We start from the raw sequence: 72,089 nt of genomic DNA, 5'->3' as shown, positions 1-72,089 counted from the left end.
CCCCAATTCATCCAGAATAGATGATGGCTAATTGGTTGATCCATTCCAGTTACACTTTCTTCAGAGTTCAGGAGAATATCCATATCGGAATAGCTGTCGGAATTTAAGGAATTTGAACTAGATACGGGATCCATCTTGTATAATTAGATAGATGATTTTTGATATGAAATAGATTATAGAATTTAGTTTGGTATTCTTCAATACATAATTTACATATGTATATATAATACCAAATTCCATAAATTACGGAGAAATTTTCGAAAGATGTCAGGAAAAGTTTACAGTAACAGATACGCTAAGATATGAATTTTTGTCTATACACTATTTATGCAATCAATGCAGTAAAACGTGTCTAGACTTAAGAATGATAAGCATGTAATTTTCGACAAAAAATGATAAGCAAAACTTTTAACATGCAGACACAGTCGAAGTCCAGACTTACTAATGCATCTTAACAACTATCAGTTAGACACATTCATGCAAGACCTGGTTCGCTAGGACCAACGCTCTGATACCAACTGTGACGATCGCTCCAAATCCATTTGGCCGAATACGTCATTCATTGATTTCATTGCGAGGTATTTGACCTCTATATGATACGTTTTATAAACATTGCATTCTTTTGAAAAGGCACACCATAAATGAATATTAAATCAAAGGTTTTCGACATCTGATGATTTCTACATATAAACAATCACCTTATATAATAGTTTACAATAGTACTTCCGTTGACAATGCAGTCTAAATAAGGTACATGGTGATAAATTGGTGAATGCAACGTTTTCTTGAAAAATATGCCATGTAAGATTCCATGCACATAGCTTGTCTATCATATAAGCAAACAGCGGAAGACTTCTAGGGAACCTGAGAATAAACATGCTAACAAGTGTCAACACAAAGGTTGGTGAGTTCATAGTTTTAGTGTTTCGCATAATCTGCATATAAAAGTGGATAACAAGATTTCAGTTGTTTCATCCAGAAACGTTTATCAAAATATTCTACGAAATTGAGCACCCTGGTAACTAAACTTAACGTATATATAATTTGTACCCTTTGTATAATCATCTTAATAATACACGTAAACCAACGTGTACGCTTCTCAAATAGCATACGTCCGTTAAAAGGCTAGTGCTCTAGCTCGGACGGGGATATCAAGCCCTATGGATCCATATACTACTACTCGCGCCCACCAGTTCTTATAACTGGCAGTTAACAGTTACCAAAGCTAAGGGATTTTCGGTTCAAACTCAGTGTAGAATTTAGTATGTACTTGTATCCATTGCGTTTAAAATAAATTGCATGTATTCTCAGCCCAAAAATATATATTGCAAAAGCAATTAAAAAAAAGGATCAATGAAACTCACCTTAGCAGCATATAAAGTCGTTCACCAAAATGTGATCGAAACTCGGATTACCAAATAACCGTAGATCTCAACCTAGAGAACATATGTTGGTCAATAAATGTCTATCAAGCTAGGTCAGGTCATAGTGTATAACAATCCTAATGCTCGAGATCGACATACAAAAGTTATCCAAAGTCGTTTCAAAAAGTCAATTTTGACAATAATTCAACAAAACGAGACGTGCCTTATATATGGATTCATTTACTTGCCTGGTAATATTCAAAAATCCAATTTATCATTCTTACAAACAAGTTTCAAAAGCAATTTCAATCAATGTCAATCATAATTCAGTTGATCATATCTTTTAATTCGTTCACCGAAATTACGCGATTTCTAAATGAAAAGTTATTGATTTTTCGCCTGCTTTCCAAAAACATGCATATCATATACCTTTTATCAGTAATATATGTATTTACTTCGTGATTCATCATAACTGTTTAACGACAAAATTTAGCGTACAATAATGTATAAATATATACACTCGAGCACTAGTATGTATACACTATTAATTTATAAAATATAAAATATAAATGCTTACGTATTAATATTGAGATTCAATATTGTAGAAAAGTACGTAGACGAAACAGAGATGATAAACACTAGATTTGATTCATAAATATACCCTCGAACATTACCCATAACCTCTTTGGCAATAACCCATAATTTCCTTAGCTCTATCCCGCTCTTAAAACCATTTTGAAAGTGACACACTCATAACCTCGTCGTAGTATTTTATGTATAATACTAATTAATAATATTAATAATAATAAGATTAATAATAATATTAATCTTAATAATAATAATAATAATAATAATAATAATAATAATAATAATAATAATAATAATAATAATAATAATAATAATAATAATAATAATATAAATATGGAGTATGATATGTATGTGTGTAAGACATAGACCAAAATGCTCGAGCTTTTATAGGTGTGGCCTGATTCTGATGCCCATGCGATCGCATGAGTTTTATGCCTATTTGCCATGCGATCGCATGGCCGTCAGATCCAGCTCACATATTTTTTGTAATTTTGTTTGTCGACATAATTTAATATAATATATATAATATATTTAATTTAAATAATTAATTATATATTATATTAAATTTACATGCATAGTTGACTTGTAATTTTTGTTCCGATAAGTTGTACGTCATCACTCGACTTATGTCCCGGTTCCGGTTTTTCGAGTGTCCCTTCGTACGTTGAGAAAACTTGTACATTACGTTTCGCGACTCGTACCTTTGTCAAAATATAGTCTTAAATTATTCCTAAACTATACCACTCAAAGTATATCTTAAACTTTCGAGTATTTTGGTCATTTACTTCTATAAATCATCGTCTCGTTATTTGTTATTATATATATAATAACAGATTGTTTTATGACCAAGTTAATATTATATTTAAATATATATATTCAATATTTAATAAACACGTTTTTAAAATACATAACACAGGTTATTCATATATCTAATTCCAACAGTTAATATTCCTTATTATTGTATGTGTCCAAGTTACGTTATTTAAACAAACACTTTATCATTTGTTCCGAATACCGTTAAAAATGAATAATTTCTCAAATCAACGTGGACCTCTCAATAGAGACCCGTAATGATATCATAATCCTTAAGAGACTCAGTAAATGTCTTTTACTTGAATCGTTTGGCATAATCTTTTAACTCCGTAGTTAAATATATCAATCAGGTAATCAATCAAATAAGATTAATGCACAGTATCATATACCCAACACTTAGTTACGTTTTCAAGTTATAGTATATGTATCTATTTACATATAATTATTCGTGCATCATCGTGAATAAACGAAAGGTAATTGAATAGTTCAAGAATTTTGAGATTCAGTTTAACAGACTTTGCTTATCGTATCGAAATCATATAAGATTAAGTTTAAATTTGGTCGAAAATTTTCGGGTCATCACAGTACCTACCCGTTAAAGAAATTTTGTCCCGAAATTTGAGTGAGGTCGTCATGGCTAACAATAAAAATGTTTTCATGACGTATATGAGTTGATAATTAGAGTTTTATCACCGTTGAATAATATGGATAACACAATCCAATTACTCGAAGCGTATGAGGGAAGTTATCGTAATAAAGTGAAATAGAGAATAGAGATGCGTCTTATCTCTTGACGTAGTAACGATTGATTTCTGAAATTTAAGGAATAGAAAGTCTTCATAATCTAAATAAGATTTGATTCTTCGGAATTTAAGGAAATTAAGATCTTCTTTAATTAAATGAGGTCACCTGCCTCGATTGCTCTGTCTGTTATTTTGCTTATAAATTAACCCCCTTTCGTCTCATTATTTTCACCACTCCTACATCTTCTTCCTCATTTCATACTTCCAAAAGATTGTGAAATGCTTCATCCAGTTCTTATTCTTGATATACTCCTAACTTTCATATCTGTCATTCTTCTTTTTCATCTACCACCAGAGGAAGTTACTTTCTTCTACCATTACCTTGGGGTTATAGTGTTTTTCATTCTCCCGTGTCTTTATATTGCTATACGCATTGATATACACGGTTTGTAAATTTTGAGGTTGTTATTGGGCTTTATATTCTCCATTATATTTCGGAGCTTCATGCTTTCGTTTTCTCTTCCTGACCTTAAGTCAAGCGGATAATGGTCCAGAATTCGTAGGTATGAAGTTTCAGATGAACATAACTAATGTTCTAAGAAAGAAATGGTAATAGCACAATCTGACTTGTCAAATTACCAGAATACCTCAAAAAAACCGAATCATTAAGAAAATATTTTCTTGATATTTTTAGAGATTATATAGAATGAAAGAGTTATGTAACATGGTTCATGATGAGATGATTTGTGAACCTTTATCACGTTCCATTAGAAACTCAGCATGACTTACTGTAATATAATCACGTTGATCAAGTGTCATTATATTATACTAACTCATGCTTCAATTCCTAACATTACTTCAAAACATTTATATTTTAAACTTGAAAGTTTCAGAATTTAGAAACTAAAATAGTTTCTTTTATGGTGTAACACAGATATCGTAAGGAGAAAATTGATTTCCGATAAGAATGATTATGGAATTATCTCCAGAAATATGGAGGATATTTATAATGAAAGATACGATGATATCTTAGAATTTCTAATATCAGAGGATGATGAAGAATATTGTCCGCAAGGGTTTAGATTCGGAAGCAAGGTATTCGTTAATGGCTTCAACAGATACTGAATCATTTGGATTCTTTGAAGACAGGTTTCATCCTTGTGATTTATTCACAGCCTCTTTCATACTTTGCTCAATCCGTTTTCCAGTTCCAAACTTTCTCTTTTTCTCAGCTTTACCACCATACTATTCTTTATCATCAAACTTTTTACTGTTAAAGTCGTTTACAGTTTTTGCTGCTTCATCAACATTTTTCCAAAATCCGGAGAACTAGTTTCGTAGTTTGGGGTGTTTTTCGGAAACTTCACATTCAAAGTATGTAAGTCCAAGAGGTAGACGTTATATGTACACATATAACTGTTGGCGTAGACGTGCTACAAGATTTCAAAATACTGATTGCTAATTCCTGATAGTTGGTATGGCAATTGCCGTTACAAGATGTGGATGAGTACATGATACGGTTTCAATGAGTATAAGGATTTTTCGGAAGGTCAAAGATCAATGAAGTTATTGGTAAATTTACTGCTAATGTGGTGGAACATGAAAGGTTCCCCAGTAACAAAAACGTATATGCCAAAGTTACAAGTCTGAAAGGTCGTCGTTGACTGGTTGAACGGTTGATAATACTGGATACTTTTGGAAAGAAATTGCAAGGTTATTTTCAGTAATAACAATGCTAAAGGATCTTTCACATTTTTGAAGTCAAAGTATAGCTTTGAAAGATGTAGGGATCTAAGAATGATGTCACCCGTTAAATCTTGACTTGGATTCTGATCCGTCAATATCAGAATATGTAATTGAATTTGTATAGAAACGATTGTATATCGCTGTGAGCATAGTTAATAATTTTTGAATCAAAGTTGAAGAATGTACAGTGTAACATATTAATTGTGAACTTAAATATTTCCCGGGAATTACCTACCCGTTAAAGATTTCACAAGTAATATTTTGTACAAAAGAATTTTTATTACCGTCTTTATGAAAATATATGTATGTATATTTTCTTCAGATGTAATACAGATTTGATGAGTTAATATCATATTAAGCTCATTTGATTTTTGACTTGAATTAGAAATGAATAAAACATTAAAGATTTAATAATCTTTACGGAGTATTTCACTAATGTAATCAATACTCAGTTTTATTGATATTTTCTCAGTGAATCATGTTGGTGCTCATGGAACTCTTGCTAACTTCGCAAGGTACGAATGATGTTTTCTAAAAAGTTTCGAATACATCGAAGATGAAAGTATAAAATCAACCATATAATTGAATAATATACTTAGTTTATTATGAAATGGAATTCATTGAGTTGGAAACAGAGATTGTAGTTAACGATGGTTAAGTCATTAACGAAGTATGTACATCATAGCATATTAGTAATATGAATTAACCGAGTAGTACCTACCAGTTAAGATTCACACGTAATAACTTGGTACGAAAAGATTTATTTTGATTTCAAAATTCATATATATTAAATATACATAAAATTTCTTCAGGGGAAATGAGTTAATACTTCATCGGTTATTGTTGCTGGTATTTCTTGGTAACTACGGTGCGTATGACGTTGATGCTCGTGGAACAGATTGTGAAGTTGAGGTTTGCGATGCGGATGTTGTTGGTGGTGGTAATGGTACTGTTGGTGTTGTTGTCGATGGTACTGTTGATGCCGGTGATGCTGCTGGTGCTTGTAACCTTTGCACCATATTCTCCAAAGCCACTACCCGAGCGCGAAGCTCATTGACTTCTTCTACTACACCGGGATGATTGTCGATTCGGATGAGCGGACGAATAAGATTTAGAATGTGAGATAGTATATAATCATGACTAGATACTCTGGAAATGAGAGAGAAAATGGTATTACGAACAGGTTCGCCGGTAAGTGCTTCAGGTTCTTCGCCAAGAGGGCAATGTGGTGGATGGAAGGGATCGCCTTCTTCTTGTCTCCAATAATTAAGTAGGCTACGAACCCATCCCCAATTCATCCAGAATAGATGATGGCTAATTGGTTGATCCATTCCAGTTACACTTTCTTCAGAGTTCAGGAGAATATCCATATCGGAATAGCTGTCGGAATTTAAGGAATTTGAACTAGATACGGGATCCATCTTGTATAATTAGATAGATGATTTTTGATATGAAATAGATTATAGAATTTAGTTTGGTATTCTTCAATACATAATTTACATATGTATATATAATACCAAATTCCATAAATTACGGAGAAATTTTCGAAAGATGTCAGGAAAAGTTTACAGTAACAGATACGCTAAGATATGAATTTTTGTCTATACACTATTTATGCAATCAATGCAGTAAAACGTGTCTAGACTTAAGAATGATAAGCATGTAATTTTCGACAAAAAATGATAAGCAAAACTTTTAACATGCAGACACAGTCGAAGTCCAGACTTACTAATGCATCTTAACAACTATCAGTTAGACACATTCATGCAAGACCTGGTTCGCTAGGACCAACGCTCTGATACCAACTGTGACGATCGCTCCAAATCCATTTGGCCGAATACGTCATTCATTGATTTCATTGCGAGGTATTTGACCTCTATATGATACGTTTTATAAACATTGCATTCTTTTGAAAAGGCACACCATAAATGAATATTAAATCAAAGGTTTTCGACATCTGATGATTTCTACATATAAACAATCACCTTATATAATAGTTTACAATAGTACTTCCGTTGACAATGCAGTCTAAATAAGGTACATGGTGATGAATTGGTGAATGCAACGTTTTCTTGAAAAATATGCCATGTAAGATTCCATGCACATAGCTTGTCTATCATATAAGCAAACAGCGGGAGACTTCTAGGGAACCTGAGAATAAACATGCTAACAAGTGTCAACACAAAGGTTGGTGAGTTCATAGTTTTAGTGTTTCGCATAATCTGCATATAAAAGTGGATAACAAGATTTCAGTTGTTTCATCCAGAAACGTTTATCAAAATATTCTACGAAATTGAGCACCCTGGTAACTAAACTTAACGTATATATAATTTGTACCCTTTGTATAATCATCTTAATAATACACGTAAACCAACGTGTACGCTTCTCAAATAGCATACGTCCGTTAAAAGGCTAGTGCTCTAGCTCGGACGGGGATATCAAGCCCTATGGATCCATATACTACTACTCGCGCCCACCAGTTCTTATAACTGGCAGTTAACAGTTACCAAAGCTAAGGGATTTTCGGTTCAAACTCAGTGTAGAATTTAGTATGTACTTGTATCCATTGCGTTTAAAATAAATTGCATGTATTCTCAGCCCAAAAATATATATTGCAAAAGCAATTAAAAAAGGATCAATGAAACTCACCTTAGCAGCATATAAAGTCGTTCACCAAAATGTGATCGAAACTCGGATTACCAAATAACCGTAGATCTCAACCTAGAGAACATATGTTGGTCAATAAATGTCTATCAAGCTAGGTCAGGTCATAGTGTATAACAATCCTAATGCTCGAGATCGACATACAAAAGTTATCCAAAGTCGTTTCAAAAAGTCAATTTTGACAATAATTCAACAAAACGAGACGTGCCTTATATATGGATTCATTTACTTGCCTGGTAATATTCAAAAATCCAATTTATCATTCTTACAAACAAGTTTCAAAAGCAATTTCAATCAATGTCAATCATAATTCAGTTGATCATATCTTTTAATTCGTTCACCGAAATTACGCGATTTCTAAATGAAAAGTTATTGATTTTTCGCCAGCTTTCCAAAAACATGCATATCATATACCTTTTATCAGTAATATATGTATTTACTTCGTGATTCATCATAACTGTTTAACGACAAAATTTAGCGTACAATAATGTATAAATATATACACTCGAGCACTAGTATGTATACACTATTAATTTATAAAATATAAAATATAAATGCTTACGTATTAATATTGAGATTCAATATTGTAGAAAAGTACGTAGATGCAACAGAGATGATAAACACTAGATTTGATTCATAAATATACCCTCGAACATTACCCATAACCTCTTTGGCAATAACCCATAATTTCCTTAGCTCTATCCCGCTCTTAAAACCAATTTGAAAGTGACACACTCATAACCTCGTCGTAGTATTTTATGTATAATACTAATTAATAATATTAATAATAATAAGATTAATAATAATATTAATCTTAATAATAATAATAATAATAATAATAATAATAATAATAATAATAATAATAATAATAATAATAATAATATAAATATGGAGTATGATATGTATGTGTGTAAGACATAGACCAAAATGCTCGAGCTTTTATAGGTGTGGCCTGATTCTGATGCCCATGTGATCGCATGAGTTTTATGCCTATTTGCCATGCGATCGCATGGCCGTCAGATCCAGCTCACATATTTTTTGTAATTTTGTTTGTCGACATAATTTAATATAATATATATAATATATTTAATTTATATAATTAATTATATATTATATTAAATTCACATGCATAGTTGACTTGTAATTTTTGTTCCGATAAGTCGTACGTCATCACTCGACTTATGTCCCGGTTCCGGTTTTTCGAGTGTCCCTTCGTACGTTGAGAAAACTTGTACATTACGTTTCGCGACTCGTACCTTTGTCAAAATATAGTCTTAAATTATTCCTAAACTATACCACTCAAAGTATATCTTAAACTTTCGAGTATTTTGGTCATTTACTTCTATAAATCATCGTCTCGTTATTTGTTATTATATATATAATAACAGATTGTTTTATGACCAAGTTAATATTATATTTAAATATATATATTCAATATTTAATAAACACATTTTTAAAATACATAACACAGGTTATTCATATATCTAATTCCAACAGTTAATATTCCTTATTATTGTATGTGTCCAAGTTACGTTATTTAAACAAACACTTTATCATTTGTTCCGAATACCGTTAAAAATGAATAATTTCTCAAATCAACGTGGACCTCTCAATAGAGACCCGTAATGATATCATAATCCTTAAGAGACTCAGTAAATGTCTTTTACTTGAATCGTTTGGCATAATCTTTTAACTCCGTAGTTAAATATATCAATCAGGTAATCAATCAAATAAGATTAATGCACAGTATCATATACCCAACACTTAGTTACGTTTTCAAGTTATAGTATATGTATCTATTTGCATATAATTATTCGTGCATCATCGTGAATAAACGAAAGGTAATTGAATAGTTCAAGAATTTTGAGATTCAGTTTAACAGACTTTGCTTATCGTATCGAAATCATATAAGATTAAGTTTAAATTTTGTCGAAAATTTTTCGGGTCATCACAGTATATATAAATGTACATGAGTATTAATTGTAAATATATAAGATTAAATATTAAATTTATTTATTTGAAAACATATATTTAATGTGTATAATAAAACCTGAATCTATATATAAATATAAAGTATATTAAAAATAAATATTAAATGATTATAATACTCGTCTGAGGTTCCGATTGATATTAAGGAAGTTAAATTCAAACATATGTAATTTTTAAAATAAACGGTGATACGAAAATGAGTTATATAAGTTAGGGGCTTATTAAAAGTGTATTTAGGAACTATTGGTTAAGTTTTGACACTTTTTATATTTTACCCATAAATGAGAGGGACGGTTGATGTAATTTTTATTTAACAAATTAATGATCAAATTTTATACCATAATGACCAAAATAAATAAATATATTTAATTTAAAAATATGGAATTTTTCTGAATATTTTTTCACCACTGATTAACAACGGAGTACGAAATCCGGTCCGTGATTTAGAGACAAATAGTGTCGGCAGGATTAAATATATTTTTGCACGTTTGAATTATTTCATTGTCTTCTTGCTTCTACTTTATTGACTAACAACTAATGTACCTTGTTTGTTTTTTTTTTTTTAATAACTAATAATTACCATTAATATTATATCTATATAACATACACATTTATAGATTATAATATACTGCATATATGAAAAACCATTATCAATATTTTTAATCTCTCTACTATACTCGGCCGAGGCAACCTTCACCACCTTGGAATCGCACAAAACCCACTCCAAAACCGTAAGCCATCATCATCTAGTCACCATCTTCATCGTGATTGCATGACCACCATCTCCAACGATTGCCACCTTCCATCACTACCATAAAATCGCCACCTTCGCCATACGTCTCCTCTCTCTACCTCTCTCTTATGGAAACCATCATAACCGCCACCAATCCTCCACCACTTCACTACCATTAAAACCACCATCGTAGCACCTTAAGACCGCCACCCTGCTACCTTCAACCAACCATTACACGACCAATAAATCACCACCTACAGCCTTCTTATCGCTACTGCTGCTATAACTATATATATTTTCTTCTTTCTTTCCTTTTCTGTCGAGCCATAACCGAGACCCAACACCACCTTTGATAATTTTTTTCTTCTTCTTTCGTTTTCTACTTCGAACAAACAACCCTCGAACATGCCAGGATGCTACTGCAACTGTTGCTACTTCGTTTCTTTCTGTTTTAAACGATGATGCTATGATTAAAATGGCCATAATAATACACGATCCGTGTATTGTTCTTACAATGTCACTGTATTAGTGTTACTCGCTATTATTCACTATCTTCTTGATTCTATTTTCTGTTAAAAAGGATGAAGATGCAAAATGATGTTATGTGATGATGAGGGTTAGGAATGATGTTAAAAATTTTCTATTTCGGTTTCCTGTTAAACGATGAATAAAGATATGATGAGGATAAACAGCTTTTTACTTGTTAATTAAATAAATGTGGAATTAAAAACAAGATAGTAATGAATGGTTCAGTGGTTTGGCGATTGTGTATTGAGCAAGAGGTTGTGGGTTCGAAACTAGGGGACGGTATTAATTTTTTTTATTAACAATAAGTATATTAAGGAGTTATGTGTTGAGCTAAAGGTTGGGCCGTGATCCTATTAGTTCATTGGGCCGAGATTAATTATTTTCGGGTTGGCTCTTGAGGTGATATTGGGCCGAGAATTGATTGGCATCCAGTTGGGCCAAAATAGAAACAGATTAAGATAATTGGGTACGATACGATTCAGTAAAAATTTAATTGGTGGAGTGGTTGTGTGGTGTTTGAAGGTTTCGAGAGGTCGCTGGTTCGAGCCTGACAAATGGCATTTTATTTGTTTTTGGAGCTCGTTTTCTTCAAAGGTTGTATTTTAAATTTTTTATTATTATTAATGTTATTATTATTAGTATTATAATTGTTATTAATATTATTACTAAAATAAATATTAGTTATTGTTTATTAATATTATCATTACAATTATAATTATTATTATCATTATAGTTATTACTATTATTATTATCATTAGTAATAATATCATTAAGTAGTATTATTATTAGTATTGTCATTAGTAATAAGATTGTTATTATTAATATTATTGTTAAGATTATTAATGCTACCAAGTTATTATAAGTATTAATATTATCATTAATATATTTTTTTAACAAGTATTAGTATTAAGTATTATTAGTATTATGAATTTTTATCAAAATTATTATTTTTATTGTAAAAATAATACAATCTTTTTATTTTAGTATTATTACTATCATCATTAAAATTTATATATATATTTTATTATTATTATCATTTTTATTATCAACATTAACATTATTATTAATATTATCACTATAAGTATCATTATGATTAATACTATTCCTATTATTAATATTATAACAAATAAAAATTTATATTCAATACATATAACATAACTATATTAATATTTTTAAAAGCATATTTAAAATAAATATACTTAATTAATTAACAAAACCTAAAATTTTTTTAAATATAACAATTATATCACTAGTAATAATATATAAATTTGTTCAAATACAATTATATGTGTTAATATATATATAAATGATATAGGTTCGTGAATCCGAGGCCAACCCTATTTTTGTTAAATGACGTCATATGTATTTTTACTACAAAATACATTAGGTGAGTTTCATTTGCCCTTTTTACTCTTTACGTTTTTGGGCTGAGAATACATGCAAATGCTTTATTAACTGTTTTACAATATTTATATGTGTGAGTTTCATTTGCTCCCTTTTACTCTTTACGTTTTTGGGCTGAGAATACATGCAAATGATTTATTAACTGTTTTACAATATTTATATGCGTGAGTTTCATTTGCCTTTTTACCCTTTATATTTTTGGGCTGAGAATACATGCGCAATTTTTATAAATGATTTACAAAATAGACACAAGTACGTGAAACTACGTTCTATGGTTGAATTATCGAAATCGAATATGCCCCTTTTTATTAAGTCTGGTAATCTAAGAATTAGGGAACAGACACCCTAATTGACGCGAACTCTAAAGATAGATCTATCGGGCCCAACAAGCCCCATCCAAAGTACCGGATGCTTTAGTACTTCGAAATTTATATCATGTCCGAAGGAGGATCCCGGAATGATGGGGATATTCTTATATGTATATTGTGAATGTCGGTTACCAGGTGTTCAATCCATATGAATGATATTTTTGTCTCTATGCATGGGACGTATGTTTATGAGAAATGAAAATATGAAATCTTGTGGTCTATTAAAACTATGAAATGATTATTTATGTTAAACTAATGAACTCACCAACCTTTTGGTTGACACTTTAAAGCATGTTTATTCTCAGGTACGAAACAAATCTTCCGCTGTGCATTTGTTCATATTAGAGATATTACTTGGAGTCAATCATGACATATTTCAAAAGACGTTGCATTCGAGTCTTTGAGTTCATCAAGATTATTATTAAGTCAATTATATTTGGATATATTATGAAATGCTATACATGCCTGTCAACTGTCGATGTAACGAAAGTTTGTCTTTTAAAAACGAATACAATGTTTGTAAAATGTATCATATAGAGGTCAATTACCTCGCGATGTAATCAACTGTTATGAATCGTTTGTAATCGATATGGACTTCGTCCGGATGGATTAGGACGGGTCTCTACAACACTGATACTATGAATCATGTCTCAGACATCATCATAATTTCCATTTGGATTCATGGACAAATTGAACTGTCAATTAAGGTTGATGATTAAATTAAAGCATTACAACATTGAAAAACACCACTTTAGTTTATGTAATACCTTTTGTTCCACATGTAAGCTAACACAGATAAATCAATATATACAACCATTTATGGCCACCAACAATACAAAGAATACAACATAGTAAATATCAAGTCATTAAACAATAGCAGACCGTTAATTTAAAAACATCATAATACATTAATACTAACTAACCAAATTGTAGATAAGCAAACCCAAAGCGTAAAATAGCTAATATTTAAACATTCGCATACCATCTTCAAAAAAACCATATATAACAGTATAGGAAAAAAGGGTAAACGGAAAAACATCAGACAAACTTACTCCACAACGTCGTTAAGCGCAAGTAAAAAAGCAATCGACGAAAGCAAAGCGCAACACACACCTGAAAATATAAACACAACAACATTTCACAAAGAGCGCTACGAAAAACAAAGTTATCAAAACGTTAACGACAATAACAAACTGTAGAAACGACATACGTATTAATAAAAAAAAATTACAAATGTATGAGACAACCCCCAACAAAAAATTATCATTGCATTCACCATAGTAAATACTATGTTATTACGATTCAAGAGATTTAACCCAGCAAACATAAGTATGCATTGAAGTGACAAAGATACAACATAGAAATGGGTTGCAATGACCCACATTCATATAAAACGGGTTAAAATGTCACCTCTAGTGGCGGTATGCATGTTTTTGAGAAAAGATGGATGTAATGAAATACACTAAATCATCCTGTTATCCTTTTTTCAATTTATGTAACCTGTTAGTGTATATCAACAATAAAGAACCTTAGTTATTTAAAAACATGAGGTAGATAAGTACCTCATTATCACCTTCTGATTTAATTTGGAAGTGTTGATCTTCAAAACCTAGAAGTCACAAATGATATAATTGAACGACTGCAATGTTCTTTTGAACTTGAACGAATTTACGATCAATCAATACCTATTTCAATACAATTAAGTATTAACAGACAAAGTTTTAGAATTCTAATCAAACATAATCTGTTCACAAAAAATTGTGCAATTTAGAACCAATACCTCATCATCACCATGTGTTTTATTATGGAACCAATTGATCATCAAAACCTAAAATGCAAAATTCAATTAGTCAATCTACTAAAACCATTGATAAATCATATCTCACAATCAAGCATAGGTACAGTGAGAGCTTCAGTTATAAATATCACATTAGTCAATGCACATAAGTGAGTCAACTAACCAAAAAAACTATAAATACTAAAACATATGAGCCATTAACTCACATTTAGTCGTTAACAATACATGATCTTCAACATTATGAGCCATTAAGATCTTAAAAATGTTGGCAGATAATAAACACGCATCCAACTTGAAGCTAAAATGAGCATCAAACTTTCACTACAACACAGACAAAAGAGGAAGATAATAAACACGTATAACTATTTTGCAACCAAAAAGAAGAAGAAAGGCTATTAACTGAAAGTAGACACGGTTGTAAATCTGGAAACAACTAAACCTAATTATATCAAGCAGAGTGATTCATATGTTATTTTTCAAGAGTAGACTATCAAGTATCACCAATCAAGTATGAAGTATTTCAACTATCAACCTATCAATTATCAAATTCAAATATCAACTATCAACTACTCAAGTATTCAAGCACTTTATAAAATAAAATGAATTAAAAAATAATCAAGCAACTAAGAAAACTCGAAAAGTGAAAACGTACTTGGAAAAGTAAATCGATTAATCATAAAGTTGTGTATTTAAAAAACAAATTCGAAAAGTGAAAACGTAATAGTAAATTAGGACGTGGTAAATTACCGTATTAAGAATCGTGTAGATTTCAACAACAACAATGATGAACAATCACATTGAAGCTTCATAGAAGGTGTGAAGACGGATCCGGAATTCGGTTTTTTGGGCTACGATTAAATTAGGGTAGAATGAGAAGAATGTGTACCCATTTGGTGCTAATTTAATCACGATTTCAGATTTAACGACGGGGGCAATAAAAATCGGAATTGAAGGATCATAAGAAACTGTAAACCCGTCTCCGGCACCACCGATTTGGATACCCATGAAATTAGGGTAGACGAAGAACATCTTCTACCTATGTGTAGGTAATTTAATGGCGAATTCAGAATTAAAGGTGGTTGTACATATAATCGTTGTTAGTTTTCATCGACGTACGTTTTTGTGATCGGATCTGTGAGAAATTTTGAAGAGAGCGAATCTGTGTGAAATTTTGAAGATAGCAGATGAAGTGAGAGTCTCGTTTTTTTGTGATAATGGAAAAAAATGTAAATAAAATCTGTGAGTGTGACACGTGTAATGTTCAAATTGGGGATACTGTGGTTCTGACACGTTGGATGGGACATCACGCTTTATGTGATGAAGGGATATGTGTTTCCCACTGACATTTGTACGCGAGTCTTCGACCCGGTTACATTTCTCTAAAAGTTCTTAGAGCGGTCACAATGGTGCGTCCAGGTGAGCCGCCCAGCTCTGCCCAGCCTGGGCGCCGATGGCACGAGCTCGCCCAGGCCCCCGCCCAGGGGCTCGCCCAGCTCCTCCGTCCCCCGCTTCACCCGTTCATAGCATATTTGTGGACGGAACTTGACCTTGTTCTTTTCTTTTTCTTTTTTTTTTTTATGAAATGGAGGATAATCACAAAATATATGGATGATGAAATTTTAATAAGATGGAGGATGAAGCTTTAATAAAATGGAGGATGAGGGTGTTAAAGAAGTGGTGAAGAAGATGAAGATAAGATGGTAATATTTTATTTTTTATTTTAATTGTGGTCCCATATAAAATTTGTGGTCAGTATATGATTCACGCTGTGTTCAGTATTTTTATTTTAATTGTGGTCAATATGAGAGCATATAGTTATATTATTTTATATTTTTATATTTAAGTTTAAAGAAATTATATTTGATTATGATATATAAATAATAAATAAAAACTATATTTGATAATATAAAAAATTAAAAAAAGAAAATAAAAATATGAAAGAAGGAGTGTCATTGTTGGAAGTATTTAGTCCTGAGAAGGAAGTGAGATGAAAGTGCTGATGTGGCGCTGAATGGTTGTTTAGTCCTGGAGGAAATGTTGTCATGGTTGGGAGCACTCTTATATATCTACTTGGAACACTTCTAACATTAAGGGTCTTCCAAATCAACTCACACAGGATATTGTCATAAACTTTTTCCAAGTCTAAAAACGCATGTGTAAGTTCTTTTGTGTTTCCCTATACTTTTCCATAAGACTTCTAATAATGTGAATCGCCTCATTCGACGAGCGTCCTAGCATGAAACTGAATTGGTTCTCTGAAACCTTTGTCTCGCGTCGAAGCCTCGTCTTAATCATTTTCTCAAACGTTTCATGGTATGACTGAGTAACTTTATATCTCTATAGTTACTGCATATCATATATGTGCATCCCCTTGTTCTTGTAGATGAGAATAACATCATTGAGTCTCCATTCCATTGGCATCTTAGTGCTTCTAAACGTCGTGTTAAAAAGATTTGTCATCCATCTAACACCATCATCGCCTAGGCACCGCCACACATCTATAAGGAATCTGGTCCAGTCCTACTGTTGTGTTTCTCTTTTCGTGGAGCCGATCTAACTTCCCCTTGGTTGATTCTCGTGCAGATACGGTTGTTTTGATAGTGAAGTACCTCACGTAGTTCTCCGTTCCGCCCGGTTCTTTTCCCACCAAAAGAGATGAGAAATATTCTTCCCCTCTTTTTATAATATTGGCTCTCTCCCTATGCTTTGGCTAGCTTCATCTTTAATATATTTGATGCTATCTATATCTCTTCTTCTTCACTCCCTAGCATTGGCTAACCTGTAGATGTCATTTGCAACTTCTTTACAGTCTAGTTTCCTATATAATCTTCCTATGCTTTAGCGTTTGTAAGTGTTACGGCCTTATTTGATTCTCTTTTGTTTCTTTATATCTTTGTTGTACCCTAGTTCTATCTAGGGGCGTATTAGAGGATGAACGAGTATAGGCAGTCGAACAGGGCCCGAAATTTATAGATGGCCCTATATTTTAAAAAAGATCTGTTATATATGTATATATCTGTGTTTCACAAATATGATATTAAATATGATAGTTTACGTATAATGAGATAACGACTATTTAAGAATAAAACACTTTGTTATGGTTTTTGCGCACTTTTTATTTATGATGATAATCTTTAGTATTATTTTCTCCAAGTATATGTATTGAAAATTTTGAAGGTTACAAGGGGCCATTTTCAAATCTTGAACGGGGACTTATAAATTCATAAGACGGCCCTGGTTCTATTTACAAGCGTCCTCTCTCTAAAATTGATAAGCTCCCTAAACCTCGCTTGCTTTAATGCGCCTTTTGTTTGGACCTTGTTACTAAGCTACCACGTTGTCTAATACCCTTATGGGCTCTTGATGTCCCAACTTCCGCCCCTAAGGCCACCTCTTTGATGGTGAACGCTTCCACACAAAAAATCTGAGGTTTTGGAATTAAAACATGTTACTGATACTCGTAAACAAGAAGGGTCTAATGATTTCTTGAGACGAGAATGTGGAATTGAAGGCATTGACGTAGCTCAACCTCCGATGGATCAATTTAAAAAACAAGGATGCTTTGGCTGGTGCAAAAGAGAGATTTCTTCATGAAAGAAAACAAAAGCGTTGGTTAAATGATTGATGTCATACTACAGTTGAAAGGAAAATGTGATTTTATCGTGTTTAAATTTCTCACCTATTTTCTTTCTTTCGAAAAAGCGAATATATATAACAAACACAACTTTCATGAAAGAGAACAATCCAAAGGTAGAACCATTCAACCATACTCTACAACTGCCAACTAATTAAAGGCCGAAACAAACTTAACAAAAAGAACGTAAGCAAAATGAAAGAAGCAACCACTATGAAAATACAAAACACGAGAACACGAAGCACGCAAATTAAACCGACTAAAAGACCGCAAGACTAAGAACCCGATTAACCATCACCGCGGAATATTTTTTCCATACATCAGAGCAGATTTTTTCTACCTCACCACCAAATCCTTTGAAATCGGCTTGAGGAGCTTGTCGGTCACTTTATCGAAACGAACAACTTCACTCGATCGAGAAGAGAGGAGAGAATCCTCCAAATCAGGTCCCTAAAAAAATGACTTAGTATTCAAAACCGGTTTCAACTAAACCTTCAAAATCTACACCTTCAAACAGGCTCATCGCCACCTAAACCATCAGAAACATTCACACATTGCTCATCTGTTATATGCTTGAAAATAGAGTTCATTAATGTATTTACTGTATTTGGTTCTTTTAAAATATTTAGCTCTGTTCCTTTTGTCATGGACAAGTTTTAATATAAACCACTAGCAAGTTTCAAGTACTGATTAATATTGAAGCACTCATGGATAAAAAATAAAAAAGCAAGGTAGACTATATTTGAAGTCTTCAACAAAAACTACCATCATATCAAAAGAAAACAAAATCAAGTTCCAAACATCACATTCAACATTCCTCAAGATGCTAAAGATAGTTCTGGTATCAAATTCTTCTAAACAAAATAAAACAAACTGGAAGTCTTTTGAACCTAAACATGACAAAAATGAAAACATGCAACATTGCTCACTCGTCATCTTCGTCTGAATCATCATCATCATTGCCTCCCGCAGCAGCGTTCAATGCATTCAACCTCTCAATAAGCTTTTGCTTCCTTTCATCATATGTTAGCTTCTTGAGGTTGTACCTACAATATCAACCCCACAAACATAAGATTACCAAAAAAAAATCAACATTTAAAATTTGAAAATGTATTACATGACACACAGCATGAACATAATTAATATTTACCTCTTGTGCTCCTTAGGTGCCTTTTTCTCTGGTTTCTTAGGGTTCGGGTCAGCACGAATTGCAGCATGAACCTTTTTGTAAAGCTCTTCGAGGCTACCGGGTTCAACCCCAGCCTTAATGTAGTCAGAGAATTGAGACTGGTACTTCTCAGGTTCATCTTCCATTAGCATCTATCATTCAATAAAACTTATTAAACACACGACCCGTAATAACACAATATATAGTTCTCATACAGTACAACATGACCCAATTTTTGTAAAGATAACAAAAAGATTTAAACGTGACCATATATATAAACATGTTTCACCAAAAAATGTAGTTTAACAACAAAACTTACATTCATGTAGGCAGCAACGTGTCCACCATAAATGTACTTGCGGTGAACTTCAGCATCAAGACTCTTACCATCCTTGTTGTAACCAGCAAACCTTTTCTCACTGTGAGGAATGTCTAGTCCACCGTCTAAAGCTCCCTATATCATCGATGTAAAACAGGTTATCTCATTGACTGTTATTCTTAATTCTTAAACATATTAGAAGAAAACTAAATAGGAACAAAACAAAAAGTAACAACCTTTAACAAAAAATTCATCTTTAAATATATAAACTCCCAACATATAACTCAAAGATTGATGTTTCAAAATCTAGAATCTAGAATACTAATTAATAGAAACAAAAACAATGTGACAAACATCTTTTTGTCTCTATATGTATGTAAGTAAAAACAAAGTTAAAGGCCAAATATCTAAATACCTTTAGAGCACCAAAAACTCGGTTTCCAGTAGTGGTTCTAAGAAGACCAACATCAAGAAGAGCACGAAACGGCCTTCTGCTTTCGGCTGGCTCGACCGAGAAGTCTTCTCCCGTAGCCTGTAAAAAAAGTCCTTAAATCAGAAAAATGTAAAATTGTAAAACAAAAATAAATAAAAAAACAAAAACCATCATATTAAAATTGTTGGTTAACCATACCTCAACGTTTCCCTGGTACTCCTCGTCCATATCAAGCTTCTTCAACACTCGGCGAGCCAATAGAAGCCCAGTGCAATAAGCTAAATTCAAAAAAAAAAAAAACATAAGTTAAATAATAGTAATCGGTACAATATAAATTTATGAAACAAACTGATTTAAAAAATATACCTGCAGCATAGTTGGTGAGCCCAACTTTGAGACCATATTGGGGAAGCTCGTGAGCATAAGCTGATGCAAGAACCATATCACCAGCAATGGTTGCTGATATGACTTGTGCAACTATATCTTTGTTGGTCTAATAACATCATTAAAGTTAAAGTGTCCAAATATGTAATATCACAAAAAAGTCTTTTAATAATGTAGCATCATTTACTAAATAAAAAAAATGATGAACAATAAAAGGATACAAATCGCACAACATATCGGTACTTGGGTGTGTTGTACTTGTTCTTATCCTGGTTAATCAAACGGACCCTGGCACGGTAATCAGTCTTTCCCTCTGCATAAAAAAATCAAACAGATATTATGATTAAACATTACAATCACAAATAACACCATTGCAAAGAGATAACATAAGTCAGATTTACAAAAAAAAGGTGATAAAACGACATCTAGTAAAGAAAGGTACACACCTCTCCTCCTCTTGAATTTGACTTGAAACCTCTTGAAGTAAGATCTTGACTTCTGGGCTTTGACGAACACCTTCAAAAATAAAACAAATTATTATACAAAAACAAATAAAAAATAAGCAAACAATTAAAATATACTATTATGTCAATATTTAGTGAGCTTCTTTTTCATTAAATATCTAACCACACCAAATCAAAAAATCAATTAAGAATATTTTCTTAATAAATCAAATAAACAAAAAAAAAAAAAAAAAAAAAAAAAATTGAAACCAACACATATACTTTAAATGTAAATTTTCAGTATGCACACTAAAATAAAAATGGTGCTACAAAAAAGCAACTTTCATTCATATCAAGGGTTCATCAAGCAGTATTATAAAAAACAATTTATAACGTACTTTAAATTAATAATAAGCATCCAACAAAATCCACAAAAATATTCAGAATTAAAATACAGCTAACAGATTTCATATCCAAATTAGTAATTAGTAAAGTAATTAGCTACAGTATTAATTTAAACAAACATAGCCATCAAAATTTACACACAAACATAATCACTGCAAATGTAGAGTGTTGTAAAATTGAACGAAAGAACAATAAAATTAACAATCATTTCTCAAAAATATGTAATAATTAATTCAATAAACATAAATAGATTCATCTAGATTAACGTAAGCTCAGATCATTACCATCGCTAATCGCCTGTGAGCTGTGCTGGGTAGAGAGTAAGGAGACGGAGAATGTAAGTTTGCTCAAATAAGAAAAACCCTAGGGTTCAAAATGGGGCTTGTATATGGGCTTTTATGCTTTTCTTCATGACCAATGGGCCCATGGGCTTTTGGTTATCTGAAAGTCAAAACGATACTCTGCCCGGCCCAATTTAATTCTCAGTTTAATCTAATTTTAAATTTAACTTAAAATTTAATTTATATAAATTCAATTTTTTGTGTTTTTTTGTACAATCTTTTGGTAAAATTATTATTACGATGAATGAGATGCCATATGGATAAAAAGAATGATAATTAAATGGATTTTCCAACTTTAACTCAAGATGCATAAACTATAAGTATTTAGATAATGGTTACACGTTAATTTTAAAACGACGTTTGTTGAATTGTAAAACATTTTTATACACGTTCATGATAATCCTTAAATGTTGTTTAAAAAAATCAGAAATAGTTTTAAAAAATCATAAATATCCATATCTATCTAGGAGTAACCAAATAATAATAATAATAATAATAATAATAATAATAATAATAATAATAATAATAATAATAATAATAATAATAATAATAATAATAATAATAATAATAACTAGTAAACTTATTGAATCACATGAAATTGAATCACATGAAAGGAAATAAAATTTAAACTTTATTATTATTAATTATTATTATTATTATTATTATTATTATTATTATTATTATTATTATTATTATTATTATTATTATTGTTATTATATTATTATTAAAATATTATTATATTATTTTATTTTATTTTACAATTGTCAGCCAGTGATCACATAGTCTAATTCTCATTCTCAATATCTCAATATAAAATAAAATGCATTACTAAAATAATAATCGAAATTAACATTCAAAACCATCTTTTACACCAAGTGTAATCCTTGACACCACAGTAATGGTAAACTCTCTCATGCATGGAGATGATTACAAATATTCTTTGGTTTCATTCATACACCGAGTTAGAAACTGGTTTATATATAATTTCGTTCATGATATTATCAAGGATAGCACTACTTTCACTGAACGAATCAACTTCCGAGTATACAAAATTTGTCATATTGCACACCTTCCAAATTACATCTTTGATAGCTCTAGGAACAATACTATCTTTTTCTTTCGAAACTAACTTCAACAACTGTCTCTCCTCATTATTGATCAACATTTTAATCTCATCCATGACCTCTTCATTCTTAATCCCACTTATTGCATAATTCTTGCTCAGTGAAACAGCATTTAGTCGTCCTGCCTCCATGTCTCTCTGCATTAACAACACAAACTGTTAGTTAGTATGAGTAACATGTTTTAAATGGGGTTAAGTGTGCAGAAATGCAATAAATTCACTAAGGTATGATATTTTTTCGACCGTCGCTATCGGCATCACCCATAGAGGATTTAACTACCTTCGCGATCATATGCCACCCACACTCACGTTAATCTATAACACGTTTCTATACAACTTATTATGTAGTTTTAGTTGTTGGGTGATCAATAGTACCCAACACAAAAGGCATACCTTAGTTAAATGTATTTATATTTTTTATGCATATTAACCCCTTTAAATAGTTTAAGCTCATAAATTAAAGAATATTGAAATGTCCCGTTCTTATTGATTAAAAACGTTCCATATTAATTGATTTCGTTGCGAGGTTTTGACCTCTATATGAGACGTTTTTCAAAGACTGCATTCATTTTTAAACAAACCATAACCTTTATTTCATAAATAAAGGTTTAAAAAGCTTTACGTAGATTATCAAATAATGATAATCTAAAATATCCTGTTTACACACGACCATTACATAATGGTTTACAATACAAATATGTTACATCGAAATCAGTTTCTTGAATGCAGTTTTTACACAATATCATACAAACATGGACTCCAAATCTTGTCCTTATTTTAGTATGCAACAGCGGAAGCTCTTAATATTAACCTGAGAATAAACATGCTTTAAACGTCAACAAAAATGTTGGTGAGTTATAGGTTTAACCATAATTTTTGGATATAGTTTCATGTTCATAATAAAAATCATTTTCTCAGAATAACAACTTTTAAATCAAAGTTTATCATAGTTTTTAATTAACTAACCCAAAACAGCCCGCGGTGTTACTACGACGGCGTAAATCTGGTTTTACGGTGTTTTTCGTGTTTCCAGGTTTTAAATCATTAAGTTAGCATATCATATAGATATAGAACATGTGTTTAGTTGATTTTAAAAGTCAAGTTAGAAGGATTAACTTTTGTTTGCGAACAAGTTTAGAATTAACTAAACTATGTTCTAGTGATTACAAGTTTAAACCTTCGAATAAGATAGCTTTATATGTATGAATCGAATGATGTTATGAACATCATTACTACCTTAAGTTCCTTGGATAAACCTACTGGAAAAGAGAAAAATGGATCTAGCTTCAACGGATCCTTGGATGGCTCGAAGTTCTTGAAGCAGAATCATGACACGAAAACAAGTTCAAGTAAGATCATCACTTGAAATAAGATTGTTATAGTTATAGAAATTGAACCAAAGTTTGAATATGATTATTACCTTGTATTAGAATGATAACCTACTGTAAGAAACAAAGATTTCTTGAGGTTGGATGATCACCTTACAAGATTGGAAGTGAGCTAGCAAACTTGAAAGTATTCTTGATTTTATGTAACTAGAACTTGTAGAATATATGAAGAACACTTAGAACTTGAAGATAGAACTTGAGAGAGATCAATTAGATGAAGAAAATTGAAGAATGAAAGTGTTTGTAGGTGTTTTTGGTCGTTGGTGTATGGATTAGATATAAAGGATATGTAATTTTGTTTTCATGTAAATAAGTCATGAATGATTACTCATATTTTTGTAATCTTATGAGATATTTCATGCTAGTTGCCAAATGATGGTTCCCACATGTGTTAGGTGACTCACATGGGCTGCTAAGAGCTGATCATTGGAGTGTATATACCAATAGTACATACATCTAAAAGCTGTGTATTGTACGAGTACGAATACGGGTGCATACGAGTAGAATTGTTGATGAAACTGAACGAGGATGTAATTGTAAGCATTTTTGTTAAGTAGAAGTATTTTGATAAGTGTATTGAAGTCTTTCAAAAGTGTATAAATACATATTAAAACACTACATGTATATACATTTTAACTGAGTCGTTAAGTCATCGTTAGTCGTTACATGTAAGTGTTGTTTTGAAACCTTTAGGTTAACGATCTTGTTAAATGTTGTTAACCCAATGTTTATAATATCAAATGAGATTTTAAATTATTATATTATCATGATATTATCATGTATGAATATCTCTTAATATGATATATATACATTAAATGTCTTTACAACGATAATCGTTACATATATGTCTCGTTTAAAAATCATTAAGTTAGTAGTCTTGTTTTTACATATGTAGTTCATTGTTAATATACTTAATGATATGTTTACTTATCATAGTATCATGTTAACTATATATATATCCATATATATGTCATCATATAGTTTTTAAAAGTTTTAACGTTCGTGAATCACCGGTCAACTTGGGTGGTCAATTGTCTATATGAAACATATTTCAATTAATCAAGTCTTAACAAGTTTGATTGATTAACATGTTGGAAACATTTAATCATGTAAATATCAATCTCAATTAATATATATAAACATGGAAAAGTTCGGGTCACTACAGTACCTACCCGTTAAATAAATTTCGTCCCGAAATTTTAAGCTGTTGAAGGTGTTGACGAATCTTCTGGAAATAGATGCGGGTATTTCTTCTTCATCTGATCTTCACGCTCCCAGGTGAACTCGGGTCCTCTACGAGCATTCCATCGAACCTTAACAATTGGTATCTTGTTTTACTTAAGTCTTTTAACCTCACGATCCATTATTTCGACGGGTTCTTCGATGAATTGAAGTTTTTCGTTGATTTGGATTTCATCTAACGGAATAGTGAGATCTTCTTTAGCAAAACATTTCTTCAAATTCGAGACGTGAAAAGTGTTATGTACAGCCGCGAGTTGTTGAGGTAACTCAAGTCGGTAAGCTACTGGTCTGACACGATCAATAATCTTGAATGGTCCAATATACCTTGGATTTAATTTCCCTCGTTTACCAAATCGAATAACGCCTTTCCAAGGTGCAACTTTAAGCATGACCATCTCTCCAATTTCAAATTCTATATCTTTTATTTTAATGTCAGCGTAGCTCTTTTGTCGACTTTGGGCGGTTTTCAACCGTTGTTGAATTTGGATGATCTTCTCGGTAGTTTCTTGTATAATCTCCGGACCCGTAATCTGTCTATCCCCCACTTCACTCCAACAAATCGGAGACCTGCACTTTCTACTATAAAGTGCTTCAAACGGCGCCATCTCAATGCTTGAATGGTAGCTGTTGTTGTAGGAAAATTCTACTAACGGTAGATGTCGATCCCAACTGTTTCCGAAATCAATAACACATGCTCGTAGCATGTCTTCAAGCGTTTGTATCGTCTTTTCGCTCTGCCCATCAGTTTGTGGATGATAGGCAGTACTCATGTCTAGACGAGTTCCTAATGCTTGCTGTAATGTCTGCCAAAATCTTGAAATAAATCTGCCATCCCTATCAGAGATAATAGAGATTGGTATTCCATGTCTGGAGACGACTTCCTTCAAATACAGTCGTGCTAACTTCTCCATCTTGTCATCTTCTCTTATTGGCAGGAAGTGTGCTGATTTGGTGAGACGATCAACTATTACCCAAATAGTATCAAAACTACTTGCAGTCCTTGGCAATTTAGTGATGAAATCCATGGTAATGTTTTCCCATTTCCATTCTGGGATTTCGGGTTGTTGAAGTAGACCTGATGGTTTCTGATGCTCAGCTTTGACCTTAGAACACGTCAAACATTCTCCTACGTATTTAGCAACATCGGCTTTCATACCCGGCCACCAAAAATGTTTCTTGAGATCCTTGTACATCTTCCCCGTTCCAGGATGTATTGAGTATCTGGTTTTATGAGCTTCTCTAAGTACCATTTCTCTCATATCTCCAAATTTTGGTACCCAAATCCTTTCAGCCCTATACCGGGTTCCGTCTTCCCGAATATTATGATGCTTCTCCGATCCCTTGGGTATTTCATCCTTTAAATTTTCCTCTTTTAAAACTCCTTGTTGCGTCTCCTTTATTTGAGTAGTAAGGTTATTATGAATCATTATATTCATAGATTTTACTCGAATGGGTTCTCTGTCCTTCCTGCTCAAGGCATCGGCTACCACATTTGCCTTTCCAGGGTGGTAACGAATCTCAAAGTCGTAATCATTCAACAATTCAATCCACCTACGCTGCCTCATATTCAGTTGTTTCTGATTAAATATGTGTTGAAGACTTTTGTGGTCAGTATATATAATACTTTTGACCCCATATAAGTAGTGCCTCCAAGTCTTTAATGCAAAAACAACCGCGCCTAATTCCAAATCATGCGTCGTATAATTTTGTTCGTGAATCTTCAATTGTCTAGACGCATAAGCAATCACCTTCGTTCGTTGCATTAATACACAACCGAGACCTTGCTTTGATGCGTCACAATAAATCACAAAATCATCATTCCCTTCAGGCAATGACAATATAGGTGCCGTAGTTAGCTTTTTCTTCAATAACTGAAACGTTTCTCTTGTTCATCATTCCATTCAAATTTCTTCCCTTTATGCGTTAATGCAGTCAAGGGTTTTGCTATTCTGAAAAAGTCTTGGATGAACCTTCTGTAATAACCAGCTAGTCCTAAAAACTGGCGTATGTGTTTCGGAGTTTTCGGGGTTTTCCACTTTTCAACAGTTTCTATCTTTGCCGGATCCACCTTAATACCTTCTTTGTTCACTATGTGACCGAGGAATTGAACTTCTTCCAACCAAAATGCACACTTTGAAAACTTAGCGTACAATTCTTCCTTCCTCAATACTTCTAACACCTTTCTCAAATGTTCACCGTGTTCTTGGTCATTCTTTGAGTAAATAAGTATGTCATCAATGAAAACAATGACAAACTTGTCAAGGTATGGTCCACACACTCGGTTCATAAGGTCCATGAACACAGCTGGTGCATTAGTTAAACCAAATGGCATGACCATAAACTCGTAATGACCGTAACGTGTTTTGAAAGCAGTCTTTGGAATATCATCTTCTTTCACCCGCATTTGATGATACCCGGAATGTAAGTCAATCTTTGAATAAACAGACGAGCCTTGTAGTTGATCAAATAAGTCGTCAATTCTCGGTAGTGGGTAGCGGTTCTTGATGGTAAGTTTGTTCAACTCTCGGTAGTCGATACACAACCTGAATGTACCATCTTTCTTCTTGACAAACAAAACAGGAGCTCCCCACGGTGATGTGCTTGGTCGAATGAAACCACGCTCTAAAAGTTCTTGTAATTGGCTTTGCAGTTCTTTCATCTCGCTGGGTGCGAGTCTGTAAGGAGCACGAGCTATTGGTGCAGCTTCTGGTACAAGATCTATTTGAAATTCAACGGATCGATGTAGGGGTAATCCCGGTAATTCTTTCGAAAATACATCGGGAAATTCTTTTGCAATGGGAACATCATTGATGCTCTTTTCTTCAGTTTGTACTTTCTCGACGTGTGCTAGAACAGCATAGCAACCTTTTCTTATTAGTTTTTGTGCCTTCAAATTACTAATAAGATGTAGCTTCGTGTTGCCCTTTTCTCCGTACACCATTAAGGGTTTTCCTTTTTCTCGTATAATGCGAATTGCATTTTTGTAACAAACGATCTCTGCTTTCACTTCTTTCAACCAGTCCATACCGATTATCACATCAAAACTCCCTAACTCTACTGGTATCAAATCATTCTTAAATGTTTCGCTAACCAGTTTAATTTCTCAATTCCGACATATATTATCTGCTGAAATTAATTTACCATTTGCTAATTCGAGTAAAAATTTACTATCCAAAGGCGTCAATGGACAACTTAATTTAGCACAAAAATCTCTACTCATATAGCTTCTATCCGTACCCGAATCAAATAAAACGTAAGCAGATTTATTGTCAATAAGAAACGTACCCGTAACAAGCTCCGGGTCTTCTTGTGCCTCTGCCGCATTAATATTGAAAACTCTTCCGCGGCCTTGTCCATTCGTGTTCTCCTGGTTCGGGCAATTTCTAATAATGTGGCCCGGTTTTCCACATTTATAACAAACTACATTGGCATAACTTTCTCCGACACTACTTGCTCCGCCATTACTCGTTCCGAAACCATTTGTTCCTTTCGTTCTATTAACCCCTGGTCCGTAGACCTCACACTTCGCCGCGCTATGACCATTTCTTTTACACTTGTTGCAAAATTTGGTGCAGAACCCTGAGTGATACTTTTCACACCTTTGGCATAGCTGCTTCTGATTGTTGTTGTTGTTGCGGTTATTATTGTTGTTGGGATGATTGTTGTAGTTGTTGTTGTTGTTGTTGTTGTTGTTGTTGTTGTTGTTGTTGGGCCTTTTGTTGTAGTTGCGATTGATGTTGCGATTGTTGGGATAATTGTTGCGATTATTGTTGTTGTTGTATTGGTGATTATTATCACCGTTTTCCTCCCACTTTTTTTTGACTTGCTTCACATTGGCCTCTTCAGCAGTCTGTTCTTTAATTCTTTCTTCAATCTGGTTCACTAGTTTGTGAGCCATTCTACATGCCTGTTGTATGGAGGCGGGCTCGTGTGAACTTATATCTTCTTGGATTCTTTCCGGTAATCCTTTCACAAACGCGTCGATCTTCTCTTCCTCATCTTCGAATGCTCCCGGACACAATAGGCACAATTCTGTGAATCGTCTTTCGTACGTGGTAATATCAAATCCTTGGGTTCGTAACCCTCTAAGTTCTGTATTGAGCTTATTGACCTCGGTTCTGGGACGGTACTTCTCGTTCATCAAGTGCTTGAATGCTGACCACGGTATTGCGTACGCATCGTCTTGTCCCACTTGCTCTAGATAGGTATTCCACCATGTTAACGCAGAACCTGTGAAGGTATGCGTAGCGTACTTTACTTTGTCCTCTTCAGTACACTTACTTATGGCAAACACCGATTCGACCTTCTCGGTCCACCGTTTCAATCTGATCGGTCCTTCGGTTCCATCAAATTCCAAAGGTTTGCAGGCAGTGAATTCTTTGTAGGTGCATCCTACACGATTTTCTGTACTGCTAGATCCAAGGTTATTGTTGGTATGTAGCGCAGCCTGTACTGCGGCTATGTTTGAAGCTAGAAAAGTACGGAATTCCTCTTCATTCATATTCACGGTGTGTCGAGTAGTCGGTGCCATTTCCTTCAAAATTGTCAAATGGAACAAGTTAATCATACAGAATATTAAGAGTAGTTAATAGTATTTCGTAGCATAATATGAACTCATTTATAAAAGCTTTTTCTTCATATTAGCATTTTATAAGTTTAAATTCGGGTAGTACCTACCCGTTAAGTTCATACTTAGTAGCTAATATACAATTCAACTACTACAATTCTATATGAAAAACTGATTATAATAATATTTCGCGTTCAAACTTTTATACAATATTTTACAAACTTACAATACCGCTTATTTTACATAAAGCATGAAATATAGCACACAATAACTTTGATACAAGATAGTTGTGAAGATAATTCTAGCTAGTACACAAGTCGTTCAGCAAAGGCAATAAAGACACGTAATTCATACGTCCAGAAACAAGTCATGCATTCTGGTTTTACTAGGACTACTTCCCATCCTTGGTCTTGTGGAACATAACCGTTATGGCCGTTGATAAGACAGCGTGTTGTAACGTCGTCAAAGGGACGAGGGTTACGTAATGTCCAACAGTCCCGTAACAATCTAAAAACCTCATTTCTTACCCCAATTACCGACTCCGTCACTTGTGGGAACGTTTTGTTTAATAGTTGTAGCCCGATGTTCTTGTTCTCACTTTGGTGAGAAGCGAACATTACTAATCCGTAAGCATAACATGCTTCTTTATGTTGCATGTTAGCCGCTTTTTCTAAATCACGAAGTCCAATATTCGGATATATTGAGTCAAAATAATTTCTTAACCCATTGCGTAAAATAGCATTTGGGTTCCCCGCAATATATGCGTCAAAGTAAACACATCGTAACTTATGGATTTCCTAATGTGATATCCCCCATCTTTCGAACGAAAGCCTTTTATAAACCAAGGCATTCTTGGAACGTTCTTCGAATGTCTTACAAACTGATCTCGCCTTAAATAGTTGTGCCGAAGAATTCTGACCGACTCTAGACAAGATTTCATCAATCATGTCTCCGGGTAGGTCTCTTAAAATATTGGGTTGTCTATCCATTTTGTGTTTTTATACTGTAAAATAGACAAGAGTTAGATTCATAAAAAAAATACTTATTAATACAAGCAATTTTTACATATATCATAAAGCATAAGCACACTATATTACTTATATTACACCACACGAATACAACTATCTTATTCCGACTCGCTTGTTTCTTCTTCTTCGGTTTTGGTTCGTTTTGCCAAGTTTCTAGGGATATATGATGTTCCCCTAATACGAGCCGTCATTATCCACATTGGTTTAGAAAAACCTGGTGGTTTAGAGGTTCCCGGGTCATTGTTACAACTTAAGGACTTCGGGGGTTGACGATACATATAAAGTTCATCGGGGTTGGAATTAGATTTCTCTATTTTTATGCCCTTTCCCTTATTATTTTCTTTTGCCTTTTTAAATTCAGTTGGGGTAATTTCTATAACATCATCGGAATTCTCGTCGGAATCCGATTCATCGGAGAATTGGTAATCCTCCCAATATTTAGCTTCCTTGGCGGAAACACCATTGACCATAATTAACCTTGGTCGGTTGGTTGAGGATTTTCTTTTACTTAACCGTTTTATTATTTCCCCCACCGGTTCTATTTCTTCATCCGGTTCCGATTCTTCTTCCGGTTCCGATTCTTCTTCCGGTTCCGACTCTTCTTCCGGTTCCTCTTCGGGAACTTGTGAATCAGTCCACGAATCATTCCAATTTACATTTGACTCTTCATTATTATTAGGTGAGTCAATGGGACTTGTTCTAGAGGTAGACATCTATCACATAATATCAAACTCGTTAAGAGATTAATATATCACATAATATTCACATGTTAAAAATATATAGTTTCCAACAAAATTTGTTAAGCAATCATTTTTCAAGTAAACACGGTCGAAGTCCAGACTCACTAATGCATCCTAACAAACTCGATAAGACACACTAATGCAAAATTCTGGTTCTCTAAGACCAACGCTCGGATACCAACTGAAATGTCCCGTTCTTATTGATTAAAAACGTTCCATATTAATTTATTTCGTTGCGAGGTTTTGACCTCTATATGAGACGTTTTTCAAAGACTGCATTCATTTTTAAACAAACCATAACCTTTATTTCATAAATAAAGGTTTAAAAAGCTTTACGTAGATTATCAAATAATGATAATCTAAAATATCCTGTTTACACACGACCATTACATAATGGTTTACAATACAAATATGTTACATCGAAATCAGTTCCTTGAATGCAGTTTTTACACAATATCATACAAACATGGACTCCAAATCTTGTCCTTATTTTAGTATGCAACAGCGGAAGCTCTTAATATTAACCTGAGAATAAACATGCTTTAAACGTCAACAAAAATGTTGGTGAGTTATAGGTTTAACCATAATTTTTGGATATAGTTTCATGTTCATAATAAAAATCATTTTCTCAGAATAACAACTTTTAAATCAAAGTTTATCATAGTTTTTAATTAACTAACCCAAAACAGCCCGCGGTGTTACTACGACGGCGTAAATCCGGTTTTACGGTGTTTTTCGTGTTTCCAGGTTTTAAATCATTAAGTTAGCATATCATATAGATATAGAACATGTGTTTAGTTGATTTTAAAAGTCAAGTTAGAAGGATTAACTTTTGTTTGCGAACAAGTTTAGAATTAACTAAACTATGTTCTAGTGATTACAAGTTTAAACCTTCGAATAAAATAGCTTTATATGTATGAATCGAATGATGTTATGAACATCATTACTACCTTAAGTTCCTTGGATAAACCTACTGGAAAAGAGAAAAATGGATCTAGCTTCAACGGATCCTTGGATGGCTCGAAGTTCTTGAAGCAGAATCATGACACGAAAACAAGTTCAAGTAAGATCATCACTTGAAATAAGATTGTTATAGTTATAGAAATTGAACCAAAGTTTGAATATGATTATTACCTTGTATTAGAATGATAACCTACTGTAAGAAACAAAGATTTCTTGAGGTTGGATGATCACCTTACAAGATTGTAAGTGAGCTAGCAAACTTGAAAGTATTCTTGATTTTATGTAACTAGAACTTGTAGAATATATGAAGAACACTTAGAACTTGAAGATAGAACTTGAGAGAGATCAATTAGATGAAGAAAATTGAAGAATGAAAGTGTTTGTAGGTGTTTTTGGTCGTTGGTGTATGGATTAGATATAAAGGATATGTAATTTTGTTTTCATGTAAATAAGTCATGAATGATTACTCATATTTTTGTAATCTTATGAGATATTTCATGCTAGTTGCCAAATGATGGTTCCCACATGTGTTAGGTGACTCACATGGGCTGCTAAGAGCTGATCATTGGAGTGTATATACCAATAGTACATACATCTAAAAGCTGTGTATTGTACGAGTACGAATACGGGTGCATACGAGTAGAATTGTTGATGAAACTGAACGAGGATGTAATTGTAAGCATTTTTGTTAAGTAGAAGTATTTTGATAAGTGTATTGAAGTCTTTCAAAAGTGTATAAATACATATTAAAACACTACATGTATATACATTTTAACTGAGTCGTTAAGTCATCGTTAGTCGTTACATGTAAGTGTTGTTTTGAAACCTTTAGGTTAACGATCTTGTTAAATGTTGTTAACCCAATGTTTATAATATCAAATGAGATTTTAAATTATTATATTATCATGATATTATCATGTATGAATATCTCTTAATATGATATATATATACATTAAATGTCTTTACAACGATAATCGTTACATATATGTCTCGTTTAAAAATCATTAAGTTAGTAGTCTTGTTTTTACATATGTAGTTCATTGTTAATATACTTAATGATATGTTTACTTATCATAGTATCATGTTAACTATATATATATCCATATATATGTAATCATATAGTTTTTAAAAGTTTTAACGTTCGTGAATCACCGGTCAATTTGGGTGGTCAATTGTCTATATGAAACATATTTCAATTAATCAAGTCTTAACAAGTTTAATTGATTAACATGTTGGAAACATTTAATCATGTAAATATCAATCTCAATTAATATATATAAACATGGAAAAGTTCGGGTCAGTACAAATATATACCTTGAGACTTCTAATATCATTTATAAATCGTCCATGAGTGCCAAGTAGCTCAATATATTTGTGATATTCATTACTTTGAACAATCTCTTCTGACAATTTTGGCCCGAGTAAGTAGAGAGCAGGGAATACCGTTAGACCCGCACCAACCGATATATAAGCTTTTTCAATGTATTCCTCCATTGTTGGCACCCAACTATCTCGCGCCCATATAGTTTCCGTTAACATACAATTCACCGTATCATACAACTGGAATTATTAATTAATTAATTAAGAACATAATGAATACCATTTTAATTTAATAATATTCGTCAAGGGTCACTGAAATGAGGACTATACAACAAGTCAACAATACTAGATAACCAAGCTAAAATTTGTTATAGTTTAAACCTGTGGGCAGTGGCGATTCTAAAATTATAACTCAATGGGGTCCTGAAATTTTTTTTCATTTGCAATTATATTAGATTGATATTTTAGTGATAGTTTATCTTTAAAAAAATTATAAATTCGAAAAATATATAGGGTCCGAGTAATATAATTTAGTGGTGTCATGTATAATTCAAAAGAAAAAGTACAGATTTGAAAAATATATGGGGTCATACATTTAAATTTAGTGGTGTCCTATACAATTTACAGAGTATTTTCTACTAAAAATTTTCAAACTAGCGGTGTCCCGTAACCCCACGGGTATGTATTTAGAATCGCCTCTGCCTATGGGGAGAAATCAAATAGAATACTGCTTCATGTAAACTTAAGTCATGCGTTGTAAAATTAGTGAAACCAAATCATGTCAATTTTGTTATATTTATTGATTCAAAATGTTTAAATATTGTAAAAGTGTATTTGGTGGGAGTTATTTTTGAGAGGAAATATTTTGGTGGGAAATTTTGGTGAGAATTGTTTTGGAGGGAGTTTTGTGGAGGGAGTTTTGTAGGGTGGATTTTGGAGGGAAACTTTGTGGAGTTTTAGTATAAATATATGTAGTAGTATGTAGAGAAAAGTGGAGGAGGTAGAGATAAAAATAGAGAGTTTATGAGAGTCATTTAACTCCGTCCCGTTTGGTGGTCTCGGTGATTCAATAACGATGGGAGCGAATTCCATTATTGTAATCAACCGTTGTGAGAGTCGTTGAGAGGTACGTGATAATATTCAAGAGTGTTGTAATGAGCGTTCATTCTTGTAATATTGTTCGTATATAGTGGAATTTAAGTGGCCGCTGGTCCCGTGGTTTTTACTCTCCTTTGAGAGGTTTTCCACGTAAAATGTTGTTTGTGTATTACTTTTATGTTGTGTCGATTTATTATTGACTTATACATGGTTGTGTAGTTCTTAATGTGATGGGGATCGATCTCGAAAGTGATATGTGTGCGGGTTCGATCCCAACAAACTGGTATCAGAGCGGGGTTCATAGAGAAGAATCGCATAACCGGGAGGAAGTCAATTTGTGAAAGAAAAAGAGTTCGGTTCGTCATATTTTGCGCAGCGACAAGAGAATTGATGGTACGGGTTTGTTAACCGTTGGATCGGTGTGAAATTTTTACTCTAGGTTCATAAGAGGTAGATACACGATCTGACCGTTGGGATCTTTGATTAGAGTGGTCGTTCGAGAGATATTATTGTCTGAAGTCTGCTGCAGTTTGGTTCGTCGGTTTCAGCACAGTTGAGAAAAAATGGGTGCTGCAGATTCGTTAACCGTTGGATCGTCGTGATTTTTGGACAGCGGGTTCAAAACACTTCAATTTATATTGTGACCGATTTTTGTGGTGATCAGAAGCGTAGATTGGGAGATACATGTGTCTGAAGTTGTTGCTGAAATCGTACGAAATGAAGGAGTTGTTGAAGAGAGGTTAAAAGATGAAGAAGCTCGGTGGAGAGTTGATCATGGAGAGTTCCTTGTGTCGAAAGTCTTCCTAACAATGAGATTGTTTGGCGGCGTGTTCCGGTTGAGATAAAGTCGGCGGCAACATGATGAAGATCAATAATCCACGTTCGAGATCGGGATATAAAGAATTTGAATCAAGGGAGGATGTGTTATATTTACTGATTCAAAATGTTTAAATATTGTAAAAGTGTATTTGGTGGGAGTTATTTTTGAGAGGAAATATTTTGGTGGGAAGTTTTGGTGGGAATTGTTTTGGAGGGAGTTTTGTGGAGGGAGTTTTGTAGGGTGAATTTTGGAGGGAAACTTTGTGGAGTTTTAGTATAAATATATGTAGTAGTATGTAGAGAAAAGTGGAGGAGGTAGAGATAAAAATAGAGAGTTTATGAGAGTCATCTAACTCCGTCCCGTTTGGTGGTCTCGGTGATTCAATAACGATGGGAGCGAATTCCGTTATTGTAATCAACCGTTGTGAGAGTTGTTGAGAGGTACGTGATAATATTCAAGAGTGTTGTAATGAGCGTTCATTCTTGTAATATTGTTCGTATATAGTGAAATTTAAGTGGCCGCTAGTCCCGTGGTTTTTACTCTCCCTTGAGAGGTTTTCCACGTAAAATGTTGTTTGTGTATTACTTTTATGTTGTGTCGATTTATTATTGACTTATACATGGTTGTGTGGTTCTTAATGTGATGGGGATCGATCTCGAAAGTGATATGTGTGCGGGTTCGATCCCAACAAATTTTTCTAGTATGTAGTTGCTTCTTCCAATAAGACTATTCCTAACCCTGACTGTGATGTCATAGGCAAATTGTGCATTTTTGGTGAAAAAAAAAGGTTTTTGACTGTGATTGTATTTGAACTTCATTAACCTATAATGTCAAATTTTTGTGTCAAATATTTGTAGGGTTACGTGATAAAATCTGATTGGAAATTGAGTGTGAAAAGATAAATTAAATAAATAAATATATAATGTGTAAAGCTATGATTGGTGGGGGCAAATCTCTCCCTCAAAGTTTCATCCGTCAAGATTCCGACTAACGCTCAAGTCAGTCAAGAACTAACGCTGCTTTATAGGCGTTAAATTCCGTCACCACCGATCCAGCTCATTTAACGGGTAATTTTAACGTTGCATTGCACATAGTCCAACGGTTGATTTTAGAGTGGCTTTGCATGAGTTTGGGCAAAGGGTTTTAGAAAGTCCGTGAGTTTGACTTTGACCTTTTGACAAATGGTATTAGAATCCTTACAATTTTAGTAACTTCACTTGTTACATCTCGTTGTTGCCATTTATAAGCCTTGACTGCGACCCCATTGACGAAGTCTTTACAAGCTAAAAGAATTAATCGGACTTCCTCTGAACAGCAATCGGTGTCAACATTTACATTCCATCTGCATTTGATAATAACAAAACCTCAGAACCCTTTTAAAACATGTAAGACTATGGGGCTCCAAGATTAACCAAAAGATAATTACAGATATATTATTTACTTTTTAATAGCATCAGTCAGGTTCACCAATTCATCCATCGACGACGCTTGTACATCGTAAAAGTCATCAATCACTGTAATGAGTGCGATACTTTTGGCACATGTCATACGAGCATCCGATAGTTCAGGAGAGGGAAAGATTAAAACAGCAATGAAGTAACCCAAGAATGCCGTCTGCCTAGCAAAATTAAGCTTGTTCAAACTTTTTTCTTCCACCCACCTGTCGATATATCGTGATTTATATTGTTGAATCAGAACCTAAATATAGATATATAAGATGTTTGTTCTTATAAATTTTATGTATGTTATTGGTAATTTGTAATGATAAGAAGAATCTTATAATCTTATTTGACACAAAGATACATCGAACAGTTTATATGTGTCATGTGTGGTTACGTTATAACCTTGTTAGCAGAGTATTATCTTTATTAACTTTGCTTCTCGACTGGCAGAAATGGCTGTCCAATCCAAGATTTTAAACAAGATTTTTTATTTATTTATAAGTTTACACATTTGAAATTTTTAAATGTTATATTATTTATTTGTGTAATCATGGTTGATGATTGTATTAAAATATCACAATTCAATAAAACTCGCAAAACCTCGAGTCTTTAACTAGTTAATAATTATAAAGTCTTAATGCACCTTTCAAGACCTTTAAGTTCTTCACGATAGATAGATTGACATGAATTATAATCTGCGATTGCCAACCTTAGGAAATCCTCATTGCTAATGTTTGATGAACTGGCATTAACATAGCATCTTAATCATAATTGTGAAGTTGTAAATTGTAAAATTTTAACTTTTCAGAATTGCAATAAAAACCTCACCGATATGTAGTTTTCAAAGTTCGTGCATCATCTACAATATATTGCTTTATATTTTTTCTTGCGGCAATGCGTTCCAAATCAGAATTGAAGAAGAACCTATTAGCATTTTTCACCTGATTTAAAAAAAATAATAAATCAATTTTTCATTACATTAGTGATAAAAAAAAATTGATTCTCTAATAATATACTCCGTATATACGTAAACAAGAGACATCTACAACTGAACACCTCTTGGAGAATATATTCAGAGAGGTTGTTGGAAGCAGCATATAGTTTCTTTGTAAGAAAATCAGCTGACGTCAAGTTTTTATCTCTTAAAGAACATTCTTGTTGATATTTGATTCGCGACGCTTTATATGCTTCAAGAGATTCACCCCCTTCTTCTGTGACGTCACTCAAGTTATCTACACCACCAGCCTTAAATTTAACACTTTCTTAAATGACAGCGGAAACGAGGTACCTTAAATTTTCAAACATACCTGAGGATACTTCATAACCGTTAGTCCTTAGTACCTTAAAAGCTAGAGCACAAGTGCCGATGTCCATGAATATTTTTTCGTCACTCTGCAACCAATATCTGAATTTGTGGCAATGTAATTTTCCCAACTAGTGTCATTTTGAGTTTGTAAAGCAAACGAGTTGTGTGGCATGAAACTTTTTTCGGTTTTGTAAAAACTAATACATTGCACTTATAGAAAAATGAAAACAAACGACGATAACTTTTGGTGAGGCACACAAAGTGCCGCTATCAGGTCACTAAACGTGGCACAAAATACATTTTTGCAGCGTTATTCCTGATCAAATGTGGCATTTTTTGAGTCGCTAAAGACGTTATTTCTTGTAGTGTCCGATTAAACCTATACTTGGCAATTGAGACCCATACACTCAAATTCGGGTCAAATGGGCCAACCTTTCGGGTGAGTTTGGTCTTGAGAAAAATTAGGCCTAACAATGTAAATCAAAACTTAAAACGAAAGATCCAAATGGATTTCTCCAACCTATTGAGTTCTATACAAAAAATGAAGAAAGAGTACTCTATCACGAACTAACAAGAGAGGAACAGGTCTAATAGATATCAATAAATAGAAATAGGTCTAATGGGTTTTGTGAATGGGTCAGATGGGTCGAGCATAATAAGTTTCATCTGTCAAAAATTTATAAAAGCATTCATGGTTATATCATTTATTATGTATGTTAATATTTTTTATGTATATATAATATAATAAATAATAATAACTAAAATAATGTAATAAATGTAAAAAGGCGATGTATCCCATTTGACCCAATTGACCTGTGACCCGTTTCAACCCGTTACCCACACCGACCTAACCTGACTCATTTTGTTCCGTTTAAAAAAATTGACCCGCTTGACCTATGACCCATTACAACCCAAGACCATTTTGACCCGTTACCCAAACCGACCAGCCTGACCCGTTTGCTAGGCATAATTAAACCATAATGAAGATTACCCACCTGTATGCTTCATCTAAAACATTTTTGATTTCCACGTTGAAATTTTTTGCGACGCCTAATCTTTCAAGCGTGTCAACCATGGAAAGTCGGATATATAAATCTAGAGGGTAAGCTGCCGGAACTGAAAATAACGATACATGCATCGTTAAACTTGCTAATTAGAATCATGTAAGGACGTATGCATTCGTATAAAAAAATGGATAATTGTGAAAAGAACAAACTACCTGCATTCCCAAACTTGTTCAAGACTGAAGTTAAATAATCAAGACAATCTGCGTCTTGGTGATGCATAAGAGCAGCCGCTGTTGCTGAGGGCGAGTTTAAAATAGAACCATTTTTCATCTTATATTTCAGAATTGTGTTCCAGTTATAGAAATTATTGAGTCCTTCTGAAATATATGCCAAGTACACTTCCCTTTGTTCTAAATTAAATCTAAGTGATGATTACAAAGAACGATTCTACATTAATTATCTCAAACAGAATTGAATTTACAGTTTGAAAGAAACTATATGTATTAATTATCTAAAAAAAACGACTTTCAAATGTGTGCCATATATTAACTAGCTAGTTACTAAGGTCTAACTATGAGGGTGGTGGTGGCATGATAAGACCCTAACCTTCCAATGTGGAGGTCAAGGGTTCTATTCCTTGCACCCACAAAGTTATTCTCCCTCATGGCTACGGAGGTTCGCCTGCAATGACTCCGGGGCTTCTCGCAAAGCAGGTAGTCGCTCTGGGATTAGCCAGTTAAAAAATGTTGGATACCCAGATTAAAAATAAAAAAGTTACTAAGGTCTAAAAGGTCTAAAAGTTAAAGACAATAGGATAGTAATGGATTGTCATTTTGTAAGAGATTTAGGCTTGTATAACATGTAATTAAGGGTAGAAAGAAAACGGTCACAGGATAAAATTACTCTACTTTTTTGGGTAGTGCGAACGGAAAAACCATGTGTTTATCTTATCATCTTTATAACATGTAGTTAAGGAGAAACTGGATATAACGAAAATGTGTTTGGTTAATTGGTTTATGCTAAGTTTAGTTTAATATTTATTATTTTATTAAGTTTAATTATGTTGCATGTCTAAATGTTTGAGACGTTTGACTTGGTTATGTTATTTATTTTGTTTTAATTAATTAATATTAATTTAATATTTAATAATATATCAACAGAGAATATAATTTTACTATTCATCACATTATTTTATTTATTAAGGGTACTTTGGTCTTTTGCCACCTAAGATATTTTATTATCTACACACATTTCTTTCCCTTTTCTATCATCTGCTTCAACGATGGTCCACGAACCTTCTGACGACTTTTCCAAACACACCATCTCCACGTTTGACTTGGTTATGTTATTTATTTTGTTTTAATTAATTAGTTCTCAGTTAGAATTACGTATATTATCAAACAAAGAAGGCTTGATGCTAGGTTGTAGTAAACTTGGCAGGTTCAGATTGGTTTATATGGTTCGGATGTATTGTATACTCCTACCGTCCTTTTTCTTTTTATTTTGTCGATTCTTCTGTCATTATGATCTTTGGTTTTTGGTAGCAAATTGATCGGATCTTATGCACGTGAAAGTGTGGAATTTTACGTGGGGTGCACATGGTGTACCGATTTAATAGGGTAGTAGTAAGTAATGTGATCAAGCATAAATTAATCCAAGGGGTTCGGTTTATGCAAGATCGATCAACAATAAAGGGGGATTTAAGGGTTCCTTAAGTTTAACTCTCCGGTCCGGAGTACCGTGAATAACCCTCATACGAGATGATGATCTCAGAAAGGGTGGTTAAACATGACCCACCATCATTCGGGTTAACCGGAGATGATGGCTCGCTGGACGGTGTTAGGATTGTTCAGAGAACGTTACATGAGAAGCGTGTTTATGATTGCGGATAGAGCACCGGAATAAGTGGTATTTTTCATCTCTCTATCTTGAATGAATTCTTTGTGAGGTTGATTGCGAGTATTTATAGGTAAGAGTGGATGTCCTATTCTTTGCCACGTTAGCGACAAGAAAGTGGGAGGAGACAGATTGGTACAGAATAGTACTATTCTGTCGCCTGGATCGTGTATTCACGTGGTCCCCTCCATATTATGCTATTTTGCCTCGTCCTGCTACTCGTACGACTACTAAGATTCCGTCCTTAACGTCTTGTACTATCTTTTGTCTTATCCAGCCTCCGTAATCATTCCACATATCCTCCTTTTAGCGTGATGTTTGACGCGCAATGTCATTAGTTGAATCGCGCGATATATTTCGCGTCACTAGACCTCAGGAGTGGTTGAATGCGCAGCTGCAATCCTAAGCTTGCGCGAAATGTTAGCGCATTTTATGCGCGTCGTTATAATGAGTAGTTGCTAGCTTATTGTACTTTTTTCCACTTATACTGTTTTTTAGTAAAGTGAATAAAATAACAAAGTTTTGCACTTTGTATGTGGATGGGTTACATTTGTTCCTTCAATTTGGTTAATATTTGTTTGTTAATTATAAGGGCATGTGTTCTAACTATATGTACCTGCTCAACTCCAAGTCTCTCACATGTAGCATAACATCCACTTGTTCTTGACTGAAAGGGAGATTAATGTTCAAATATTTCGCGTACTCAATCATACTCGGAAATATGATGTCAAAACCAATTGGAGATAGTTGATTCTTATCAGTAGCAAATTCAATATTCGACTCAATAAAAGATAGACCTGTGAACAGAGTATCTGTTAGTGCATATTTGTAATCCCTAGTTCTATTGTACTTATACGTTCATTTCAATCATGTATTGTCGGACTTGTAATATCGTACGTTGACTATTGAATGATGGTTTATAACCGTGAATATAGAAATCAATAGTTAAAGTGACCACACAGTTGACCGACTGACGGAGTCAGTCGATCGACTAAAGACACCATCGATAGATTGGTGTAGGTCGATGTAAGTTGATCATCGATTGACTATATGAGACACTCGACCGGCTGGCAGAGTCAGACGACCGACTGTCGCTGCAGACAATATATATATGGGCTTAGGGTTACTTTGTCATGTTACACACCATATACAACCCTAAGTCCGTCTTGTCGATCTGCAGTCATCCCTGTGACGACCCGGAAATTTCCGACCAAATTTAAACTTAACCTTTATATATTTCCGACACGATAAGCAGAATTTGTAATGTTGAATCTCAAAAACTTTGGAACTACATTCATGTAATCAATTACCCTTTGACCGTGTTCGACGATTCACGAACAATTATGTGTATATAGATATGTATATATAATATATAATATTAACTGAAAACATTAACAAAGTATTAGATATATGATACTTTACATGAACATATTTGTTTCGATATATTTATTGACAGAATTAAGAGATAATTTCAAATGATTGAATTATCAGATACATTATGATATGATTACGGGCCTATGTTATGAGGTCCACTGTGATTTAAGAAATCTATTCTTTTTGACCACTCATTACTTAACCAGTATGATAAAAATAACGATATTTATATTTTATTTTATCAAATATATATAACAATTTAAATTAATATTATATATATTTATACGCGTATTATACGTATATAGTTTTATACTTTTACCATACTTTAACTTTACCTTTACTTTACTTTTACTTTACTTTAACTTTAATAATTCATACTTTAATAATTCACTTTAATAATTCATACTTTAATAATTCACTTTAATAATTCATACTTTAATAATTCACTTTAATAATTCATACTTTAATAATTTACTTTAATAATTCATACTTTAATAATTTACTTTAATAATTCATACTTTAATAATTCACTTTAATAATTCATAATTTAATAATTCACTTTAATAATTTAAAAATCTATTATAAATAGAATTCAATAGGTTTCATTATTTCATAGAAACTTGAAAATATATTTCTCTAAACTCTCTCAATCGAATTATATATATATATATATATATATATATATATATATTTACTTAGTATTATTTCAAGATATTATTAGTATACATAAAATACTACGACGGAGTTATATTCAGACGATTTCAAAATAAGTTTTCAAACGGGATAGAGCTAAGGAAATTATGGGTTATAGCTATGGAGGTTATGGGTATTGATCGAGGGTATTGCTCGTGAGGTCAACCTAACGTTTATCATTTTCGTTACGTCTACGTACTTTCCTGCAATATTGAATCACAATATTGATACGTGAGCATTCATATCTTATCTTTTATATATTAATAGTGTATCCTTGACTAGTGCTCGAGTATATATGATTATGCATGTTTGTATGCTTAGTTTCATCGTTAAATAGTTTATGATAAATCACGAATTTGATACATATGCTACTGAGATAAGGTATATGTATGCATGTCGTTGAAAAGATGAAGAAAAATTAATAATTTTTTATTTAGAAATCGTGTGGTTTTGATGAACGGATTAAAAGATATGGTCAACTGAATTATCATTAATTTTAATATTATTATTAAAAAGAATATTATAATTGTTATTAGTTGATGTTATTACTAAAATTATCTTTATTACTAAAAATTAATATTTTTATTGAAACTATCATTTTATTATTTTTATCATTATTATTATTATCAATATTATTTTATCAAATAAATATGCGTACAAAGATATTTTTACCACACGTAATATAATTACATTAATAATACATACCACTATATTTTTATGATATTAAGTGAATTTTATAAATTTTATTACTTGAGATATATAAAAGTATATTTTTATCATATATGAATTTTAATATAAATTTTTATTTATTAATAAATGACTTGTATTATTTAGTATAATAAGATCTGATAAATATATTTAAATATATAAAATGACTATATATAAGTTATATAATAAACATGTATAGATTTTGAAAGTCATTTTAGGTCAAGTTGACTTTTGTTGACTTTTGCATGTTGGTCTCGAGCATTAGAATTGTGATACACTACGACTTGACCTAAATTGTTAGACAGATATTGACCAACATATAAATATATATACTTAATATAGGTTCGTGAATCCGAGATAAACCCTGCACTTGTTCAGTGCCGTCATATACATAATTGCTACGAAATACAGTATTGTGAGTTTCATTACTCCCTTTTTATATATATTTTTGGGCTGAGAATACATGCGCTGTTTTATAAATATTTTACAAAATAGGCACAAGTACTAAAACTAATTCTATGTGGGTTAAACCAGAAATATACCCTTAGCTTGGTAACATTAAACTACTTGTCTATGTACAGTAGGCGCGAATCCTAAAGATAGATCTATTGGGCCTGACAAACCCTATCCTGACTATGGGATGCTTTAGTACTTCGAGGTTATTTTAAACACACCTGATCTGGTGTACTTTAGAGGGTAAAATATGAACGTTAAGGCTTGTTACTGGGTGCCTACAACTTATAGAATACTTTTATACACTTGCGAGTGTACATATATTTATAAACGGAAATCTTGTGGTCTATTAATATATTGAAATGATTGTTATGATAAACCTATGAACTCACCAACCTTTTGGTTGACACTTTAAAGCATGTTTATTCTCAGGTATTAAAGAAATCTTCCGCTGTGCATTAGCTCATTTTAAGGATATTACTTGGAGTCATTCATGGCATATTTTGAAAGACGTTGCATTCGAGTCATTGAGTTCATCAAGATTATTATAAAGTCAATTATAGTTGGATGTATTATGAAATGGTGTGCATGCCGTCAACTTTCGTTGTAAAGAAAGTTTGTCTTTTAAAAACGAATGCAATGTTTGTAAAATGTATCATATAGAGGTCAAATACCTCGCGATGTAATCAACTATTGTGAATCGTTTATAATGTATATGAACGGGTCATTTCAGTTGGTATCAGAGCGGTGGTCTTAGCGTACCAGGTCTTCATTAGTGTGTCTAACTGATAGTCGTTTGGATGCATTAGTGAGTCTGTACTTCGACCGTGTCTGCATTTCAAAAGTTTTGCTCATCATTCTTGTCGGAAATTACCTGCTTATCATTCTTAGTCTAGACACATCTTATTGCATTGATTGCATGAATAGTGTATAGACAAAATTCATATCTTAGCGTATCTGCTAATTCATATCTTAGCGTATCTGTTACTGTAAACTTTGCCTGACATATTCCGTAAATTCCTCCGTAATCTACGAAACCTTTTGCTCTATATAATTAGAATACCACCCGATAGCCGGAAAATCATTTCATATCAAAAAATTCTTTATTCAATCGTACGAAATGGAATTCGTCATTAGTTCAAGTCCCTCGGATTCCGAAATGGAATCCCACTCAAGTTCCGAAAGCAGTGTGACCGGAATGGATCAACCAATTAGTCATCATCTATTCTGAATGAATTGGGGATGGGTTCGTAGCCTCCTTAATCATTGGAGACAAGATGAAGGTGATCCCTTCCATCCACCACATTGCCCTCTTGGCGAAGAACCTGAAGCACTTACCGGCGAACCTATCCGAAACACCGTTTTCTCTCTTATTTCTAGAGTATCTCATCACGATTACATACTACACCAAATTCTAGATCTTATTTATCCGCTCGTCTGAACCGACAATCACCCCGGTGTAATAGAAGAAGTCAACGAGCTTCGCGCTCGGGTAGTGGCTTTGGAGAATATGGTGCAAAGGTTACAAACACCAGCAGCAGCACCAGCAGCATAACCAGTACCACCATCAACAACATCAACAGTACCATTACCATCACCAAAAACAACCGCATCACAAACCTCAACTTCATAATCTGTCCCACGAGCATCGACGTCATACGCCATGTAGATACCAAGGAATACCACAACGATGAAGTATTGATTCATAACTTCATTGGGGAAACATTCTACGACGATTATGTAATTTCTAAAGTTTAGAAATTATCTATCCTAGCCTTAACCATAAATCAAATGAGTTTAATTTAATATTAACTCATTATATCTATATTACATCTGAAGAAATATACACATATATATTTCCATAAAGACTGTAATAAAATTCTTTTGTACAAAATATTAATTGTGAAATTTTTTTTAACGGGTAGGTAATACCCGAGAGATATATAAATTCACAATTAATATATTACATTTTTCGAAACTGATTCAGCAATCATCAACTATACTCCCTACTTTCACAACAATATACATTCTTTTATAGAAATCAAAACAACCATACTCATTCAAAATCTAATTACATATTCTGATTTTGAAATCTCAGAATTCGATTCAAGATATAACCGAAATCATCACTCTTAGATTCCTACATCTTTCAAAACTATACTTTGACTTCAAAACTGTCCTAGAACCTCATTTCTATTCATGGAACTCACAAAAATATTTGTATCATTCAAAATCTTAGAACATCATATGTATATTAACAATTACAATATATGTTCAAACACTTCAAAATTCTTAAAGACATGCGAGATGATGATCCAACCACACATTACCCACTATCATGCACCTGAAAAGCTCTCGAAACCAAAGTTATAGTTCAACACGTATCCGTGTCAGATCCTTTGATATTTATTACCAAATATAATTTTTCAATCTCTTTCCAAAATAGACAGTTTTGTCACAGCTTCAGCAAATCACCTTCATTTGTTTATACGAATAAACCTTATTATAACAATTACCCCTTCATCATTGTTACCGGAGAACCTTTCATATCTCGCCACATTAGCAGTAAACTTATCAACAACTTCATTAACCTTCGACTTAAGCCTCTCCGAAAAGCCACTATACTTATTCATTAAAACCCAATCATGTACTCACCTACATCATGTAACAATAATTGTCACACCAACTACTGGGAATTAGCAATCAGTATTTTGAATTTCGCGACAATTTTACGTCAAAAGTTATATGTATACATATAACGTCTATCTCCTAAACTTACACACTTCGAATGTGAAGTTTCTGAAAAACATCTCAAACTGTGAATTAGTTCTCGAAATGCTAATGAAGCAGCAGAAACTGTAAACAACTTTAACAGTCAAAAGTTTGATGACAAAGAATAATGTGTTGGTAAAGCCCAGAAAAAGAGAAGAGTTGGTACTGAACAATGGATTGAGCAGACCGTGAAGGAGACCAAGGACAAATACAAGGATCAAAGTCTATATTTAAAGAATCTTGATGATTCTGTTTCTGACGAAGTCATTAACGAATACCTTGCTCCTGACTCTAAACCTTTGCGGACCTTATTCTTCATCATCATCTTATCTTAAATATTATAAGATATCTTCGTATCTCTCATTATACATATTCTCCATATTTATGGAGATATTTTCACAACTATTCTTATCTGAGATCATTTATCTCTCCATAATATCTGCAACATAAAAGAAACTGTGTTGGTTTCTAAATTCTGAAAAAAATTCAAATATGAATGTTTTGAAGTAGTGTTGGGAACTGAAGCATGAGTTAGTATAATATAATAACACTTGATCAACGTGATTATATTACAGTAAGTCATACTGAGTTTCTAATGAAACGTGATGATTCACAGAACATACCGTCATCATGTACTATTTACACGACTCTTACATTCTACCTAATTTCCAAACAAATTAAGAACATATCATCTTGATAGCTCTATATTTTCGGATATTCTGGTAATTTGTCAAATCAAGATCGTGTCATTAAGATTTTCTTCTTGGAACATTAACTATGTTCATCCAAAAATTTATATCTACAAATTCTGGACCATTATCCGCTTGACTTAAGGTCGGGAAGAGAAAATGAAAGCATGAAGCTCCGAAATATAATGGAGAATATAAAGCCCGATAACAACCCCGAAATTACAAACCGTGTATATCAATGCGTATAGCAATATAAAGACACGGGAGAATAAAAACACAATAATCCCAAGGTAATGGTAGAAGAAAATAACTTCCTCCGGTGGTAGATGAAAAAGAAGAATGACAGATATGAAAGTTAAGAGTATATCAAGAATCAATACTGGATGAAGCATATTAACGAATGCTTTAAAGTATGAATTGGGGAGAAAGACTAGAATGTGTGAGCTGTGGAAATAAAGAAACGAAGGGGGTGGATTTATAGTAAAATATCAGACAGAAAAATCGAGATAGATTATCGCATTTAATCAAATAAGATCCTGATTTCCTTAATCGCCGAAGAACCAAATCTTATTGCAAAGATTTTCTTTAAATCCCATGAATTCCAGAAATCAATCATAACTACGTCATCGGTTAAAACGAATATACGTTTACTCATTTCACTCTCTTGCGATAGCTTCACTTATACTCTTCGCGTAATCAAATTGTTTTATCTATATTACTCAATGATGATAAAACTCTATTTATCAACTCATATTCGTCATGAAAACATTTTTAAAGTTAGCCATGACGACCTCGATCAAATTTCGGGACGAAATTTCTTTAACGGGTAGGTACTGTGACGACCCGGAAATTTCCGACCAAATTTAAACTTAACCTTTATATGTTTCCGACACGATAAGCAGAATTTGTAATGTTGAATCTCAAAAAGTTTGGAACTACATTCATGTAATCAATTACCCTTTGACCGCGTTCGACGATTCACGAACAATTATGTGTATATAGATATGTATATATAATATATAATATTAACTGAAAACATTAATAAAGTATTAGATATATGATACTTTACATGAACGTATTTGTTTCGATATATTTATTGACAGAATTAAGAGATAATTTCAAATGATTGAATTATCAAATACATTATGATATGATTACGGGCCTATGTTATGAGGTCCACTGTAATTTAAGAAATCTATTCTTTTTGACCACTCATTACTTAACCAGTATGATAAAAATAACGATATTTATATTTTATTTTATCAAATATATATAACAATTTAAATTAATATTATATATATTTATACGCGTATTATACGTACATAGTTTTATACTTTTACTATACTTTAACTTTACCTTTACTTTACTTTTACTTTACTTTAACTTTAATAATTCATACTTTAATAATTCACTTTAATAATTCATACTTTAATAATTCACTTTAATAATTCATACTTTAATAATTCACTTTAATAATTCATACTTTAATAATTTACTTTAATAATTCATACTTTAATAATTTACTTTAATAATTCATACTTTAATAATTCACTTTAATAATTCATAATTTAATAATTCACTTTAATAATTCAAAAATCTATTATAAATAGAATTCAATAGGTTTCATTATTTCATAGAAACTTGAAAATATATTTCTCTAAACTCTCTCAATCGAATTACATATATATATATATATATATTTACTTAGTATTATTTCAAGATATTATTAGTATACATAAAATACTACGACGGAGTTATATTCAGACGATTTCAAAATAAGTTTTCAAACGGGATAGAGCTAAGGAAATTATGGGTTATAGCTATGGAGGTTATGGGTATTGATCGAGGGTATTGCTCGTGAGGTCAACCTAACGTTTATCATTTTCGTTGCGTCTACGTACTTTCCTGCAATATTGAATCACAATATTGATACGTGAGCATTCATATCTTATCTTTTATATATTAATAGTGTATCCCTGACTAGTGCTCGAGTATATATGATTATGCATGTTTGTATGCTTAGTTTCATCGTTAAATAGTTTATGATAAATCACGAATTTGATACATATGCTACTGAGATAAGGTATATGATATCCATGTCGTTGAAAAGATGAAGAATTAATAATTTTTCATTTAGAAATCGTGTGGTTTCGATGAACGGATTAAAAGATATGGTCAACTGAATTATCATTAATTTTAATATTATTATTTAAAAGATTATTATAATTGTTATTAGTTGATGTTATTACTAAAATTATCTTTATTACTAAAAATTAATATTTTTATTGAAACTATCATTTTATTATTTTTATCATTATTATTATTATCAATATTATTTTATCAAATAAATATGCGTACAAAGATATTTTTACCACACGTAATATAATTACATTAATAATACATACCACTATATTTTTATGATATTAAGTAAATTTTATAAATTTTATTACTTGAGATATATAAAAGTATATTTTTATCATATATGAATTTTAATATAAATTTTTATTTATTAATAAATGACTTGTATTATTTAGTATAATAAGATCTGATAAATATATTTAAATATATAAAACGACTATATATAAGTTATATAATAAACATGTATAGATTTTGAAAGTCATTTTGGGTCAAGTTGACTTTTGTTGACTTTTGCATGTTGGTCTCGAGCATTAGGATTGTGATACACTACGACTTGACCTAAATTGTTAGACAGATATTGACCAACATATAAATATATATACTTAATATAGGTTCATGAATCCGAGATAAACCCTGCACTTGTTCAGTGCCGTCATATACATAATTGCTACGAAATACAGTATTGTGAGTTTCATTACTCCCTTTTTATATATATTTTTGGGCTGAGAATACATGCGCTGTTTTATAAATATTTTACGAAATAGGCACAAGTACTAAAACTAATTCTATGTGGGTTAAACCAGAAATATACCCTTAGCTTGGTAACATTAAACTACTTGTCTATGTACGGTAGGCGCGAATCCTAAAGATAGATCTATTGGGCCTGACAAACCTCATCCTGACTATGGGATGCTTTAGTACTTCGAGGTTATTTTAAACACACCTGATCTGGTGTACTTCAGAGGGTAAAATATGAACGTTAAGGCTTGTTACCGGGTGCCTACAACTTATAGAATACTTTTATACACTTGCGAGTGTACATATATTTATAAACGGAAATCTTGTGGTCTATTAATATATTGAAATGATTGTTATGATAAACCTATGAACTCGCCAACCTTTTGGTTGACACTTTAAAGCATGTTTATTCTCAGGTATTAAAGAAATCTTCCGCTGTGCATTAGCTCATTTTAAGGATATTACTTGGAGTCATTCATGGCATATTTTGAAAGACGTTGCATTCGAGTCATTGAGTTCATCAAGATTATTATAAAGTCAATTATAGTTGGATGTATTATGAAATGGTGTGCATGCCGTCAACTTTTGTTGTAAAGAAAGTTTGTCTTTTAAAAACGAATGCAATGTTTGTAAAATGTATCATATAGAGGTCAAATACCTCGTGATGTAATCAACTATTGTGAATCGTTTATAATGTATATGAACGGGTCATTTCAGTCCCAAACCATTTACCCACCGAATAGAAGCTTCAAGGTGTCGATCTAATCTAGATTATTTTCTTGGTTTGATATATTCGATCCCGAGAGTTAAAGTTATTCGATCAAACCTTAATTTTTTTGTTTTTCGCCTTAAGATATTAGATAAGATCCAGAAAATCGTTCAACGATATCACTTTAAATATTTACATCATATCATACATCTAGTAAGAAATTGAAAGCGCAAATTAACAGCCGTGTACATACCCTTGTTGATTTGATCTTCCCCAACGTTCCACCGTTTTAATGCAACAATACTTGCTAATGTCGAAGATAATGCATCTTTAAGTAGTATTGGAGAATTGGCGTGAACAAGACGCCATGAACCATCATCAAACTGATTGTCCTTTAACCAGTTTAGGCACTCAGGGAAACAAGGGGACGTGGGTGAGTTTGGAGAAGGGACCATGGCTACCCACGCTGTATCGTGTGATGAAACAGAAAGGTCCACATTATTAAACAATTTTCTAATTCGTTCTTTCGTTGTTTGAATGTTCTACAAAAAATAATAATAATAATAATAAAAACCATGTATATAGCTTTTAATTATGTGAACATACTATTTGAAATACATCAATGAACACTAAGAAATGAATATAGAAAGTAATTTATACCAGAAAATTGGGATTTGATTGTCTAGAATGTAAAGAAGCTGTCCAAACAATAAATAAGGACACATAAGAATAAATGAAGCAAAATCTTTGTATTCATATGGTGTATATATCTTTTAAAGATAGTTAATCTAACCACGGATGGAATATGTTCGCCGCTTAATCTTTTTGTTACCTAAGAGAAAGGTTGACGAGTTGTTTCGCTCAATGCAACAACCAACTACCCACGACTGGCTTGCTGTTAACGACGAAGGTACTCCCATTACCGACGATGTGATATGTGCCATTTTCGTTGAAGTTAGATCCTGCCTGGTTGTTTATATATGTGTTGACAAAAATGGTGAATTAGGTGAGCAATATCACTAAAAACTTTCCATATATGGAGTAAACAATGTTTATAAATCAGAAGCATGACGCCATGACCACTGCCTACCAAAATACTCCGTAACAATAATTGTTCAATATTTTATTTGGGTTTTGCTATTGCACAATACGATATTACGATGGACACGTTAAGGTGCAATTATTATTTATTATTTTTATTTGGTATTAAATGTAAATAACGATTTAATTGAATTCAATTGATTCAGAGATCCATCATTGTTGATTAGATCTTAGAATTTAATTGAATATTCCTAGTGCACTAAACTCTTATTACATTGAACAAAAGCTAAGCAAATACTACATAAGCTGAAAATCAACAACTGATACTTATGGATGTTAATGTATAAAACTTTTTTCAAGTTATTAATAATTATACTTTTAATGTTTACTATGGACACAAATTAACAAAACTCATGTGTGAGTTTGTTCTTAACTTCTTATTATTAGATAGTCAACAATCAATTGAACTACAGGGGTTACTTTGTTATTCTGTCAAAGTATTGGAGTGTTTTGTAAATAATCTTGCAGTCTAGCAAGCATCTCGATCATATGTGCGAAGTGTGCAGCCAAATATGCAAGGGCCTAAAATTTTAAATGTCTTATATAATAATACATTCATTTAATTTTTTTTTTTATATTTTTATAAGGCACAATACATTCATTTATATTTTTTTTTATAAATCAAATGATGAAAAATAATTTAACATACAATTTAATACACATTAACTTCTTTTCTATTGATAAATTTAGTGAGAACTCTATGAACTCAAAATTACACTAAAATTCGAACAAAAAAGGACACGGACGAACAAAAAAGGGACACGGACGAACAAAAATCACGATAGTCGAACAAAAAAAACACGGACGAACGAAAATGATTTTTTTGTTCGAATTACCAAAATGTAGAACACATTTTTGTTCGACTATGATGTGTTCTACAATTTTTTGTTCGAATTTCAAAAATGTAGAACACATTTTTGTTCGAATTTCACATTTTTGTTCGGCCGCCATTTTTTTTGTTCGAATTACAAAAATGTAGAACAAATTTTTGTTCGACTACCGCCGTGTTCTACATTTTCTTGTTCGACTATCAAAAATGTAGAACACATTTTTGTTCGAATATCACAATTTTTGTTCGACTTTCGTTTTTTTGTTCGGCCGTCTTTTTTTTTGTTCGGCCGCGTCCTTTTTTGCTCGACTTCCCTTTATTTTGCTCGTCCGACAGTTTTTTGCTTGAATTTTAGTGTATTTTGGGGTATTTTGGGCTCGGGTGTGTTCTAATGCAACGGGGGTAAAGTCATCGCTTATGCCTCTAGACAATTAAAGGAACACGAAAGGAGATATCCGACCCATGATCTTGAATTGGCGGCGGTAGTTCATGCGTTAAAAATTTGGCGCCACTACTTGTATGGTGTCAAGTGCACGAATTATTCGGACTATAAGAGTTTGAAGCATATTTTCGATCAACGAGACTTAAACAATCGACAACGTAGATGGATCGATTTGTTGAAAGATTATGATTGTGAGATACTTTACCATCCGGGTAAGGCGAATGTGGTTGCGGATGCATTGAGTCGAAAGAGTCAATATCCGGCAATACAAGTAGGATCGTTGCGCATGACTATTAAGAACGATTTCCTTGTAAATCTTGGTGTGATTCAAATTGAAGCCTTTGTTAACAACAAACATGAAGAACGAATTATGGGGCAAACAGAGCATATTACCTTAGGCCTGCATAGTTTATTGTCCTTTCAAGGTAGAGTGTGGGTACCAACAATGGGTGGGTACCTATAAGTGCTATTTGACGAAGCACCTAAGTCAAAGTACTCCATTCATCCGGGTGCGACCAAAATGTATCTTGACTTAAAGAAAGAGTATTGGTGGTCGGGCATGAAACGTGATGTTGTTAAGTATGTTGAACAATGCGTCACATGTTTACAAGTGAAGGCTGAACACCAAAAGCCGTATGGTAAGTTGCAACCGTTAAAAATCCCGATGTGAAAGTGGGAGCATAATACCATAGATTTTATTACTAAGTTGCCAAAAACGGCGAGAACCAAAATTGATACTATTTGGGTGATCGTCGATAGATTGACAAAAAGTGCTTTGTTTCTTACAATTAAAGAAGCAATTACATCGGAGGCACTTGCGAAAATGTTTATTAAAGAGGTGATTTCGAGGCATGGAGTTCCCGTGTCTATTGTTTCAGACCGGGACACGCATTTTACGCCCAAAAGTTTCATAAAGATATGGGTACGAAGTTGAATATGAGTACGACATATCATCCTCAAACGGATGGTCAAACCGAGCGTACCAATCAAACATTGAAAGATATGTTAAGGGCGTGTGTGATTGATTTTGGTGGTAGTTGGGATGAACATTTATCTTTGGTGGAATTTTCGTACAATAATAGTTATCACTCTAGTATCGAGATGCCACCTTATGAGATGCTCTACAGTAGAAGGTGTAGAACTCCGGTTTGTTGGGGGTGAAGTGGGACAAGGAGAAACCGAGAGTACCAACTTGGTTCTAGAAACTAATGGTAAAATCGAAATGATTCGAGCTCGTTTGAAGGCGGCTCAAGATAGACAAAAGTCGTATGCGGATAAGCGTAGGCGACCGATTGAGTTCTAAGTGGGAGATAAAGTGATGTTGAAAGTTTATCCATGGAAGGGTATTATTCGGTTCCGAAAATGAGGAAAGATTGCTCCTCGGTTTATTGAGCCATTTAAAATTTTGGCTCGTGTTGGTGAAGTTGCGTATCGTTTGGGTAATCGTTTGGAATTATCCGAAGAACTTGCGGTGATCCATAATACATTTCATGTTTCCCATCTCTGTAAGTGTCTTGCGGATGATTCAACATGGGTGCCATTAGAAGAGATTGAGCTAAACAACAAGTTAGAGTATGTTGAGGAGCCGATTGCTATACTTGATAAAAAAGTGAAAATGTTGAGAAATAAAGAAGTAAGAACTTTAAAAGTTCAATGGCATCGTAGACTCGTAGTAAAGGTTCTGAGTTTACGTGGGAGCCCGAAGAATTTGTGTTGGTATATCTTCCCGCTTGTTATGCGGCGTCGAACGCGAGGACGAGCTCCGATTCAAGTGGAGGAGAGTTGTAAGACCCAAATATTATTGTACATAAGTATATATGGTGTACATAAAGTGTAAATAAAGTGTACATAAGGCTTGTGGTTATGATTAATTAAAAACGGGCTGAGAACGAATTACTATATATGGCGCGCCGCGCCAATAATTTGCGCGCCGCGCAACGTTTCTAATGGTGTTTCTTGCGTGAATTTAAGGGTAAATGAGGGGTAAATGAGTCTTTTTGCTAGAGGCCGGTTCTAGGTCATTTATGACCAAATTTATGATGGTTGAAACACATTCAACACAACCACCAACCTTATCTTCACTCCCATTAACTTCTAGAGAGATTAGAGAGAGAAAGGTGAAATCAAGGGTTTTCAAGTGGGTTTTGCTAGATCGGATTTAAAGCTTGTGTGTGCTCACCTCCTAGCATCTCCTCTTGTACGTGGTAAGTCTCAAACTCGTTTTAAATGTTGATGTTGTGTTTAGTGTTATAATATGAGACTTATTAGTGTTAAAACCCTAACTTGTGCAAGTTTAGGGGTCTGAGGTTTGGGATAAAGTGTAAGAATCGAATTATAGAGACGACCATGTTTAAAAGTTAAAGTGTGTGTGTGTTTTAGGGGCTTGCAAGTGTCAAGAAGTTGTATGAATTTGATAAAAGGGGTTTTGTGTATGTAACTAGTGAAATCTTGAGTTTGACCCATTTGGGGGTTGAAATGGTTTTGTGAACAAAGTGGGCTAAAATGTGGTTAAGTGTCAAAATAGTTGTAAAATTGTATTTCGGGAACGTGGACACTAGCCTTAATGGTTTAGACCCTCAGGTAGTGTAAAAAGTGCAAAAGGGTGTGAATTGCACATAGTGGTCAATTGAGCGGGTCAAAGGCCCAAGGTGGAAAAGTGTTTGATTGTGTTAATAATGTAATAGGTGTTTTGCATCGGTGTTAGAAGCGTGCTAGCTTGCGTTCACCTTGCGAAGAAAAAGGTGAGTGGAATAATTATATACGAATGTATACGGTTTATTTACTTGTGGGATGAGGGTTTAAAGCTCGATGTTGACGATACCTCATGTACGGATTTAAAGTTCGATGTTGACGATGTCATACCACTATTGTAATGATGTGTGATGAGGGTTTAAAGTTCGTTGTTGACGATACCTCATATGTGAGTTTTAAGTTCATTGTCGACGATACCACATAAAGTAGGGCGAATGGGAATAAATTTCGAAGTTGACGATACCATTCGCGGGGCTAGTATTGCATACTAACGGATGTTGTGAACATCATTGGTTGGTGCGTTGCTTATTATTTTGCATTTGTATTATTGAGGTTATGTGTTAGCGACGATGCTTGTTGCTATGTTTGAAATTGCTAGCTTGTATGCATTAATATGCGGGACGCATGCGTGTTTTATGTAAGGGGGTGCAAGTAGGTAAATTGTATATGTATGTGTATAATTATTGCATTCACTAAGCGTTTTGCTTACCCTCTCGGTATTTACTCTTTTTAGGCTCCAGCGTGGATAAAGGCAAGGGTATTCTTTTGGATTAGTGGCCTCCCGTTTTTGTTATGATATGGGACGATTTTGGAGATTAGCTTTTGAAGTTCGACCAAGACTTGGATAGTTTAACCCCCAAACACCATGCTCAAGTGTCGTTTGGAATTTAAACTAATGTGGTCGAAACTTGTATTTTGTAACTTAAATGGTGAAACGGGTAAAAGTGGGCCCGGGTGTCGTAAACCTCGTTTTATTGTGAAATCTTGTTTAATATACTTGTCATGAAGTGTTATGATGTTTAGTTCTATTTAAAAGTGCCGAGAAGCGGGATTTCCGCTTGCTCATTTTTAGTATCTAGATCAGAATCTGATCAGGCATTTTTGCGCGCCACGCAAGGTCAGGGCGCGCCACGCCGTTTCACTGATTTTGGATGCCGAGAACACTGACCTGGTAACAGGCACAATTTAATGATACTGCGCGCCGCCCAGGTTGGGGGCGTGCCGCGCCATAAGGCGTGGCAGGAAAGGTTCTTTTTAAAAAAAAAAAAAGTAGCTAAGGAATCGGGTGGATAACGGGTTGGGTCGTTACATAAGAAGTGTCGAGTCCAAAAATAGATGATGACATTTTTGCTTCATATCATCTTCACTACTCTATAGTGTTCAAGAAATTAATGCCAACATGATTGTCGAAGTGTCCGGAAGGAGTATGTTCATGTTTAATGAGGATTGATATTAGTAATTTCATGATAATAGACATAGACCGGACAAGTGGGAATGAACAACAGAATTTGATTCAATGTCAGTTCTGATCCATTTTAAAATTGTTAATCATCTTGCTCACAAAAAGAATGTAGATTAAAAGATGGTTTGATCGTGATGAAAGGGTTAAGGTGAGTCGGAATGTTGAAGAAGATGAAATCCGATAAAGTTGGTGGAAACAAAACATTGTAAACCCTAATCAAGTCAACAAGCCTGAACTCAAGCCGAAGTTTTTCAGTTTCTATGAGAAAGGAAAGAGAACCAAGAAGTATGCCAAGGGTAAGATTTTGAGCTGGGACTATTTCAAAGAGATTAATTGTTTTGATATCAAGAGGGAAGGAGGAGTTAACTACATGGCACGACCAAGTCACTTTAAGACTCTGCCTTACTTTGAGATCATGCAACTTGCGAAGCTGAAAATGTTGAACGCTGAAGATAGTGACCTTTCCAGATGGTTTCAAAGAAAACTCAGGATTGAGTACAAAATAGGAAAATGGGATGTCTTCAAGTCAACAGCCGCCAGGTTCTCCATGCACCCGACAAAGCTGAATTCAAAAGGCGGACCTGTTCGTGTTGTTAATTTCCGTCCAGCAAATATATGAAACAATCTCCTTTGATGCCGTTACCCACGGACATTTGTAAAAACTTCAGATGGTGGTTCTATGATGAGTTTTCGGAAGAAGCAGTGCTTCTTACTGTAGTTGAGAAGGATCATGGATGCATACATTTCGACAATGTTAGGATCTTGGATCCTATGTGGCTGAGAAACTTATCGAGATTTGATGTGGAAATACTTCACCGTTATCACATTACCTTCAGAGAAGATAAGAGAGAGGAAGCTATAAGATATCAGCGTGTGATCGATGTCTACCATGCCTACCTCACCAGAGAAAGTGATGCTCAAAGCTCGAACCAAGCTCAAGACAACTGAAACATGTCTGATACTGTGTTGCATGATTGTATTTTATTTGTGTTGTTTATGTGAGAGAGAGAGAACTTGGATATGTAATGATGATAAACTGATGTTATTTTTGAATTTTTATATTTCATGGATGTTTACTTATTTGTAATTGATGTTCTAGGTCCTAGGGGGAGTTGTTAGTGCATTTTGTATGAGTCCCTAGACATCTACCGAACGTTTGTGATTAGTACTTCAGTTATCAGGTTACCATGATCGCTCGTTGTTATCCTATCTATGTTTACATGCATTTATAGGTACTGCAGGAACAAGATATGGAAGTTTGACTAACTTAGACTCAGTCAGATGTACGAGTGAAGCCTCAATCATACGGATGACAAGCTCATACGCACGAGTGTGCTGGGCTGAGTCACAAACCTAATCTGATGACACTTACACGAGTGAGTGATCAACTGTACGCATAAGTGTGTCCACTCGTACGAGTGAGTCCTTTCATACGCGGTTGACTTAACAGCTGAGGTATATAAGTGTTATGTTCTTCATTTTAGGTTAAGCCTCTCATTGTGTGTCACTCAGATCTGGTAACCTGTCCGATTCTCTCTCTGTGCTTCAAGCCCAAATCCTTTCAAAAGGTGAATAATAGCTCAAGGTGTTGATCTAATCACACAATCCTTGTGTGGTTTGACTGAATCAATCCCAAAAGGCAAAACCTATTCACTAGAAGGTTTGATTCACTAATTCCGCCCTTGTATGTATCAAATCAGTTGGATTCGAAGATTCAAATCATGTTTTATCAATAAGTCGGCGGTGCGACTAGCGAGTAATATTACAAATTCAACAGCTAGCCAATATTAAGGAACTGACGATTGGAGAGAAGTAGGTTAGTGGCTAGAATATTGAGAAGACTACATCTAGTGAGTTTCTTGACATTTTAGATTGTATAATTATTTAAATCACTTCTCAACTTTTGTGAGTGTCATCACTTTTGACTAAAATTCCATGTTGATGATGTCTTCATTTATTTTTCTTAGAACATGAGAGGCATATCATGAAAGCTTGGCATCAGGTGACGTGCAATCATATTTCTAGCTTCTGTATTCATATTTTTTGGATCAGTGTTTCTATATTCCACAATTGATATTATCAATTTTAATTACTTGTTCTTTGCGACGATTAGTTATATTTTAGGTTTTTTAATGATACCTGTTGAGTCCCCAAAATAATTAAGGATTTAATTATGACAAAACTGTAATTTATTTGCACTAAAATGTTATGTGCAGCCATCACAAGTTTGTTTATGTATAGACAGCAGATATTACTGTGTCGAGTGTAGTTTGTTGCTCAGTCTACCAGCACAAGGTAGACAGTGTTCTTCAATCAGCACATGATGTGTACTCAGCAGTTCAAGAATATCAAGTGTCTCAGCAATGAAGAACTAGCACAGCTGGAATGCAGCTTACTACACAAGACAGCTATGCTCCATTATAAGCATAGTAGTTTCCCGAGTGGTCTACATCAATTGTACTATTCAACAGAAGTCAAAGACAAAGTTGAATAGAAAAGGACACGCGTCGGCGGCTGACAAGTGACCTTACAAGACCACGTGGGAATGCAGAAGTTTAACGCATGTGCAGCCATGGGTTATACTTTGTCAACACCTAGGGAACACAACATTCTATTTGTTTAATCAAATAGTGGTGCCAAACCGAATTGGGGTGTTCCTGCAAATAGCTACCAAAGAGGAAAGAGGAGAGCATGCTCTCTGATGCAGTTGTCCCCACAAGTACAGACATCCTATATACCAGTGAACAATAGAACCATTACACAGTTAATAGGACTACTATAAGTTGTTGTATCCACTATTATAACAACTAGTGGTGTGGGTTTATTTATTTAGAGTCCAAAATGTGTAATAGCTTTTAGTTTACCTCTTAGCTATATTCTAGGTAATCTGTATCAACCAACTATCATTCTGCCAAGGATAGTTGTGATTCTTTATGATTCAATCAATAAAGAATAACCGTTGAAAATTACCTGTGACTCTATTTAATTTACATGCTTAAATACTAATAGTGTTTAACTGTGAAGTTAATTAAAAGAAATTGTATTCACCCCTCTCTACAATACTCCTGTTGTTATCAAGGGACCAGCAACTGGTATCAGAGCTTTAGTCTTGATAATTAATATCTTGGAACTGAATTCTCTCATGGCTGCTTATTCAAATACAACTTTCCTTGAAAATAGCTCATCCAATAGACCACCCAAATTTGATGAAGATGAGTATGAAACTTGGAAGGTAAGATTCATGCTTCACCTTGAGTCTATTGACCCACTCATGCATGGTATTGCCACAGATGGTCCATTTGTTCCCACTGAGACTTTTGGTAGTGCTCCAGCTACAACTGACACTCCTGCTGTTCCTAGCAGAGAGGTTATTCTCACCCCTTCTAGATGGGATGCTGAGGATAAACGTCGTGTTGGAGTTGACCCCAAAATCAGAACCCTGTTAGCTATAACTTTGCCTAACCCACTGTTCAAACTGATTAGGGAAAAAGCAAATGCCAAGCTTAGGTTGGACTATCTAGATGTCACCTATGAGGGTATGGGAGAAGTAAGGCAAAATAGAATGATTACTTTGAAAAGAGAATATGCAATGTTCTTTTCTTACAAGAATGAAACCCTTAAGTAAACCTTTATTAGGTTTAACTCCTTAATTGCAGACCTGATCACTTTGAATGTCACCTATACTGAATTTGAACAAGTAAACAAATTTATTGATTCACTGCCTACTAAATGGAAATCTGTTACTGACCCTTTAAGAACCACTTAGACCTTAAAGAACTTTAACATGTCTTCTCTCTACAGTTCACTATGGAACCATGAGAAAGCAAAGGCTAAATTTGAACTTAACTTGAAAGAAAAATTTAGGTCTGCCCCCACCACTTCAAAATATTCTAAGACAAATGATACTGCTCTTATTGCTGCTGCTAAAAAGAAAGCTCAAAAGGCTTTACTGGTTCAAAAGTTGTTGGCAGAAGAAGAGACAGTTGAGAGTGATGTGGATAGTGGTACTGGGTCTGAAGAAAGTAGTGATGATGAAAGTGATATAGAAGGGTTTGCTGAAGGTATGGCTTTGCTGGATAGGAAGTTCAAAAGGTTCAATCGTAATAGAACCAGCAAGTCATACAAAGGGAGTAAGAAACCGAGTGCTAGGTATAGCAGCAAGTCAGTCAAGGGTCCTAAATCTGAGTGTTATAATTGTGGGAAGGTTGGACATTTTGCTGCTGAATGCATGTCCAGGAAACCTTCAACTTCACATGCTAACTCTTTCTCAAAAGCTGATAAGTACAAGAACAAGTACAAAGCTATGAAAGCTCAGATGAAGGAAAGTGCTAAGACTGATAAGAAGGGTAAAAAGCCAGAAAAGGTTATAGTTGCTGAGCATCATGATTGGGATGAAACCAGCTCGTCGTCATCCTCTGATAGTGATACTGATGATGATGGTGCTGGTTATGCTTCTAATAAAAAGCTGTGTTTAATGGCCAAGGAGGTCAAGGAGTCTGATGAGGATGATAGTGGTAGTAAGTTTTTGGCTGATATGAGGGAAGCTGATCAGAAAAGAGATTCACCTCAATGGAAAACTGAATTGATGTATAAGGTTGATAATTTTCGAACTTATACTGATGATGAAAAAGCCGAAATGTTTGACTACCTAAGAGTTGACTTATGTAGAGGCAGCAAACGTGAAGAAGTTTTAAAAACTGACAACAAATCTTTAAATGAGAAACTTAAAAGCAAAAATGATGAAATTAAAATCTTGAAAGATGATATTTCCAAACTTGAAAAACAAAACTTTGCTTTAAAGTCTCTTCACGTTGAGGCGACAGAAGTCAAGAACCAGCTGGATAATCTTAAAAAGGTTATCGCTTCGTGGTGTACATCTGCTCAACGCACAGCCAAGTGTGTTAACGAGCAGGTGCCTGCCTAAGTTGAAGCTTTCTTTGCTGGTAACTATGCTGCTGCTGCTGCTATTGCAGAAGTTACTTTCATGGACCCAATTCTTGAAACTGATCCTGAAGCTGTCTTGCCAAATACTTTTGCCAAGATAGTTAAGGGTAAAAAGGTCTTGAAAAATAAGTTTGTTAGACCTGTTATGTCCCTACCACCGGCCATGAAAGAGATTTTGGAGGATGAAGTTAGAGCAAGAGAAGCCAGTACCTCAATTGATGAGACTACTGACCCCTCAAGCATCTACTACATGACTCCAAAAGAAAGACGTATTAAAAGGGAAATCACGGAAAATAATCTAAGAAATATTAAACCAATTGATTTCCCTTCGTGTTCGAGTTCCAATTGTGCTAAGCCAGCTGATGACAAACTTACTGGTCAACCAGTAGCTGTAGACAAGCCAGTCAAACAAAATACTGGTAAGCCCAAGGCAGCAGGTAAAACTTCTTCTAGCTCATCAGCTTCAGTAGACAAGCCAGTAACTTCCCACGCTGGCTCGTCAAGTGATAAAGGCAAAGCAATACACCATGACTATGGTACTGGTTCTAAGAAGAAAGCTGCCCTTAAGGGAAAAGCAAAAGTGGACTCAAATGATGAGCTGTCTATCACTAAGATTATGACAGTCAAGCTTGACCAGCTAATTGAGGCAGTAACCAAAAGTCGACCCGATATTACTGCACCCATTTACTCAGTGTATGACAAGTCACCGATACCAAATATGAGAAAATGCTACAAATGTGGCAGCAAGTTTCACTTAGCCAACCGGTGTACTCTAACCCTAACCCCATCTGCTGTTGCTTCTTCAAGCAAACCAGCAGACAGGAAGAGATCATCAAAGATGACCCTTCCAGAACCCATCCTTGGATGGGTTCCCAAAAAGAACTAATCTCTTAGCTACTGTGCAGGGCATTCAAAACAAGCAAATCTGGTATCTCGATAGTGGTTGTTCGAGACATATGACCGGATGTAAGTCCCTACTGATGGACTATCAAGAAAAGAATGGTCCAGTTGTTTCGTATGGAGATAATTCATTGGGTTACACAAAGGGTTTTGGTACTTTAACAAATGGGAATGTCACGTTCTCAAATGTTGCATATGTCGTTAGGCTTAAACATAATTTACTCAGCATAAGCCAACTAACAAGTAAGAATAAGATAGTGCAATTCAGAAGGAAAATTGGCACTATTTTTGATAAGACAGGGAAGCCACTGCTGACTGCAAAACGTCATGAAAATATGTATCAAATTGACATGAACACAGCAGTCACAACAACTGATACTTGTTTCTATTTAAAGGCAGCAGATAACCTGAAGTGGTTATGGCACAAGAGACTCTCACATCTCAACTTCAAAGACATTTATAAATTATCCAGTAGAAGTTTAGTGTCTGGACTACCCACTATGTCTTATGTAAAGGACAGATTGTGTCCTGGATGTGAAAAGGGAAAACATCACCATGCCTCATTCAAATCAAAGCAAATATCATCTATTGAGAAACCATTTCATTTACTTCATATGGATCTATTTGGTCCTGTTAATGTGGCCAGCTGTAGTGGGAAGAAGTATACACTGGTTATTATTGATGAATATTCCAGATACACTTGGGTATTCTTTTTGAAGCAAAAGAGTGAAGCTACTGATGAAATTATCAATTTTATCAAAAGAATGGAGCTTTTAAATGGGCAACTGGTGAAACAGCTAAGAAGTGATCATGGTACAGAATTCAGAAATGCTACAGTAGAAGAATTTTGTGCTGAAAAAGGTATTTCACAGAACTTTTCTGCTGTGAGAACACCTCAACAGAATGGTATTGCAGAAAGAAGAAACAGAACTCTCATTGAAGTAGTAAGATCTATGTTAGCTGAGTCTGGGCTAAAAAATTCATATTGGGCAGAAGTTGTGAACACTGCATGTTTTACCCAGAATAGATCTTTAATAGTGAAAAGACATCAGAAAACTGCTTATGAAGTTCTCAAAGGAAGAAGACCCTCAATTTCATTTCTTCATGTATTTGGCACTCCCTGTTTCATTCTAAACAATAGAGATCAGCTAGGCAAGTTTGATCCTAAGGCTGATGAAGGTATATTATAGGGATATTCCAACATGTCAAAGGCATATAGGGTTTTCAATAAAAGAAGGGGTTGTTTTGAAGAATCAATTAATGTTACATTTGATGAGACTGCCCCAGCTTCATCTCCCAGTCAAGAAGATGAAGAGTTATTGTTTGAAGAGCCTACTCAGCAAGCTCTTGATGAAGAAGAAGAACCACCTGCAAATCCCTCACCAATCCATGTTGCTGGGTTCTCTGATGATGAGATGGAACACTCTGTTCCATCTGTGTCTAAACCAAGTGGACCTACTGGCTCTACTGAAGTCCTACAACTTGCGCATTGGTCTACTGGTTCTGAAGGATCACAAGCTGGTACTGGTTACATTAATAATGAACAACTGTCTCCAACTGCTGCTCATACCTTTGAACCAGCTGATGATCAAGATGCTGTGTGTTCCACGACAAACTCACATGTTCATAACACTAGATGGACAAAAGAGCATCCTATTGAGCAAGTTATTGGTAATCTGGCTAGTGGTGTTAAAACAAGTAGATATGTAACCAGCAATTTTTGTATGCATGTAAATTTTGTGTCTACCATTGAACCTACATGTCCTGATGAAGCAATCAAAGATCCAAGCTGGGCAGGAGCTATGTAAGAAGAGATCTTTCAGTTTGATAGGAATAAGGTTTGGACATTGGTACCTAAACCTGATGATGAAACTAAGAAGATCATTGGTACCAAGTGGGTTTTCAAGAACAAGATGGATGAAGATGGGATTGTGATCAGAAACAAAGCTAGATTGGTAGCTCAAGGATTCAAACAGGAGGAAGGATTGGATTATGGAGAGACATATGCTCCAGTGGCTAGGATGGAAGCTATCAGATTGTTCTTGGCATATGCTGCTAAGATGAACTTTAGGGTATTCCAGATGGATGTTAAATCTGCATTTCTAAATGGGAAGCTGCAAGAAGAAGTTTATGTCAAACAGCCTCCTGGTTTTGTAAGCAGTAAATATCCAGACCATGTCTACAAGCTAGACAAAGGTCTTTATGGCCTCAAACAGGCACCAAGAGCATGGTATGAGACACTTCATGTGTATCTCATTGGTATAGGTTTTAAAGTTGGAACAATTGATACCACTCTGTTCTCAAAAGAGACAGATGGTGATCTCTTGCTGGTACAGATATATGTGGATGATATTATTTATGGATCTAAAAATGAGAAACATTGTCAAGATTTTTCAAAACTTATGTCAAAGACATATGAAATGAGCTTACAAAGAGATTTGCAATAATTTTTGGGATTGCAAATTAAACAACTTGATGATGGAATTTTTATAAGTCAGGATAAATATATCAAAGATATGTTAAAGAAATTTGGTCTGACCTGTTTAAAAGATATATGGACCCCAATGGCAGCATCTATTAAAATAGATGCTGATCCCAATGGTGAACCAGTCAATATCACTGAATATAAAGGTATGATTGGATCCCTACTTTATCTTACAGCCAACAGACCAGATATTATGTTTGCCACATGTCTCTGTGCCAGATATCAAGCTGATCCTAAAGAGTCACACTTGCTAGCAGTTAAAAGGATATTTAGGTATCTGAAAGCTACTGCTAAACGTGGTCTTTGGTATCCCAAAGACCAGAATTTTGAGCTAATTGGGTATTCAGATGCTGACTTTGCAGGGTGTAAAATAGACAAGAAAAGTACTACTGGTGGTTTCCAGTTACTGGGTGGTAGGCTAGTCAGCTGGACGAGCAAAAAGTAAAATACTGTGTCCACATCTACTGCTGAGGCAGAATACGTTTCTGCTGGTAGTTGTACTGCTTAAGTACTATGGATGCAAAGCCAGCTGAAGGACTATGGTGTTCATGTTACAAAGACTCCAATCTAATGTGACAACACAAGTGCAATTGCTATCACTAACAATCCTGTGATGCATTCAAGGACGAAGCACATTGATGTTCGATATCATTTCATAAGGGATCATGTTTAAAAAGGAGATGTGGAGCTACACTTTATTTCAACAGACCAGCAGTTAGCAGATCTATTCACAAAGCTCTTAGATGAGAAACGTTTTAACTATCTCATCTCTGAGCTGGGTATGCTTGAACTTTAAATAAAAGAAAATTTTGTTGGTGTGCTGGCTCTACAACATGTAGGGCAAACCAGTAAGTCACATTTATTAACTTACTGCCTACATGTCAAACACTCAGCACAACAAGGTCTTTTATACTTTGGTTACTCAAAATGTTTTAAAAGAAATAATAAATAGCTCACAAAATTAAATGATTCCTTAAAACTGAAACTCATTTATTCCCAATGATTTAAATTAAATTCATGACATATTAAATTTAACAAAGTATTTGGTATTTAATACAAAACTTGTTTTGAGGTCATTAAATCAATTTTGAATTAAAACCTGCTGCATTTAATGCTGAATGGGAGGTATGAGTATTCAAGTCGTATATACGTCATGTCAACAGTCTGTGTCCCCTCGAAAATGTGCCAGTCTGTCACATCTGCCCACGCGCCTGCAGATGACAGTTGCCATTTTCTCTCTCCTGTACTTTTTCACCCAATCAGAACGGATAAAAGAGTGTTTTATCTTCCATAATAACCTTCGGTTATTCATTATTCAAAATCACACACACTTTTCTCTCAAAATCTTCCAATCGTCCAACTTTCACAACTTCATATCTTTATCTTTACCTATCATCAATGGCAGACCAACCACAATCACCACATGTTGAAAACCAGCCAGAGGAACAACAACAGCAACAACAACTGATACAACAACCTGATCAACAACCACAACCAGCACTGGAGGAACAGGTTGTTCAAGGACCACTGTTCAATCTCCACCCAGCTCTGGTTAGGGCTGCTAATGCACTTGAACACACGACTATTCGCCTATCGAGAGCCAATGATGCTCATTCACTCTTCATTCCCAAATCAAAAGCCAATATGGGTTATGAAACGCTAATCGACTACATTTGGCAATCCCCTCTGGCTAGAGCTATCACCTGTGTACCTTCACACTTATATGCTGCCTGCTTGGCACGATTTTGGTATACTTCCACCACTCCCCAGAATGTTCCATGTATTCGTGGCATTGTAACCGAAACCCTAACTTGCTCTGTCACCGTTGAGGCCATCCGCCGTGCCCTTCAATTACAAGATGGACCATTTATTGATTCACCAACCAGTGATGTATTCAGACGGGAGGTGCTAGAAATCATTAGGTTTTCTCAACCAATAGCTCATACACCTTTGAGGAAGCATATGCCACCTCTTTGGTACTACTTCTTTGGGCTGCTGACCAAGTGCATCAGCCATAAATCAGGAAGTTTTGACCAGTGCTCAGATTTTGAGCTTAAAATTGGTCATGGTTTGTTTTTCAACAGAAACATTGATTTTGCCGGGGAAATTTATTTGAGGCTAAGGGAGATGGTGCAAGCACCTAAAAGAACACATTTGATTCCTTTTCCACGATTCTTAAGTCTTGTTTTTGAAAATGAGCTGGGTGAAGCATACCAGCAAATCACTAATAAATCATTTGACCTGCCTTTAAAACAAGGGGGAATTCCAAAAGAGGCTCCTGCTGCTCCATATACTGGTCTGACACCAGGCATGCTCGAGTATCTTGCTGCTCGGGGTGGAGCTAACCAATCGACTACCTCTGGTTCTGCACCAGCTGAGGGGGAGGGTCCTCAGCATAAGCCAGCTATGCGTAGGAAGTAGCCAGCTACCTCAACTAGAACAGCCACCGTCTCACATACTGGTAAAGCAGTAGTTGTATTAGAATCTAGTGCTCTCTGATAATAAAGAACAGCCCTAGTCTTATATACTGACTACCCAATTCTAGTATTGGAATCCGTTGCTCATCTATTTCTTGGTAACAGGCAAATCCAAATGTGCAAAGGCTGGCTCCAAGCAAACCACAAGGGAGATTGCACCAGTCTCAACTGCTGCTCCTGCAAAGGATGTGGCTATGGAACCTGGTGCGTTTCTAGACCATACAGCAGAAAATTCTAACTTAATTGAAAACATTTTAACTGCTGACTTGAAAAATGAAAGTGGAGTTAAAGATATAACATTGGCTCCCAAGCTGACTGGTTTTAAAACTAGTGTTAAGAAGAGTTGCAACTCATACTCTTCTAACCAGACTCTTTCACATTTTTCTAAATTGAACTTAATGCTATATCCTCTGCTGATAGTACAACCAGCAGAGCACATAACTGACCCCCAAAGTAGACTTGAGCTGGATCATCATCGTGTTGAAACAGCTCAGGATACTGCACAGCCAATATGTTACTTGGATCATGATAAGAGTCTCACTCCTACATCATTACCAGCCAGAACTCTTACACTATATGGGTTAACATGTGTTGCCAATGAGTCAGCAGAGTCACAGCTGCACTTACAGACACCTAACTCTATCTCAATCAAAGGGCTGACTAAACCACAAGTCTGTCCCCAGAGACCAACAACAGATGCAATTGTTGAGTCAAATTTATTTGGTTCTACAGTTGTTAACATAAAATGCTCTTTTGTTTCAGTTCTTAGCAGGGTAGATGAACAGGCAGAGGGGGAGCAATAAAAGGATGTTAATTTTTCTACTGATGAGCTCTCTACTTCTGCTACTGGTGTTAGTGCTACTGATTTGCCTACTGGTGGTGCTGATACTAGTACTGTTGTCTCTACTGCTGCTGGCTCTACTGGAGACAATGTGGTTGCTGGTTTCACTATTCTTACTGATAATGAGGAGTTAGCTACTGCTGATATATCTGCTACTCCTCCTACTGTCTCTGGTATTGCTGCTTCAACCACTGATTCTGAAGTGGTTGATGAGATGATAATGGAACCTCCTCCGGTACTTGAAAAGGTTATTGATAACATTGTTAAGGAGGTTCTTGATATTGATACTGCTGCCACTACCACTGTTACTACAACTGCTGTTACTACTGAAGTGGTTACTAGTGGTGGCTTGCATGCTGATGATGATTCCTGGCCTTCGTTTCTTAAGGATGTTGGCTATGTTTTCAAAGAGCCACAGGTGGATACTGCTGCTGCTACTAATATTATTCCATCTACTGAGCAGTCATCCGATGTTGCCACTGGTTTTATTAGTATTTCGGATGTTTTTGATCTTCAATCGAGATAATTTATTACTGTGGATCTCGCTGGTAATCTACAGGTTTCTGATTCAACACTGGATACTTTCTTTAAAGGTGCTGCAGAAGCTGCTTCTTCACCTACTGCTCAGTCACCTACTGCTGCTGCTGGTTCTACGGAACTCATTATGGATGCTGGTACCTCTACTACTGCCACTACTGATTCATATCAGGCTACTACTTCTGCTAGGCAGAAGCCATATGTGTGTCAGGTACCAGATCCTGATGAAGTTATACCTAACCTCATATATAGGGGAGCATCCATCACTTCCAGAGTTGCCTTGCTGGTGGATCAGCTGACTATTGATCCCCAAAGTGCTCTGGTGTCAGCCAATAAACTACCTAAGGAAGAGCTGACTGAAATGCTGTCTCAGCTTGATCGACCAGCAAGAGAAGAGGTATATGAGAGGCTGGCCACTTTAGAACAGATCAATGAGCAGCCATACTATCACTATTTTGGTATGGCTCCAGTTGCTTCTCCATGGCCTGGTACATGGAGGCCTCTCAAGTTCATCAGAGATCCCACTACTGGTAAATTTATCATGCACAACTTCCTGATTCGCCAGTACCTTCTGATTCATCAGCTTCTTCCTCATCATTTTCTTCATCTGATGGTGATGCTAATAAAGGTACTGGTATGGAAGAGCCAGTCATTCATGATAATGTGACTGGCTCCAAAGATAAACCTGTGGATCTCACTGATGATGCTGATAATGACACTGACAAGGATACCAGTGGTTCTAAACGGTAAAAATGATGGTGATCATGGTGACGAGTCAGACTCTGACCTTCCACCTCCACCATCCCACGGAGGTACTCCTGTGTTAGCTGCTAGTGATCGCCCATCAACCAACTATACTAAGTTTAATGCTGATGAGGTGGCTGCCATCTCCACTTTGGCTGTGTATAAGACATTAGCTGAAGTTACACCAGATCTACAAAACACTATCCGCTCTGCCATTGTTGATAGAATGACTGAAGCCATACAACAATCTGGGCAAGTCACAACTTCATCCATTGAAGCCCAGCTCAAACAAGTATGTGCCTTTGCAGATCTTGCAGTGGAAGCCATTGTCAAACAGCATGAAGAGGAGGAGGATTTAAAGAAGCTAATCATCTCTCACAATGAGTATACTGAGGATATTGCCCGTCTTCAAGCTGATTTGGATGCTGCTAATCGCAGAATTCTCTTTCTTGATGAGGAGAATAGGGTATTGTTAGAGAGATTGGATTCACAGGAACAGCAAATGGCTACTATGATTCCTGCCACAGCTTATGTTCAAATGGTGGAGATAATGCAACGAATGGCTGCTCATCAAGCTGATGTCCAACAAATGGCCATGGGTGTTGCTAGAAATGAAGTTCGAACTTCCAACCTCTGCCTAAGACAATATGGCGTAGATCCTGGTGCCCATCTTTCTCCTGCTGATGCTGACTGGAACAATTTTGCTTTCTCTGTT

At 34.3% G+C, this 72,089-nt stretch overlaps 2 protein-coding genes across 2 annotated transcripts; both read right to left on the bottom strand.

The window, feature by feature from the left end:
- Nucleotides 1-19,086: 19,086 nt before the first annotated feature.
- On the bottom strand, nucleotides 19,087-21,885 carry LOC139876417 (large ribosomal subunit protein uL18-like). The gene is made up of 9 exons (XM_071863729.1): nucleotides 21,809-21,885; nucleotides 21,123-21,192; nucleotides 20,898-20,989; nucleotides 20,659-20,785; nucleotides 20,491-20,570; nucleotides 20,275-20,391; nucleotides 19,860-19,994; nucleotides 19,523-19,692; nucleotides 19,087-19,418 (listed from the first exon to the last, which is right to left on the bottom strand). Exons 1-9 carry the CDS (start codon nucleotides 21,809-21,811, stop codon nucleotides 19,298-19,300), a joined length of 915 nt encoding a protein of 304 aa, XP_071719830.1. The 5' UTR covers nucleotides 21,812-21,885; the 3' UTR covers nucleotides 19,087-19,297.
- A 926-nt stretch (nucleotides 21,886-22,811) lies between these two features.
- On the bottom strand, nucleotides 22,812-53,024 carry LOC139874530 (ent-kaurene synthase 1, chloroplastic-like). Its single transcript, XM_071861952.1, has 14 exons — nucleotides 52,874-53,024; nucleotides 52,741-52,778; nucleotides 52,334-52,622; nucleotides 42,422-42,602; nucleotides 40,122-40,330; nucleotides 39,898-40,018; nucleotides 38,904-39,001; nucleotides 38,653-38,828; nucleotides 38,425-38,537; nucleotides 38,240-38,338; nucleotides 37,596-37,814; nucleotides 37,355-37,496; nucleotides 34,231-34,476; nucleotides 22,812-23,126 (listed from the first exon to the last, which is right to left on the bottom strand). Exons 1-14 carry the CDS (start codon nucleotides 53,022-53,024, stop codon nucleotides 22,812-22,814), a joined length of 2,397 nt encoding a protein of 798 aa, XP_071718053.1.
- Nucleotides 53,025-72,089: the final 19,065 nt, after the last annotated feature.

Source organism: Rutidosis leptorrhynchoides, chromosome 11 (genome assembly GCF_046630445.1).
Source record: "Rutidosis leptorrhynchoides isolate AG116_Rl617_1_P2 chromosome 11, CSIRO_AGI_Rlap_v1, whole genome shotgun sequence".
Taxonomy (NCBI): domain Eukaryota; kingdom Viridiplantae; phylum Streptophyta; class Magnoliopsida; order Asterales; family Asteraceae; genus Rutidosis; species Rutidosis leptorrhynchoides.
Note: the sequence above shows the minus strand (reverse complement) of the source record. Positions and strands in the feature narration are given on the sequence as shown.

Bases quoted from the DNA above. Each gene is read 5' to 3' on its own strand.
- LOC139876417 (XM_071863729.1), bottom strand. The intron at 19,995-20,274 runs GTATTTAGATAT...TCGATGATATAG, and splicing joins GAGTTTTTGGTGCTCTAAAG to GGAGCTTTAGACGGTGGACT. The intron at 19,693-19,859 runs GTAAGTTTTGTT...ATTGAATGATAG, and splicing joins ACGTTGCTGCCTACATGAAT to ATGCTAATGGAAGATGAACC.
- LOC139874530 (XM_071861952.1), bottom strand. From the start codon at position 53,024: ATGGCACATATCACATCGTCGGTAATGGGAGTACCTTCGTCGTTAACA. The intron at 39,002-39,897 runs GTGGGTAATCTT...CCACAAATTCAG, and splicing joins GTTTTAGATGAAGCATACAG to ATATTGGTTGCAGAGTGACG. The intron at 38,538-38,652 runs GTGTTCAGTTGT...TTTTTAAATCAG, and splicing joins CTGAATATATTCTCCAAGAG to GTGAAAAATGCTAATAGGTT.